Source organism: Alosa pseudoharengus, unplaced genomic scaffold (genome assembly GCF_046254945.1).
Source record: "Alosa pseudoharengus isolate Yale_2024_CS ecotype anadromous, Long Island Sound unplaced genomic scaffold, YU_APseudo_1.1 YU_APseudo_1.1_scf_21, whole genome shotgun sequence".
Lineage (NCBI taxonomy): Eukaryota > Metazoa > Chordata > Actinopteri > Clupeiformes > Clupeidae > Alosa > Alosa pseudoharengus.
In genome coordinates this window covers 27,509,025-27,579,937 of record NW_027468674.1, presented here as the reverse complement: position 1 = coordinate 27,579,937, position 70,913 = coordinate 27,509,025, and the positions used below count along the sequence as shown (strand labels likewise).

Genomic DNA, 70,913 nt, shown 5'->3' with positions numbered 1-70,913 from the left:
AGATAATCATATTCACACATTTGTTTTTGCCTAATTGACATGACCATGATAATTTATAATATAAAATTAATGTGCACCTTAAGCAAATGATAAAAAATCTTTCAGAATGCTTTCCATTCTTCAACTGCATCGAACTGCATCGAATCGCATCGAATCGTACTGAATCGTTTTTTATGAACATGTATCTTTTCTTGTATCGAATCGTGCCCATGTATCTAGATGTGAATCGTATCGTCTTTTACATGAGAGATTCACACCCCTAGTTTACAATTTATTTCCTGGTTGGGTTGAGCGTAAATGTTGCTTATATAACTGGAAGACACTCCCACAAGTTCAAACATGGCACTGTAAAGATTTCCTGCAAAGGCCTTGGCTCAAAGAAGTGGAACATCTTGTTGCATAAATGTAAAAAGATGATACCAAGTGAGACATCTTGTCAAACCACTTTCTCTGTATGGGAATTCAGTGTTATCTCCAAGCAGGGCTGCCAATACACCCCATGGAATTAGATGATAATGTTATCTAACATCATAAAAGACTACAATGTGGAAGTGATCTAGCCTGACTAACGTCAGACCTCATCTCACTGAGATGGGGTCTGGGAACTAGACATTCATTTTCTCGTATTTGAAACGTGGTTTACGAATGCCCAGAGCCGTTTATTGGGCGCAACGAATGTCTATCAAATGCGTCTGTACGTAGCTCATAACGGCTTCGGTGTGTCATCATCGTCTTGCTGTCCTCCCTCCGTTCTGTGATTGGTCCCCTAACTAAGGCGAACATTTTCTACATGGAATCCGGGATGCCTAGCAGCGTGAATAAAATCGCGCGCATAAGGCAGCATGGGAAAACCCAGGCTAGAAGTGATCATAAATCTTAAACCACTACACAGATAAAAATAGAAAGATATTTTGTTTGTGGAAAGAGAAAGGAAAGTAGAACCGAAACCCAATTATTTCCCAATAACATAATAACTCTATTGTAATGAAAATCAAAATGTCATCATTTAAAAAAAGTAATAATCTCCTTATATTGTAATAACTTGGTCAATGTTTAGGTAGCATCCCACCAATAGTTGGAGGCCAAGCAGTGAGCTAGACATTGGCAGAGTTGGCATGGAAATGTGATGCCGATGAAAGTTGTTTGCAAAGACAGCACAATGCAACCACCCTCACAGCTACACATTTCTCATGGCTGGTTTGTCTGATATGACTGCAACAGTACATTTCCAAAATAAACAAAGTGGAAATCTAGTTCAATAAGAGAAGCGGGTGTTCTGGGAGGTTTAACAATACAAGTATTGCCATAATCAGTTTGACTCATTGCTTAACAAAGGCACATATCTGGGTTTCCCCTAAGCCAACGGGACAACTTTGGGAAGTTCGCCAGAAAGACCTATTCATTTCAACTGTTTACCCAGAAAATATCAAATGAGTTGCACCTGTGTGTACTTCAAAGTTAAATAGTTCAGATTTTATGACAACTCATTATGACAGAACATTCCACTGACATGGCTGAAGTCTTAAGAACAAAACACACTAACAGCCACTGGCTTCTGAGATGAAAGATGTTTTGTCCGCAATGCATTTTAATGAAATATCATGTAGGCTCCCTTTTCTGATATAATTGTTTTGAATTATTCTGTGATAAGGTAAGGGTCAACTGTTTGTATTCAAGTAGGGTGGGTATTATGTGTGCTTGTTGATAAAAAAAAAAAGAGAATTGAAGATGGCAAACACAATTTCCTATTGTTCATCACAATTGGCATGATTTATTGGAAGGTTATACAAACAGTTTATTTATTTACACTAAAATGTGTCACCAAATTGCAACACTTGTAATACTGTGCCAAAGGCCACACAGGAGAGAAACGGGTGTTCTGGGAGGTTTAACAATACAAGTATTGCCATAATCAGTTTGACTCATTGCTTAACAAAGGCACATATCTGGGTTTCCCGTAAGCCAACGGGTCAAATTTCCAATTGTCACCTAATACAAAATCTCCTGTATCATATTTCCAGACAACATATTTCTGGACCAAAGTTAAGAAATCTTGGACAACACTGATGATCTCATGTAGGCAAGTATTGGTACAGCTATCCGGTGGCACTGCGTGGGCTTGACTGAGTGATTTGGATGATGGCCACCTGGATGGTGGCTCTTAGCTTCATAGTTCCCATGGCTGAGGTCTTCAGCTGCTCCATTAAGGAGCCTGATCAGGGGGTCAAGGTGGGGTATGATGGGGGAGAACAGACTATACTGGACTGGACAAGGCAGTGATGGAACTAAAGAGGGATGCCAGTGAGCCCCTTCACTAAATCCTATCGATTTTTGTGTGTGTGTGTGTGTGTTTAGACTGCAGTTGGCAAGATGTTTTTATCATATTCACTGAAACCGACACTATGCTCTAACAGAACAACATAAATCAGCTGGTTTTAGAAAAAACCCAGCACTACCTCCACCTAGAGCCTGTTATTTGTTTTGCAAAAATCCACAGCTCATACATACAACATAAATATTTTTCTAGTCACCAGTCTGTTATTATGACCGCCGCGCAGCGAAGGCATATAGGTTTAGTCAGATTTTTTTTTTTTTTCTTTTTCGCATGTCCAAATTTCCGTCAAGGATTCCCGGGACACTGTAAGACCGGGGTACACGAAACTTGGTGGGCATGTAACCCCACATGGATAGCATGGAACCATCATTTTTTGTTTTGATCTGTAGCCCCCCCCCCGCTGGACTGGACCCCTGAAAGGAGGGTAGGGCAGACACAGTTTTCTGTGAATATCTCGAGAACCGTAGGGTTTAGGAGGACTTTTTTTTTTTTTTTTTGATCTCAAGGGGCGATGTCAACCCATTCCATAATAACCACTCATTTCATGTATAGCGCCACCTAGTTAAAGCAACACCAAAGAGTTTTTTGTACCTTAAAATAATGTTTCCAAAATCGTTTCAGTGGTTCATCAACTCGTAACAGGGTGAACGGCACTTTCTGCATTCGCTTCGCGGCCCTCTATCGGCTATTACCGCACTATGTAAGTTTGCTGCATCGGGTAGCGGATCTGTAGTTCGATGGAATGAGACATGAGAAACTACAAATTTCACTTGCATCTGATGTCGCAATACATCGTACTTTCATAAAATCATGCAACTTATTCTACCTTGTCTGTGGACATTGTTATTTGCAAAGCCGGTGCTGGATAAACAAATAGTGCGTGCGACAGATGAAAAGTTCTTTGGTGTTGCTTTAAACACAAAAAAGTAAAAAATTAGGTGTTGTAATCGCAGGTATCTGTGACCTAACATAGTCAAAACTGCACGAAATGGGAAGTGTAGGATCATTATGACACCCTCTGAATGCACGCCAAGTTTTGTGGAATTCCGTTCATGGGGGGCCACACAATAAATTAATTTATGTTACTATACCCCAACTGGCCTATAGGTGGCCAGAGACAGTTTTCTGTGAATATCTCGAGAACCGTAGGGCCTAGGAGATCCACCTTTTTTTTGTATGTTGGTCTTAAGGGGGCATGTCAACCCATCACATTGACACTTATTTCATGTATAGCGCCACCTAGTTAAAAATTAAAAAGCAAAACATTGTTTTCACAATATTTCTGGCTGACATGGTCAAAACTGCACGAAATTGAAAGTGTAGGATCATTATGACACCCTCCGAATGCATGTCAAGTTTTGTAAACTTTAGTTCATGGGAGGCCTTACAATAAAATAATTTATGTGTACATTTAGTGACCGTACACCAACAAGGATTCCCGGGACACTGAAAGACCGGGGTACAGCAAACTTGGTGGGCATGTAACCCCACATGGATAGCATGGAACCATCGTTTTTCATTTTGATCTGTAGCCCCCCCGCTGGACTGGACCCCCTAAAGGAGGGTAGGGCAGACACAGTTTTCTGTAAATATCTTGAGAACCGTAGGGCCTAGGATGACCAATTTTTTCTGTATGTTTGCCTCCAGGGGTCATTTTAACCCATTCCATGTGCATAAACAGATACACACGCACACACATACATTCACAGTAATCATTCGTATGACACATACTCACACAGTAGACATATGTACGCATGCATGCACATGCACAAACACAGGCACATACGCAGGCACACACACAAGCACACACACACACACACACACACACACACACACACACACACACACACATAAACATAAACATGTACACGCACACATGCACACAAGAATTTCTCAGAATTATTAACAGGCAAGATGGGGGTGGGGTTGTATAAAATGAATTTTACATGTGAAATCTATGAACTAATCATGTTTTGGTACTTGTTGTCTGGCAGATACCAATGAGAATTGAGTGTGGATAATGCAATTTAGTGAGACAGTTAGAATCATATAGGCCTTTCCGCGTGATTTATTTTTGTGGAAAAAATGTGCTGGACTGGGCGGCGGTCATATTTTGTACCGCTCTGCGGTACATCTAGTTTTTAAAATCTTCAGTCTGTTATTTACTAAATCTTCAATGTTTTTGTAAGCTTGCTAATTTTTCCTCTATCAGGGGAAGCAATGTCACTCTCCCTTATCACCATCTTTAAGAAATATTTTTTTATTGTTATGCAGGTTACACTCAGTTCTACCTCCCAGTTACCCCATAGTGCTTGCTCAATGGGAAATCTGTTCAACCACCTGGATGGTAAGGAGCTTCCTACAACACAACGAAAAGAAAACGGAAATAATTATTGATTAAATTAAATTAAATAAGTATTTTGGGGCATCCTAGCTCTGTTGCAGACTTCATCAATGCACTTGGTCCCTTTTCTACACTCTCTCACAATGTAGTTAAGCATCTTGGTCTTTTCTTGAATTCATCTTTGACTTTTAACAAACAGTCATCACTGTGGTGAAGGGTAGCTTTTTTCAGCTTAGAATTATATCTGAATGAAAAAACTTTGTATTTTATAAGGATATGGAATCACTCATTCATGCCTTCATCACATCACACCTGGACTATGCAATTCTCCACTAGACTACTACTAGTCCCAAATGCAGCTGCCAGATTATTAACTGGAACTAAAAAATTAGAGCACATTACTCCAGTGTTGTCTCAACTACACTGGGGTTACCTGTGAGATTCAGAATAAACTTTAAACAATTTTTACTATTGGCTTTTAAAGCTCTGAATGGTTTATAACCGCAATATTTGTGATGTACCCTTAGGTCACTCAGGTCTTCCTCCCAACAATTCTTTCCTGTTCCCGCCTTAGAACCAAAGGTGACCGGGCCTTCTCTTTTGATGCTCTCCTCTCTGGCTCTGGAGTAGCCTAGTCTCCCTTCCCTTATCCAGTCCAGCCCTATCTTAGATTATTTCACATCTAATTCACATTCCTGAATTTGCATAAAGACATAAAAACATAATACATAAAGGCATATAGAAGAGCATGTTTGGCGAGGTCTCTGGCCATGGTCCTGAAGGGCTTCGCGGAATCGTGCCGGAGTCGACTGCGCAGGCAGGAGTTGTGCAGGATTCTGCCATACACCCCCTTAGTCCTTAACTATGGAAGACGGGGTGGCGTAAGCAGAGGTGGTGGGTTGCGAGCGTAAGTAACCCCGATGCTGCAACTTTGGTAGGTAGACTGCGAATAAGTAACCTGACTGATTGAAGAAGGAGGCGTGGCAAATTCCATCACGCTCCTCCCAAACTTCCGTTTGTAAATGCCATTTTAAAAATCATTTTTTTTTTAGCTTTTACACTCTCTAATATCCCCTATGGTTTCATTTCTTAAGAACATTCTTATTTTCATTATAATTTTCTTTGCTTATTTTACTTTTACTTCATTATTAACACTAAGATCACTACTATAATCACTATTTTACAAAATTGTGCTCTCATTTAAATTTTTGTAAAATGAGCACACAATATAAGAAAATCTACCTCCAAATCCAATAGAGTCCACAATTTAGTAAAACGAGAGCATTAGTAATATATATATTTCACAATTGCCAGTCCTTTATTATTATTTTATTTATTCTTTTTTTCAATTTGTATCATATTATCATTTGTTATTTTGTTATTATTCATATTTAATCATTTATAAAGCACTTTGGGTCAACTCTGTTGCATTAAATGTGCTGACTTGATTTAGTTGAATTGGTACATTGAGAGAATGTAACATTGCTCCACTTAGGTTTGGGTGGAATTGAGCACACTTAGAAAGTGTGGACTTGAGGGCCTGAATTCAAGCACTACAGTGTGATATTGTATTATAAATACTTCATTGGCAGAGAGCGTTATGTTTTCACTCACAAGTAGATTCATTTATTTCAGTTTAAAGTCATAAAAGAAATATCATGTCACAAGGCAAAGTGAAAAAAAAAAGTTCCAGTGTGGAATACAAGAGGCTTCAAGCCATACATACCTTTCAAATGAGGTCATCCCTGACATTCTGACATAAAAAGCTGAGCAAACATTTCTCAGACAACCAATATATAAACAGAAAAACAAACAGACAAGGAAAAGAACAACAAGAACTACAAACAACTGGATTAGTCAAAATCCTGAAAAAAATATGGTGCTTTGGAGAACTTTGGAGAGACAGGACAGTCAATAGACATCGGATAAGAATGACACCCATACAGATTGGAAACGATAAGAAAAAAGATAGACTAAAAAGATAGTAACTATGGAGCCGAAACAATTCAGTATCCATCAATTCAATACACCCTGATCATAGGCAGCATACATGATACTGTATTTAATACAGTTTGAATACAGTTAAAATATGGTACATACATATGCATGTAGATAATACATTATTCAGCCCTTGCGCCATTTTGTTTTTCCTTGTCAATCCTCTGTTAATGTCCTGTCCTATCAACTCCACTGAATCCTGTTCTAAGTCTCAGCTAGACATAAAATTCCCCTCTCATCTATGACATCTCTCCAGTATGTGAACCTGGGCTGTCCACTCTATCAGCGAGAAGATTTCTGGACGTCATGGCAGCTTTACAGGTGTGTAACACCCAATCTTTAAATACGGGCAGAGAATGTGTCTCCACCAAGTGACTAGACAAATCAACTCATAATACACAACGCATGCATCATTTGGACCTTGAGAAAATACACCCATAACATGCATTATATAACCTTATATAACCTGCTGGGTTAGTCATAATCCCATTCTGGCAAAATTAGTATGGCACTGCATAACACAGACATAAGCAGTGCACATTAGCAATATATAATAATGACACATGAACTCCATAAAAGTAGCATGGAGCCCATACAATTAAGTAGGCCAATGAAATACTCCCAAGCATCTGACAACATGGTCTGGGTTATGTTATGTTATGTTAATGTTCTGTTGATCTACTTCGCAGAAGTCTCTTCTTGCTTTTGCTCAGATGCGGCACATTTCAGTTTCTGCTCGCTAGCCCGCCTGGATCTCGTGCTGCTGTGGGAAGAGCCGGGCCCTGGAGGCCATGGCTGCCTTGCGGGTGTAGGTGGTGCAGCGGGCGAAGATCTCCTGGGTCTGGGGCCGGGGGGGCACTCTGGGCGGGACACTGGCGGTGGTGGGGCTGCCACTGGGGCTGGGACTTCCGCTGGGGCTCGTCTCACCGCTGGACACCCCGGATGCCTCCTCCGCCTCCGTCCCCGACAGGCTCCCTGAGGAGCTGATGCTGAAGTCGGTGTCGTCGCTGGCTGTGCTCATGCTGCTCTTGCGGCTGTCCGGCTCCTGGTGGTCTGCGGAGGCAGGGGCGGATGCCGCACCATCGGGCGTGCTGTGGGCACGCACTCGGCTTCGTTCTAGAAGGTTCTCCAAGGAGCGGGAGTGACTAGTCGGGGCCAGCCGTCCACGCGGGCTGCCCGGCAGCTGGGACAGGTTGAAGGTAGAGCTGTGGAGTTTCTTCTGGAGGCCAACGTACGGGTTGTTGTAAGGTTGGAGGTACATGGAAGGCACATAACCAACCCTGCCATTGTATCTGCCAAGTAACAAGATCAGAGAGTCATTAAAGCTGATAAAATTGATAAGCACATAACACATTCTCACCTGACATCTGTAAGAGAGGTCAATCATTGACCAGCATTAGATAAAAAAAAAGTCACATCTATCTTTTTGTTTTCGTTCTCAGACAAAACCAACATAATGCTCTGAAATTGATACGTCAGGAGCCCAGAGGGCAATAAGTTCAGGTTTTACTACATGATGATGTCTGGCAACATGCTCTTGAAAGGTATTGCGAAATCTGGAAAGGAGCCTTTGGAATTTCCTCAGCACTACGTGTTCAAACAACACTACGTGGCTAACAAGTGGAAACTCTTCCTGCCAACCCGCCTTCATTTGCTTTCCTATTTCCCAGCCGGACGTTATTGGCATTCCATAGATGAGGAAAACGTACCTGATAAGCCACCAGCCATCATCAGACTTGCGCAACACTTCCACCACAGAGCCAATGTTTACTGATACTTCATCTCTTTTTTTAGAGATATAGTTTCTTGCTGCACAGTACAATGTATCTGTTGGTAGATGACATATAGTAAATAAAAAAAACATATGAGACAAATAATTAGTTTGTAGTCATATAAATGTATTACATTTGAATAATTCATGAAATAGACATTTAATAATATTGTAATTCTTTGATTTGTGTTATACATTTTTACTGATTATATACTCTGTCTCAGTGCATTTTGGGCTGGCTGGCATTTTGCATGATGAAAATGAGATGGTTTCTTACCTTCAAAGGAAGCAGCATCCAAATCATCCTCGTCCTCTTCCTCATCACACGGCTCCAAGTATGGGGCAGGAAACCATGCAAGACATTTCGCCTCATTCTCCACAAGCCACCAGCCTGCCAGACCAGAAACATGGATGTTCAATCTATATGTCTGCTGTCAGACACACACACACGCACGCGCGCGCGCACACACACACACACACACACACACAGCACATAGCACACAAAGCTCCAAAATGATAAGCCTGAAACATGAACCTATACAACCTGTGTTTCATATATCCTAGCTATGCACTTAACAAATGAATTCTACTCTGGGCTGAGATAAGCTGCCATTGTTCACACAAGTGAAGTGACCCAACAAGAAACTAGAAGAATCATGTGAGTATCACAAAAATGGAATTTCTTTAAGTCTGTGTTTGAAGGAACAGACCCAAAGGATTGCAATTTGCAATGGTAAAAGACAAGCATGGGTTGACAGACATACTGTACCTTTTTGGTCTTTGATGAGGACATCCAGGGTTTCATCTACATCCACTTTGAAGGGTCTATTCTTGGTGTCCTTGGTCTCGTAGGGGGCAACAGTGCGGTAGGTCTGAGTCATGAAAGGTTGGGTGACGTTGCCCATACTGAGGCGCTTGCTTTGTAGATTTGCTGACCCTTCTCCTAGGTCATCTGATGGAACTATAATGACGCTGTAAGAGAAAGGGTGGTAATTTATCCATGTATAATATTACCAACATCAAATAATTTAGCAATATAATTTATTCAGATGGTCTTCACTTGTCTTACTTGTCCTGTTTTACTTGTATTCTGCACAATGACAATCAAGTTGAATCTAATCTAATCTAATTTAGTCCACAGAGAACAAAGAGAAGACTTTGAAGAAGATTTTGAGACTGTCGCTATGATATCTGACCAACCTCAAACAGAAAAAAACCCCCACACTCACCTGTTTTTGGCAAACTCTGGCTCTAGGTCATGATCTTTTGGCCGAAAGAACTGGATGACCTCTGAACTCTGTGTGACGCTGGGGTCACACTGGAGCAGCTCTGTACAGTATTTCTCCAGAGCTTTGACCCGGTGGACACTCTTACTCGGTCCCTTCTTCTGGAAGTTCTTCTTCACGCCTATTGTTGAAAAAAACATGATATTTCAGTATTAGACCAGTAATTGCATTGCAAATAAGGATTTAGCACACAAAGTGAGCATAGCACACCAACTGTACTATTTTATTTCTACTGTACTGATATATTTGATAGTGGCTGGCTGGTATACTGCACCTCTGAATCTGGGGAGAATTCTGTCAGATTTGCGTAATGGAGTTGCCGATGGATGTTTCTTTTTCAGCTGTTTCTGTTTGAAGACAAGAGTTTTGCAAGTTCAGAGGAGTATTTTATAAATTATTAATATTATAATTATTATTTTTTTTTTCTTTCTGGAGATTTATTCCAACTTACATGGAGTTTTTTGAACTCTTGGAATGATCTGTAGATGATCACCTCATTCCTATCAGACCAGACCACAGAGGTCATGAACATCTGCAAAAAGTGAATAGAAGATTAGCTGTATCAGCATGATGATGAGCATAAAATAGATGAAATAGTTGAATATACAGCATATGCAAGTACAGTGTGTGTGTGTGTGCGCGTGTGTGATAGAGAGAGAGAGAGAGAGAGCTGGAGGGAGATGTTCTTTGTCTTGATGGTCTTACCTTAACTTTATCTTTGTGCATCACTCCAATAATGCGCACATTAGCTGGAAAACGTTGATCATCCATAACGAATAGAGCAGACCAGTGAGTCTTGTCACATGAGCGATGGGTTTGATACTGACACCCATCCCTGAGCTCCGTTTAAATACGCATGTCAAAGGCGGAGTCTGGAAAGAGTGGGCGCACGTGCACCAGGAACAAAGCGCATTTTTCCGTTGACAGGAAATCAAGGCTTTTTCAAGATTTGATGAGCCACCAACTTTCAACACCGAATATGGCCTGTCAATGAGTCAAATGCATTGCCATAAATAACCACGTGCTACACCCAACATAAACTAGTGGTATTTTCAAAGATATGATTGAGGCAATAACTGACATCGATTATGCCATTTCATTTCACTGAAATCGCGAGTTGATTAGGTTACTGTGAACACGGAACTGATCAAAATGTGTTTTAAAAAAAAACATTTTGAAAAAGTTTGAAAACTGTGGAAAAATAGTCTTAAGGCTAAACTTTGATATAGCCTACAAGCTGAAATTTGGTAGGCTAATGGGTGGAATTGTAGGCTACACAAATTCGCCCCGAGGAAATGTTCAGAATTCTTGGACGTTTTTTGGGGTAGTGAGTCAGATAGAAAGATAGATAGATAGCCTACTTTATTGATCCCCAAGGGGAAATTCAAGGTCTCAGTAGCATACAGACATCACACACAACCAACATGCACTTACAGCAGAAAAATAAATATAAAAAAAAACTCCACTGCATGATAGAGACAGTAGGCCTATAAGATAAAAAAAAATACCAAATATACTAAAAATATACTAAATCAAATATCCACATAGTGTCTATGAGAGTGAGTGTCATGGTGATGGTGCAAATAAGTAAGTCCAACAACAGTGCAAGAATAAAGTCTAGAGACCAGCATAAAATAAATACTCCCACATCCCGTCTTACCCGCTGATCCAGTAATAGATATCTTCAATCTTTACCTTTAGACTCGTCTCTGATCAAAACGTGAGTCATATTCACAGCATGAGTGAGCTCGTCCTCACTCACTGACCATGCCAGTGTAGAGCTGACGGCAGGCGGCATTTGTGCAGGCAGCTACAGACACCGTTTTTGACGTGATTTAACATTTTGACCAAACAGGTTGCACAATTCTGCATATAATTACGGAAGTGAGGCCTGCAATTGAACCTGTGATTGAACATAATATTTTGACTGTGCCCAGGGCCCCTTACTGGTCCTGTGCCCCTGGACAAGTGCCCAGTTGTCCTAATGGTTAATCCGGCCCTGTCTACCTGATAAAGGATGGAGAGAATGCAGAGAGGGATTCCTACTAAACAATATTTAGTGGTGCATTTTCCCACCCTCGTTGGCAACATGCAAACCGAAATACCAGTCTTAGGCAGGTAAAAGTCTTGGTTGGGCCTTTCCAGTTAATCTAAGATCAGACAGCAGCAGCACTGTGGCAACAAGCCTGTCATCCTCCCTTAATTTACCAGGAATACCGGGGAGGGAAAGTGTGGGTTGCCTGGGTCACCGGCCAAACTCAGGGGGCGGCTACAGGTGTGTTGTCAGACCCGAGGCGGTGAAAGGACCTTGGCACCTGAGGCTGGCTCAGAGGCCGTTGGTGTGATGCAGCGCTCTGATGCCCTGCCAAGCCTGAGCTCAGAGGCCCCTTGTCAAGGTCGCCCGGGACACGGGTCCTGTCCGAGGTCTCGTGCACAGGACGTCATCTCCAGGTGAGCCGTCTGTGCACATGTGGTAGACAGTTCACATGCTCACCCTCCGTCCCTTTTTGCAGGCTGCCTCAGGTGGTCACATACTTGAAGTGTTCTATTCTGCACTTGAAGTGTTTTATTCTGCACTTGAAGTGTTCTACTAGTGTTCTTAGTAGTGTTCTTCAAGTGGACTGTTCGCTCTGATGACTTTAACCCATTAAAGTCGGTGGGATAGAATGTTGTATCTAGATGCACACATACTACTACACCTACAAACACACACACATACACATACTCATATATACACACATACAGAGACATACACCCACACATACACACACTCACACACAGATACACACACACACACACATACATACTCACACACACATACACACAGATATACACACTCACACACACACAGACATACACTCACACACATACACATATTCACACACACTCACATATTCACACACACACACACACACACACACACACACATACACATATTCACACAGACAGACATACACACACACTCACATACCCACTCACACAGACACAAATATACACACTCACACACACAGATACACACACACACACATGCACACAGACATACACACTCACACACACACACACACACACACACACACAAATACACACATACACACACTCACACACACAGACATACACTCACACACATACACATATTCACACACACAGACAAACACACTCACAGGCATACACACAAACACACATATTCACACACACACACATTTTCTCACACACACGCACACACACACACACACACACACATATTCACACAGACAAACACACACACTCACATACACACTCACACACACAGAAATATACACACTCACACACACAGAAACATACACACAGACATACACACTCACACATACACACACACACACACACACACACACATACACACACAAATACACACACAAAGAGATATACACTCACATACACAGATATACACACTCAGACATACACACTCTCACACACAGACACAAACACACACACAGACATACACACTCACACACACAGATATACACACTCACACACACAGATACACACTCACACACACACAAATACACACACACACACAGATATACACTCTCACACACAGATATACACACTCAGACACACACATAGACATACACACTCACACACACACAGACACAAACACACACACACAGACATACACACTCAAGGGGACTTCACATTGCACGCGACATGCACTTTGCCTGCTGCTCTCACACACCCACCTGCAGATACACACACACACACACATATACATATATATATATTTATATATATATATATATATATATATATATATATATATATATATATATATATATATATGTGTGTGTGTGTGTGTGTGTGTGTGTGTGTATGTGTGAGTGTGTATACAAACACAAAAACTACATGCAGACACACACGCACGCACAGACATACACATTCAGGGTTCTATTTTAATGAGCCGAAGCTCCTGGTAAATAAACAATGTTTACATATTTTTCATATTTATTATTGCCATTGGTCTCAGTGTTCATATCTGTTTGAAAAGTCCTGTCAGAATACCTTTATTTTAACAAAAAAGCAATTTGAGCAACCTTTAATTGAGTATATTGTGACCGGTAATAAAACTCACTTTTTCATCTACTTTTCTACATTTAAAAAAAAAACTATATATTGATTACTTCAAAGGGTTGCTAATAACACATAAGTTGCATATTTACATGTCTGGGAAAAATTTGGGCTTAAATGGGTCAATAAGCAACTGTTTCTATTCGCCTGCTAGAAAAACACACACACACACACACAGGGTTGGGTCAGACTACCTGACCTTTCTCAAACAAAAGTTGAGACCACCACTGAAAGTATCAACCATGTTGACATGAATGATGGATGTGTCTGTGTGGGTATGTGTGTTTGTGTGTATGTGTGTGTATGTGTGTGGAGACTGAGTAGGTGTGGTTTGTGTAAATTGTAGGGTTAAGGGTTAAGGATTCCTCCCTTGAGTTTACTTGAACTGTTATTCTATTCTACTTATTGCTGCACTAACAATATCTTATTGGCACAGTACCTATTGTGAGAAAAAAAAGGTGTTTATAGGAAAAAGTTTGTTTCTTCAGTTAATGCAGCTTCAATCTTTATTCCAATAAAAAGAAGCATGTGAAAAACATACTCTGGGCAGTGGGCACCAATCTCGACCGACAATGAGCCACACCACCAATTCCACATAATTTTGATAAAGACAACAAATAGGTGAGTCATAAGTCTCGTATCAACAAGCCAGGTATGATAAGGGATCAGATTCCAAAAATAATTCCGTGGAAATGCATGGATTCCAGTTGCTGCTACTGGAAGAAACTGGAATCCATGCATTTCCACAGAATTATTTTTGGAATCTGATTCCTTATCATACCTGTTCATTCTTACTCGTCGCTCGACTTATCGTGACTAAGTTCAAGATGGCTGCAAACGCTAAACTCTGTGAAGATACTGTCTGTATAAATCGTCTTGTAAGTAAACTACCAGTGCTTTTTCAAAGTTCTCAATGTCTCGTTTTAAATGTCAAGGCCCTCGGAAGTCTACCAATGAAGTATGGAGCTACTTTGAGCCTCGTAAATGGTGTAAAACAGTGGTTTATTTGCATAGCTAGGCCGATGCCCGAGGCACCCCCATCGAAAAACTGTTGGTAGCATTGGCTAACTAGCGCCAGATTTCTGAGTGCAGGGGACAAGCCGAAATGAGCTTTGAGACATGTTTCAACACACTTTAGGTCAAAATCACACAGGAATTCTCCTTTAATTTAAATTTAATTAAATGTATAGTTGGCTACCCACTGTAGTATGATGAACAAAGGGAGACCGCACGGTGTGTGGTCTCCCTTTGTTCATCACATTACGTATTCCGTGACCAGCACCTCAAGAAAAGTCCTACCATCGGTGTATGTTTGCTTTCCCATTTCAAAAACTACCCACTGTAGTATATCACAGTGTTTCTCAAAGTGTGGTCCGGGGACCACTGGTGGTCCGCAAGCTATCCCAAGTGGTCCGCGAGCAGACATGGTAATATAATACATATAATAATATAGATGAGTCGTTTGCAATATTGAACCAACTTGTATGTGAATCTGACAAAATAAGGTGCAAAGACAATAACCAAGGTGGTTCAGTGAGTAGGCCTATTGTGTAATATGCTGTTGAAGGATCTACTGGTTTTTTTGCTAGGTGGTCCGTCATTTTTTTTATTGGTTAAGTGGTCCTTGGTCTGAAAAAGTTTGACGAACACTGACATAGGCCTATATTAGTCCTTTGGAGCCTCGGCTATTTTCAGTGTTATTTTACTATTACGCTCTTACCCTGGTCATTGTAAGGGCCTTATAAGAAGACCAAATTTTTGGAACTGTAATTGGGTAACTGTTATTTACTCAATCAAAACAACACAATTGCACTTTTATTGATATTACCTGAAAAACGCTGTATCGTATTGGAGGCACCAGGCGGTCATTCCCCAATACAACCCCACCCAAAAGGACATCTCCAACAACAGCGTTTGTGTCGATTTATTCAAGGAATTTTAACATCTAGTCCTAGTAAGCATGCAGAGGAATGCTTCATATTCTTGTATCCGGTAAGGTCTGCTGTTTATTTTGATATATGGTTTGTTATGTGTTGACTAAAGTGTTCATGAGATATACCACCAAGAGTAATGGGTGTGGAGATGGATGAAGTGCTGTGTGCAGATTGGAAATATGATTACATTTCATGTCCGTTAATATGTGAATTTTCTCGGAAACCGTTAGCCGCTAATATCAGTGGAAAGTTCAGGTTCCGCTCTTCCACGTGATATCTGTGTGATTTATGTGTGATAAGTACTCTGTGAGCAAATTTAACAGAGACTAACGGGAATAATTTGGACACATTTTGCATCCATCGGCCACAGTCAGGGGTGGCCAGAGTGTATGTTGTGGTGGCCACGGCCACCCTAGCCACCCCACCCCTTGGTGGCGCCCCTGTCTGCATGTAATGTTTGCCAAACAGAGAAATAAGAGTTTGTTGTTCTAACATGTTTAGCAAGGCAGCACGTTCAATTTTAAGCTCACAATAGCTCATGATTTCCTCCTCATTCATTACTCTTTCTGGTAACTGGTTTCCTGACAGTCTGGATTCTTAGTTCCCAACAAAAGTGCCTTCCTGAGACATTGCTCAAAAATGTATGGATACTGTGGGAATTTCTCCAGTTAAGAAAGCATGTTTGACTTTTGATATCCTCAAAGTGTACTGGAATGGTCATAAAATACTCCCCTCTGACAAAGCTCTGATTACCAATGAGGAAAAGGAACGAATAATCAGGATCCCTTTCCTGGTCGTGGTACAGAAAGATTGCAACTCTTGCTACTTGTCCAAATTGACCTTGTGCACTTCACTTCCTAGAGATATTCAAACAAACCTGAAACTAAGTAGGGGGTTGGGGTATAGACAACGCTTTTTTTCTAACTGAAACAGAAGTTCAAGTGTGTAAATATTGACTCGGTGCTCTTAAAGGTCACGGAGGCGAGTGGGGAGTGTTATACCTGGGAAATTTTAAAACTAACTGTTAAAAGAAACAGGGAATTGTTTAAGGAATTGTTCAAAATGCAGACCAACAGTGTTGAAAACATGTATTATGTTTAATAAATGCTTGTGCCTCAGGGTACATCTCTCAGCAGCATACACAATTAAAAAATGATTCAAATGCAATGATTTTTTTACTGAAAAAGTACAAATAGTAAACATTGATCACTCTTCCATGTAAATTATACCATTTCTATGTTTCTGCCTGATATGGGCTGTAGGCATATAGTTGTCAGTGCAACCATGTGTAAATGCAGGTCTTGTCAATTATGGCACCATGTTTGCACAATACAACAAAGTTGAAGACTCTTCATCAAACCTGTTGCTCATAGTCACCACCATAGTTACACACTGGAAAGGATAGATGACTATTAAGGTACTGTGGTAACACAGAAATAAGTAAAGATATTGGAATAATAGTTTTGTATGTCTACACATTTTGTGATTGCTAATGACATGGAGTGGAGTTCTAGCCTGGCTAGCGCCACCACTTCTCAATGAGACGTGGTCTGGGAACCAAGCGTTCATTTTCTCGTATTTGAAAATAATGCCCAGATCCGTTTATTGGGTGCCACTGATGTCTATCAAATGCGTCTGTGCATAGCTCATCATCGTCTTGCTTTCCCCCTTGTTCTGTGATTGGTCTCCTATCTCAGGCGAAAATTTGCTCCATGGTCTCCAGGCTGCCTTAGCAGCGTGAATCAAATCGCGCGCAAGGCAGCATGGGAACACCCAGACTAGTGGAGTTCTGTAATTGGTTGTGAAAGAGTTAAGAATCAGAATCATTCCTGTGCATGTACATGTGTTTTCATGTTCATCTGTGATTTTTTTATGCCCATGTGTATAATTTGTTTCTTTAGTCAGTATACAGTGCAGGGCTTTGAACTAGAATATTTTCCCAATTGGTTTGTTCCATGCGGAACCCTAGAGGTGTCATCGCAAAATGTTTTGCATGTTGAGAGAATATGCGCTCCTTTTACTACATTGTGCTCTCATTTTACTAAATTGTGCTCACGTTTAACTATATTGTGCACTCGTTTTACTAAATCGTAAGCTCGTTTTACTAAATTGTGCACTCGGTTTACTAAATCTTATGCGCAATTTATTATATTGTGCTCTCGTTTTACTATAGTGTGCGCTCATTTTAACTAAATTGAGCTCTCGTTTTAAGCATAGTAAAACGAGGGCACAATTTATTAAACGAGTGCACCATTTACTAAAACGAGGGCACGATTTACTTAAACGAGGGCACGATTTATTAAAATGAGAGCACAATTTGTGAATATGGTTATAGAACATTGTGTGCACGATCTCCTACTTAAACGTGGCCACAATTTGTAAAACGTGCACTCAATATTGTCTTGACACATGTAAACATGAGCACGTTATAGTATATTCGAGATCTCCATCTACTAAAACGCACCCACGAATAATTAAAACGTGGGCTCGAAGAAATTAAATTGTGTGCACAAAAATGAAGTGTGGTGTCAAGTGGTATCTCCGGGAATGACGTCGGGAGGTGTGTCGCTTGTAGTGATGTATAGGGAATCTCATTGATTGCAGTGCACCTTACCTAGCGTTCATGGTCTTCGGAAAAACCTTTCTCCGAGTGAAAGCATCATCATTCCGCGTCATTCACATCACTTAATGTGTGAGTCAGAGGTCGGAAACTGGGGCTAGATTTTGCTAACCTAGCGTTTATGGGCTTCGTAAAAACCTTTCTCCGAGTGAAAACATCATCATTCCGCGTCATTCACGTCACTTAATGTGTGAGTCAGAGGTCGGAAACTGGGGCTAGATTTTGCTAACAGAGTTGCCCAGTTAGGGGCTCGTCATCACTTTTGTCGTCACGTTGTAGTTCGTTTGTAGTCCATGTGGCCTTTCATGTCCAACAGTTTTAATGTGAACTTGGGAATTTGCCCTTTTTATCACTTGAAAAGCTGCATATCTTTCTTTCACGAGCATCTTACACTATATTTTAAGCAAATACAGTTGTTTGTTTAGGATTAGTGAGTATATGTTTTAACCTTTGTTGTGGCATCCGTGTTTGTCACACATTCGATGGCAAAGCACTTGAACACTTGCTGTCGGAAAAACAAAGTAGCCATGGGGGCGGTCCTTGTCATTCCGAGGTGCTCTGAATGCACCATTCCTGTGCACCTGGATATAGCCCTGTTAGGCTATAGGTGGGAGAGCAGATGATTGTGTGTGTTTGCACAAGCCCCTTGCCATCTTCGTCCAGCTGAATGTTTGCCAAAGTTTTGAGTGTTTGTTGAGGTCCAAGTTTATGCAGAGCTGTGGTGTTTATCGCGAACGGTGTGAGCTATAGCGAGTGAGAAGCTGAGCATCGTTTGCGCCACTGTTTATGTCTCCCGTTTCATAGTCCGTATCAAAGCTTACCTCGTTGTGTGCATCATATCGGTGTGCGGGTGGGTTATATGGTGAGGCCCATCGGGCGCTAGAGGGAACCTTATTGTATTGGGTGGGTATTAGGCTAATACGCAGTAGCCTTTGTACCAACAGCAGTAGGTCTACGTGTTGTAATTGTTTGGGAGCTTGTCGCTGTGTGTGCTTCGATTGCCTTCTAGACCTCACAGTTAACGTAGGCTTTAGTCAACAACCCAGGAGGCAGTGGAAACCGGTTATTACAACAGAGCCCGAGTAGCCTATGTAGCCTAGTAGAATTTCCCCATTATGGGTCTCCATAGCTGGCGGTTGACACCACAGGTGCCCCTGCTACAAAGAGTAGAATTCCGCTATAAACTATCCTGACCACCTAAAGGCTTTAATTAGCTGCCTACGGTTATCATCACATTACCAATATGAACTGTCACAGACAGCTGTAGGCCTAGTCCATGCCAAGGTAACACGATGTTGCCACAGCAGAGCGAGCGGTGAGAAAATGTCGGGAATTAAATGTGAGCACGAAATACATATTTCGAGAGCTCAATTTAGGCCTACAACGGGGTCACGTTTTATTATTTCGAGGGCTCAATTAAAGGAAAACGTGCTCACAAATTATCACGACCAGAAAAAATATCACTTAAAGTGAGCTCTCCCGGGCTCCGTAGTTCCAAACAGAAACAGCATTTTAATGTTTCTGGTTTTCGTTTCAATAATTCTATAATTGACAAATCCTGCAAATCCATAGCAAAAGAGCTACTGTATTGTGAGCTTAAAATTGAACATGCTGCCTTGCTAAACGTGGTAGAACAGTAGCCTCTTATTTCTCTATTTGGCAAACATCCCGCCTCTACTATGACTCACCTATTGTCTTTATCAAAATGATGTGGAACTGGCAAGGGGGCAGGCGAATTCCCGGAAGTAGAAGCATCGATGTAGCGGTGGTTATCAACTCTCTGCTAACCCCATAGAACTCCCATTCATTTCGGATTTTTTTGAACTCCCATAACTTCATATAACATAGGGGAGACCGGGGACAGTTGCAACACTTTTTGCATTTGGCTCTGTTACTCAGAGACAGTTTGGATTAGACAAACCAATTTTTATACAATACACTTACATATGTCTGTTAATAGTCTAAACCATTTAAAGATAATTACAGAATCTACATTTTTCACAATTTGCATTTGAATGTAAGGAGTCAGATGTTGCAACTGACCCCGGGCCCGGGGACAGCTGCAACATTGTTTGGGGATGGTTGCAACATGTTAAAAATACAATATATTACAATATATGTCAGTGCAGCAAAATGATTATTTTTGTATGTAAATACAAGTTATGTAAGTTATAATAATATTACAGTGTTATTCATTCACCCGCTTTGATTAGATGACAATTATAGATTTGTCTAGATGAGTAGGCCTTATGTGCAGATGTCAAATATTGAAATTGATATAAAATACAGTAGGACTTTAGTGACATAGGAAGAATGGAACAATTTGGGAGGCAATTCACTTTTATTTAGACTATTGTCATGTAAAACATGTTTTTAAAAATATATATTTTATATTATCATATTTATGCATTTTACGGGACTGTACGGGGACAGTTGCAACAGTTGTTGCAACTGTCCCCTTTCCTGTCAGCCATGATAAAACCTCATGTGCTAGCTAAACAAGGGGACCTTGACACATGCTAACCATAGTAGCTTAAAGTTAACATATCACTCATTTAAATCATATAAGTTTGAGCTGAATCACAAAAACAGTGACAGCAGTTTAACAGAAACAAAGCTCAAGAAAATAAATACTTTCATACCTAAAAAACAGTTTTTTTACAATAAATCCTGGAGCAGTTCAGGAATCTCCTTGCTTTTTCTCTGCTATCCAACTGAGCATATGCAGTGTGAGTGTCATCACTCTACCTTGTTTCTGATTGGAGAAAATTGACATGTTGCAACCATCCCCTGTTGCAACTGTCCCCGGTCTCCCCTATATCATGTGCCGATATTTTAGCTTCTGTGTTATCTACATAAGCAATAAAAGGCAAAACAAGACTCGACTACCTCGTACGTAACGTTAGGTTCCCGTAAGAAGAATGTTTAGCATGTCCGGTTGAAGGGAAGCTAATGCACTGAAGGGAGATAACCGTATTGTTTGGATAAGAAGCGTAGTCCAGCCAGCACGGAAACTCGTGAACAAAGCTATGTAGCCTACAATAGCATTGTATGTTAAGGTAAAGCATAGAGGCAAGTAAACCTAATGAAAAACAGTAGTTTTACCGTTAGGTAGGCGATAATCATTTCAGAGGTTTTCGATGGATTGACCGTAGGTCAGAAAAGTGGAAAGAAGATTAGCTTCAAGGCTATAACTTTTTTGTTTTGTTTTACCGTGACTGTTTTTGAAGATGATCATGTGTAGTAGTTTCAACATTAACACGACTTGATATCACTTGTGAGGATGATATTACATAAATAAATGTTTAACTTTGATGACTTTGAAGGCGAAGGAAGTGTAAGAAGAATTTCTGTGTATCTATCATATGAGTTACAAGAGTCTGTTCGTCCATTTCTTTTACTGTCTATGGGAACTGGTGGTGTGGCTCATTGCCAGTGACGTAGCGAGCCAACACGTGGCCCTTATGCGGGCCCCCCTACTACAACACGTAATAATGCAATGTCCACGAGTAAGCCTACCATATTATAGCACACATATACAGTAAGAGATGAGATGATTGACAAAATCAGGAGTAAACACACCAGTAAAAAAAAAACACTGGTGACAGAGCTACGAAGGGGTAGGGGTCGGCCACCACAACATAAACTCTGGCCACCCCTGACTATGTGGCCGACGGACGCAAATTCACACCCATTATTCTCTGTTGAGTTGCTCATGGAGTACTTATCACACATAAATCACACAGATATCACGTGGAAGAGCGGAACCTGGGCTTTCCGATGATATAGCAGCTAGGTGCTGTGCTAAACGGTTCGCGAGAAAGTTAACATATTAACAGATATACTGGTACTATATGTGAAATGTAATCAAATTTCCAGTCTGCACACAGCACTTCCATCTCCACACCCATTACTCTTGGTGGTATATCTCACGAACACTTTAGTCAACACATAGCAAACCATATATCAAAATAAACAGCAGACCTTACCGGACATGAGGATATACAGTAATGCATTCCTCTGTACAGTAAGTGAATCTTGTGTAATCTGGTTTTGAAGTTGCAGCAAATTTCTACATGTTATCCAAATTTGGGCTGGAATTCTAATGTAACAGCAGCCAAAAATGAACTTGCTTTCCCAATCAAAGAATCAAAAGTTGGTCATGGCATGCAGATCAACTGTGCTTTTGAATAGATATTTCAACCAGCATGCTTCAGGTGACATGGATGCAGACACAAAGTATTTTCCTTAAAGCAACACCAAAGAACTTTCCCTCTGTCACACACACGCTATTTGTTAATCCAGCACCGGCTTTGCAAATAACGATGTCCACAGACAAGGTAGAATATGTTGCACGATTTATTAAAGTACGATGTATTGCGACATCAGATGCAAGTCAAATTTGTAGTTTCTTATGTCTCATTCCATCGAACTACAGATCCGCTACCCGATCTGGCAAACTTACAAAGTGCGGTTATAGCCGATAGAGGGCCGCAAAGCAAATTCAGAAGTGCCGCTCACCCTGTTACAAGTTGATGAATAACTGTATCGATTTTGGACACATTATTTTAAGGTACAAAAAACTCTTTGGTGTAGCTTTAATATAGAGGCTGACATAGAATATATGCAAGCATGATCATATCATACTTTCCCAGATATGGGTAGCCTAGACTTGTCTTGAAAATGATATAGCTTGGCATTATGATCTCTTTATTCTCTCATTATTTATTTGTGTTTTTCAGGTAATATCCATAAAAGTGCAATTGTGCTGTTTTGATTGAGTAACACTTACTCAATTACAGTTCCGGAAAAAAAAAAAAAAAAAGCTTTTTGAAAATGCATGCATTAAAATGGAGGATATAGCGTTTTGGAGCCCAATTCTTCTTATATGGCCCTTACAATGACCAAGATAACAGTGTAATAGCTGAGGCCTCAAAGGACTAATATACTGTATGTGATACTACAGTGTGTAGCCTACTGTTAATTTAAATACTTCCTCCAGTTTTGGTGTGCCACCACAGGATTTGCAATGGCCTCCTCTGGCCACCCCTGTTAAAATGTTCTGGTGGCGCCACTGCGTGCTGACTAGTTATGATAAAAAGTTCTGGACCATAATACCAAAAATGATGAAAAGTTCTGGACCATAATACCAAAGAATTCAAAAGATGTTTTGAGAGCCATGTCAGCCACGTTTCAGATGACATCAGTATCTGGGATGTCATCCAACTCTGGTTTATGTTTCAAAGGTATGCTTGTCATTAATAATTGAAAACGTGAGCCTCTGAAAATAAGACATGCTAGGATTCCTCCCTCAATACAAACAATGCTTAATCCAATTTACCAGAAAAGTTCCTTGTTTCCTTGTTTCTAAAGAAACTCAACACCTCAAAGCCCACAGCTCACATTATCTTGGAAGAGATGACGTCTTGAGATGTTATTACTCACATAGACCATAAACACACTAAATGCTTACAGTATATGGTCTACATACAGAGATTAATGTACAACCCACAGAATATGCAATCTAGTCTGTGTGCATTCAACACCTATGAAACACACCTCTTAGAAAAGTGCTTATGTATGTCTTATCAAAATGCTCTCAAATGCAAGGCAATGAGGAACTCACAGGGTGTAACAGAGTAGAATGCAATTGCGATACTTTAGATAGTCCTGATGTAAACGTACGTGAAAAACAAAAGACATAGCAGGAAATGATTAACACAATATGAAGTAGCTTAGCCAATAAGGGGACATAAATGTAATTATTGCAAACAATTAAACAACAAAGTGCAATGCAGGATTATGATGTTCATTCTGAATGAGCAAATGTGTGAGAATGACACCTTTGATTAGAGTATCCTCCCCACTTCCACATTCCCATTGTGTATTTATCATTGCATTTGGGTCTTTTCCCTATAGTTATTTTCTATTATATTAATGGCAGTAAAATATCACCTCCCTCTGAAAAGGTTTTACTGAAATTAGCAGATAAATCAACAAATATTTAAAGAAATTAAACCTGACACAAAGTATTGGTTATTATGCCTCCGCCAGCCATTACCTCAAATGCATTTTTTTTTTTGCGATCAAATTTTTATTTTACCTCAAATGCATTTGACCGTAACCGTAGACCACATGACATTGAGTACTTGTCATGCAATGTTTATGAGCTCATTCGAGAACATCGGCTAAATCCCTGCATGTGTAGGAGATATGGCAAAGTGTGTCTGAGCAAAATTTCCTGCATGACCACATGTAGCCTCCACCTTTGACCCTTTGGTCATGACAACTTAAATAGTTCATCAAACCCTTAGTGGGTTCATATACCAGGTCTGATTAGATATCATACAAACAATCCATAACTGTAGGACATTCACAAAAGCTCTGGTGACCTGCTGCTCATAGCGCCCATGATTGTCATTCATTTGTGAAAACAAGAGGCTTTGGTAATAGGTATGAAGTCATTATTTTATTTAACTATTTTGTTATTATTATTTATTGAACTAGTTTGTTTTATTGTGGAGTTAGTTTAGGCAAAAAGGGGCTTGCAGAGAAAAATGCTTTTCTTGATAAACACCTACTGTAACAGCACCACACACGGTCATCATGTTATCACAGTCATCATGTTGTCCCCCCCTGCCCCCTTCAGAGATAGACAAGGCATGTTAAGTAACTGGTCATACAAAACATAGAGGTCATATTTTTCTTTTTCCAAGTGACTAATCTGACAGGCAGGTTGAGGAATTGGCATGGTCTGAATTGCGTTACTGATGATATATAGACTCTGTTGTTGATTTCCTTTCAGTGTGAGGCTTGATGCCAGACCAAACACACTCATCAATGTCAAGTTGTCATTCCAGTAACTAGGTCACAGTAACATGCATTTGGCAGGACCTTTGTTTTTTGTTCTGTGATGGTCTGCTGGCCTTGTCTGTGTCTTGCCCTGTGCTTTATGTGTTTTCTTAGGCGTGGCTGCAGACCATCTGTGAAATTGCTGACACCTGGGCCCGGTGTCTCTACGCCCTTTAAAACGGCTTCCACCCTGTTACCTGTTGGAGCTTCTTTTCTTTTGCCCGATTGCTTTCTTGCATGCACCACGCTTTCATCCATTGTCCACACACTCACGTTACACTACTGACTCTGCTGACTTCCACACTCTACGTTTTAGTTTGTTTACTTGTGTTACCGTTATAATAAATGACTTATTATTTTGGCTTCAAACGCTGCTTCCTTCATTTTTGCCATGGCCTTTGAGCCGGGTCATGACAGTTCCCACAGGCTGAGGCTGAGGCTTCTCGTAATAAACACTTAACAGAAAGTACACAATAAACACACACAGTCATCATTTTACACATTGCCATAGGTCATGAGATGACTCCCACAAAGTCACTGAAATTGTGAAGAGTCAGCATCTGTCTTCATTTCTCACAAAAGTGACAAATTTGTAATTAGGGAAGGGAATTAACACAGATTGCCAGAAGACCAAACACACTCATTAAGGCTATGTCAACTTATCATTCATAGTGACAAGGTCACAGTAACATCCATTTGGGAGAACCTTTGTTTTTTTGTTCCCACAGGTTGAGGGTGGGGATGAAGTCAGTTTATTGAGCAGCTTTGGAATCATGGCTTTTTAAAATCACAAAATGGATTGTAGGGGTTTAAATATATTTCACTTAAATGTCTTATAGCAATGTGATGGTATTGATAATTATATTTTTATAATATGGTATAATAAACAATGGTATAATGTATTATACCATTGTTAATAAAAAGAAAAGCATTTCAATAATAAAAGTTTCATAATTATGTAATGTCCACTGCAAAGCCCTGTGATTATTTAAATATCCCACTGACATGGGGGATATAACAGTAAGGGGACTGTGCGGTTGCAAAACTTCATAAAACACAGACACGGCGTGGTGACTTGCTGCTGCCCTTCTCGTTCCTTTTTTTTCCTTTATTTTTAGTCCCTTAAAAAGTTCCTTTTTGCATGTCAGCAATTAGATGGCACAAAATGCTGTTCATAAACAGTAGGGGGATGCTCTTTAGTGGTCATTTAGTAAAAAGTTGTCTAACAAAAAGAGCGCTATCTCTGGAGCACAGAATGGAAACTAATCAATGTTTTTGGATCAATCTTCCATTTGCATCAGGAATCATAATTATGGTTTCGTATTCCAAACAATTTCCAAAACTTCCAGTCTTCCAGTCTGGGTGCCCCCATAGGAATATTGGTGTGTTGGGATTGAAACATTATCCTTTGGGTCTGGGTAACTGGGACAGATCGTTTTGGGAGATGAAGTTACAGTGCCAGACAAAGACTGCTATTGTGATACAACAACTTTTTTGAGATTGCCATCATTGCAAGTGATACTGTATGCCATTGCAAGTGATACTGTATGCCATTGCAAGTGATACTGTATGCCATTGTTAGAGATGATTGTCATCAGAGAAGCTAAGACAAAAGGCAAAGAGGTCCCGTGCTGCACATATCTCATAATATTTGATTGACATTGTGCAAGCATGTGAGAGGAAGACGAATGTGGGTCATTCCATGTCAAATCAGACTTAATCCAGGAAAATGGTTACTGCACCGTTTCACATTTTGCTCAAAGTTTGTCCACCCCTAATATTTAAGTCCCAAAACTAAGACCTGAAAAAATGTATGAAAACATTGGAATTTAACAAAAAATATTTGACAACATTTCTATTAATTTCCAATGTTTTCATACATTTTTTCACCCTTGATTTTTTATAATTTTTGCACTTTCAAAAATCCCTTATCTTGGAGGCCATATTTGGGTATTAGCCTGCCCAACCTTTGCAAGATGGAAGACAGACATGTTCTCAGTATGATTGGACCATTAAAAGTTTGTACTGCATGCCCATTTTAATCCTATGAAAATGACCGAAAAACCTTCCCTTGTTTAATCCTTAAAATCTTCCATCCCATTATATATGGAGAGCTCACATATTGGCACAACATTAATAAAGTGTAGCATGTAAAGAAAAAAAAGGATTGATACCAAATGTGTACGAATAGAAGTTTATAATGTCAGTCTTGCACAAAGGACGTAAGACTAAAGTAATTTCAAGGGCTGAAAATAATGTGAAGACATAGGATTTGAACAGAAATATTTTACAGGCCTTGGTTTTGGGACCCATTCTTGATATAGACAACCTCAGATAAACCTGAGATGTTGTTGCAACAACCTTATCTGATTTGACATGGAATGACACTTGTGTCATTGCCAAAAATGCATGCACAGATAATGGCATGCAATGAGTGAAGAGGAAAATGTGTACATTTACACGGAAATACACCATTGTTTAAGCATCCTACTGCATTGCACGTGATTCCTTCAAATAACTTTTCAAAAGCTTCTATCTTCTGAGACCAGTACAAAGCACCCAATGCAGAGATGGTGCCATATGGTCAAATACATGACAGAACTTTTTGGAGATGAAAGAGAAAATTAAAATTAAAAATGAAAAATAAGCCTAAAGGTTATATAAATCATGAATTTAAGTTTTTTTAAGAGACCTAAAAACAAAATGCAACAAACAGCAACAGCAACAAAATGATTCAAAGGTCTCTCTTACAGTATTCTAAACAAGATCAAATTTAGTAAATGGGCTTTTGCATCAGCAAACACTACTTCCATAAATATGTAACTAACTGGTCCATTGCGTGTGATAACTAACTGAATAAATAAATAACTGACTATAAGCAGATTGTCTGTGTATGATGCATGATGACACATGCATGATGTTAATACAGTTGCCTGGTTCGGATTTTCTTTGGTTTGAGAAAAAAAAAAACCATAACTCCCCACCTTTGTGGAGGCACCTTACTGGAATCCTGGAGGATCATGATAAGGTGGGGAGATGGAGGAATGCCACATGTCAACACATGTGGGTATTTGGTGTGCGCCTCACGTTTCTGCCCCCAGCCTTGGCCTGCTCCTCTCCCAGAGAGGCGACGGCAGCAAGGCTGGTGCACATGTCATGTGCACCACGTTTCAGGAAGACGATGAGGATGTGCGCGACACAGGCATCCCTCTCTGTATGTGTGAATGCCTCCCTTTCTTTATCATGTGAGATGCCATCCACGGGTTGTTCCAACGTTTTATGATGGACAGCCAATGGTATAATATGCATTTGACAGGACTTGCTCTTTTACATTTTTAACGATGTAAAACAATGTCTGGGCAGCATGTTTGCTGAAGAGTATAGCACATTTCTCCTGGTCTATTTCTACAGGAATCAAAATATAGATTTAGTTTTGTACAATTCCAACCATGTTGTGTATGTACTGTGTAGTATGTGCTATGCAATACTTTCCCTGTGTAGATGGTAGCATTCAGGCCTTACATAAGCGCCTCAAGCTCAGATACCAACATTCTTGAGTCAGCCAGACAAACAGACCGACTTCCCTGAATCGTAGGCCTATGTAAATGGGCAAGTGAAATCAAACTCTTTGTGTAACAGAAACAATAATAAGAAATGAGTTTCCCACAACTTTCCCTGCAGGTATCGTTTATCAGGCATCATTTTCATTTCCAGATAGTATGACAGAAGTCATGAAAGTTCCCAGGTTCACAGTGGTATCAACTTTACAGTTTTTTTCAACTGCTTACACACAACATTTTAGCTTGTCACACAAAAACACCAACCTCAAACCAAATCTGCAAAACCATACACTAATTGTATAGTGTTTGACTCAGTTTTCAATTTCCTAACACACATTTTGCAAAACATCACACACAATTCTCTACCTAACACAGAAATCTAACAGGAAGTAACTTGATTTAGTTTTTCAAACACAACCTATCAATATGCCTCACTTATTCGCCACTTATTCACACTCAGCCCTAAATGTACAAACAGTCATTACTTTACTGAACACCATCCGATCATTGCCTTAGTGTAGGCCTATGAACTCTGGACCTTTCAATCTGTCCCTTGAGGATTTATGGATGAAATGTTCAGAACCAATGCAGATACTTTGAAATGAAAATGAATTAGACTTTAGCGCAATGTTCTACAAAAAGTGGTCTTAGGTAAAACTTGTCTTTTGTCCCCAAGTTACCATTAGCTTGTGTTGTTTTCTGTGCCTCCGGAAATGCCTTAGGAACGCACATGTTTGTTTCTGCGGTTGAAAGGGTATAGGCCTATGAATATACACACCCAACGGTTTGCAAGCGGAGTGCATTACCACCACCATCTGCTGGACTTACAGTAGGTGTAATGGCCTCGTTCTGGCCGCCGGGTGAATAAGGTGAATTTAGCAGTTATATATAGATACTGTAGATAGATAGATAGATAGATAGATAGATAGAATTTATTCACCCCCAAAGTGAAATTACAGTGTTCCAGCAGCCATACAAACACAGCACTCACATGTACATACATACATACATACATACAAATTATTCTAAAAATATTATTCCTCTTTCTCTTACAGCTTTGCCGTATATAGCCTCCAACTGAAAACATTTTTTTGTTTGTCCAGTAAGTTGTGTAGTGGGTGTGAGGTATTGTCCAATATATTGAACAGTTTGTGCAGCATCCTTCACCACCAACTCCAGGACCTCCAGAGCTGTATGTCTGTCATTAGTAAGTACATGTGAGTGCTGTGTTTGTATGGCTGCTGGAACACTGTAATTTCCCTTTGGGAATGAATAAAAATAAAGATAAAAATAACTATCTATCTATCTATCTTCTATCTATAACTGCTTAATAGTGTCTAAGACCCAGTGGGACAGCCTGGACTTCGAAGAAGAACAATGGGTGGATGTGAGGTGGTTGTGGTCTATCTGCCAAGTGGGGGCAGTTGCTGTGGAACTGTAAGCCTCATGCACATAGTAAGTTTTTTTTTTTCTCTCTGGTGGAACAGTTCACAAATTGCTGGAAAGTTGGAAGTATTGCAGAGAGCAACATGGTTAAAGTCCTCTGAAATCGCCATGAAGGTATCTGGATGTTGTGTGAGTAATTTTGCGGACCAACCTAATCCCTTCAGCCTCTCGGGCTGGTCTTTGCGTCTTGTGGGGCCTCGATCTTGTTGCCGTGTACAGAGTACATATTTGTGATAGGTTGTTTGGGGCTCTATTACGTTCTGGATTATGGGCTGCACCATCTCCTCGTGGGGTGCTTTAAAGAGTTATGGAATATGTGTCGGAGTGAAAAGATAGTCTTGAGATGACAGAGAATGTGTGCTTGCTTTGTGACCTGTTGCTGATTAGATCATAAACGGCCACAGCAACAAAGAGGAATGAGAGAACCCATAACAAGCATGGAGGGGTGTTGGTCTGGGAGGCCAGACACTACTGTTGATTCTTCTGGAGATGTTGTGGGTTCAAATCAAAGAAACACTGATGAAGGAAGGTGCCTGTTTGATGACACCAGTGAAATGCTCAAGGAGGTTGCTCGGTTGTTTTTTTCCCTTTCATAATTACCTGATCCCAAATCTCCACTAGAGGGCGCTCTTCTCTCTGATTGCATAGGCCTTGCTGACTTCTTTCAGCCAGCCTTTATACATTCCTCATTGCTCTCACTCTTCATGGGGATAGCTACTGTTTTGACAGTTAAAAAAATACTATGGACTATTAACCAACTTCATTCGCAAAGGAGAACTATATCTATAGTATGGCCTTCCTCTGTGACCCACTTCAACTCCAAAGGACAGAATTCCTTTTGTACACTCAAGAGTGGGGTAAAAAAAGGACATACAGTCTGCCAGTTGTATTATTTGTTATCACCGTCACTGAGAGATACACGGCAGTGCTATTACATTTTAAAGTGGATTTCAAGTGGATGCCTTGCAGCTAAAACCAGATGCGTATTCAGGCTGTGGTCATCCTTGATTATAGTTTGGAGTCGTATAAGCAGGAGTTAAGCAAGAACGCTTAAGCAAGGGAAGAAAACCCATAACACTCATGTTTACCAACAATAAAGACCAAACAAACACACGTCACCCTGTGTTTAGATATTGTTTTTACTCCATATAGCTTTTTTTGTTCTTTCTCTCTCATTCTTTTCCACACAACTCTAGGATCAAGCTCGCACAACACACATCACGCACACAACCACACACTCACACACACAACCACACATTCTTCTTTATTTCTCATTTGGAGAGAGTTTTAATAACATGGCACCTTTAGTAGGATAAGCTCAGTGGCAAACTGGTGCTTTCAAAGGCAAGTAGACAAAATATCTCTTTTCATGTGAGTAAAGGTAAGACATTTGAATACTACTCTTTACATAATAAAATCTCGCTGTGAAGTATCTATGAAACTCTTTGACGTGGAGGCAGAAAGCTACTGCTATGTTGCATAGTTAGAAATGTTAGGAGGAGATGTGTGAGAATATTTTTCTTTTTTTTTTGTACAAAATGAAAACGGAGTAAGGGGTAAACTGAGCAAAAGCCATGAGCTGAAGAAAGGTGTCGTAAAAAGCACAATGTCATTGGCTTTTAGCAGCTACACAACATCTCTCAACTACATTGCAGACCCTCACACCTACTCACTCCCCCAATTATCTTACACCATCTCTACTTATATCTCTCTCTTTCTCTCCATCATTCTCTCTCTCCATCTCTCTTTTGCTCACTCTTTCACACACACACGCACACACACACACACAAGCATGTACGCACACACTCACATACACACACAATATTGATCTTGTATAATCAGTCAGAGCTCATTCCACATATCTTATCATTGTCTCTCTTTCATAATCGTGCCAACACAATGCTGAGTGCTTAGCAAAAAAATACTGTCAAATATCAATGAAACCACTAGGCCTCCCTCCCCTGACAATCCTTAACATAATCAATCTCTATCTCTAGGGGCCCGGAAGCCCGGCAGGCACACAGGATCATGGGACAATAAGAAGTGTGCCAACACAGTCTTTCATTGAGCTAAAAGTAAATAAGAGTTCACTCCAGCCGCCGGCAAAGTCTGAGGCAACCCCTCAGCTCTTGTTGTTGTACAGGAGTCGACGAGCACAAGCCACAGCAATGAAGAGTTTTCCAGAAGAAGAAGAAGAAAAAACAACAACAAAAAAACGTTTTAAACCACACGAGGAAGCCAGTCACACACTGCGCCACCTGCTGCCCATCTCTGCTGCCAGCGAGAGAGACGCTGCAGATCAGAGCTCCACACTGGCATGCTTCCACGGCCAGCCCAGACTCTCTGTCTGTCTGTCTGTCCGTCGTCCTTTACATAAAAAAACAGTCTCAGACGGTGCGTTGTCATGCTGTATCGGGTAGCTAAAACTCCAGTAGTACTCCTCCTCCTCTTCCGCCTCCTCCTCGGCCTCGGTCAAGAGTCCCTAAGAGGCCGCAGCCTCGAGTCAGTCTGTGCTGGAGAAGCCAACAGGCCAGCCGGGGTCACCGGAATTCGTAGATGGCCGCGCTGTGTTCGGGGACATGGGTGAGGTTCAGTGACTGATACCTGTTGATAGCAAACAAAAACAAGAGTGTGACCTGTTGATAGTAAACAAAAACAACTGTGCAAGCGATCACTGTAAATGTAGAGCATTTTGATTACTGTACCTACATCTTTGTGGATATAACAATAACAATGCCCTCCTTCGTAGCCTTAACATTAGACTGTGTTTACTGTCACATCGGCATTACACTGTACAAGCTTGGCATATATCTCATATATGTTCTATGTTATTAAGTAACTGTTAATAGTAAAATTGTCTATGGAGAATACTGCATGGTGTCTTACATTATAACCTCAAAAATATGCAACAGCCTATCTACTGGTACCAATAATCCATTTGATGAATTGAACAATTATAATGGTCACCCTGATTGGAACACTGTCACACAAACTCTCATTGTGCTACAAATGAAAGACAAATGCTATTAAATTACCATTCTGAACTTCTGTGGTAGTAGTAACCCTCTATGGTGGCGGTGGATTTCTGGAAACAGATGTAGTAGAAGCCAGCAAATGATGCACCACTGATGTCTTTGATTGTGTGATCTGGAACCAGGAATTGCTCCTGCAAATGGTGTGTGAGAGTCAGACCTAATGTAGACTATTCAGATATGACGGCTTCTCTGTGTACTTTATCACAATATGTGGCACTGTCATAAGATGGCCGTGCTGAATAGTAAGGGGAGAGATTAAGCTATTATTCCACATTTCCTTCTTAGCATTTAATAACTGCAGAGTGCTTTGAAGCTTCCATCCTCACCTTCCACCTCATGAAGATGTAGTCACTGTTCTTGAGCTCCTCATAGTCAAAGTCGTCCGAGTTGAAGGTTTTTGCGTACTGGTAAAATGCCTGGAACTTACCCTAGTAAGCATAGACCATTTTTATGGAAGAATCATAAAAGGACAGATTAGTCAAAACATATCTAAGCAAAGTGCTGTGTAAAAAAATGTGTTCTCATAAAATTCCCCACAGCAAGTTAAACCAAATGAAATGGGAACATTATGACAATGTAATTGCTGTGTATTGTTGTGTGTTCCTTTCCCTACTCCTTTACTCAATGTCACTGTACTTCTCAACAGCTTCATCACTTTCCCCTTCAATACAACCTCAAATCTGCTTTTTCTACCTGTGTAATGCTCTAGTAATTCTAAACAAGCAAGATCAATTGAGCCCAAATTCTGCATGATTCCAATAATTTGGGGCAGTAGACTTGCTATATTTGATGTGAATAAAGAGTTGGAGTCAACAGTTCTTTTTTTAAGATTAGATGATAACTAGATGTTAAACCTCCATTTATACTGCAATTATACATTTTATAATGTCTAAAACTAACATTGCAGTGATTTCCTTTGTCCCTGCTTCTGTAAGTAAATATGTGTGATATTTTGCTCCAGGCAGCCAGCACTCCTACCCAGTGTTTCCGATCTACATCTTCATCGGCATCCCACTTCCGCGTCAAGAACGGACGCTTCATACTGATGATCTCCCCAGCAAAGAATGTCGTCAGCATTGGGTACTCCTGTATGACATGGTAGCAATCAGTATTTATGTGTAGAACTCCAAAATCTCTGTAAGATTTTTTTGTGAAGGAGAACCAACAGAACAAAAGCACTGTGCACTGTGGTCAAGCACTGTGGTCAATACAGCACAGGTTCAAGTGTGTGTGATGACTCATGTATCAATAACCACTGATGGCATCACCATAATATGTTTTTAACTGTGATGTCATGGCTAGCAGTGCTTCTCCTCGCCCACCTCTGTTAGTCCTTTAATCTTCAGGTACCCACATAAATAAGAATCTTCTATGGTGACATGCTGAAAGAGAAATCAGAAGTCAATGTTGGATATGGTTGTGCTTCTGTGTATCCCTGCTGGTAATAACTCAGGTATTAGACTGTAATTATCGTTCCTGTAGCTTACTTTGAGGAAGCCGAACAACGCTTTGATCTGAATTCAAGATATTAAATGGCAAAACAAGAGTGGAAAATATGCTGTGTACAATTGCTTTTCCACAAACCCCTATCAACGCGCAGCGGTCAAAATTCAACGTACCATGTCTGATGTGAGACATTTGTGAGACAGCTCAAACCGGGCTACAGATAAGTTACCCGCAGAAGCAGTGGTACACGAATTCAAATTTGACACCAGCAAGAAGCTGGCTCATGGATGTCCCTGCTGTCAAATTTCGTCTGGTTGGTGCTAAGTGCTGAGCAGACATGACATTCCATAATGTCAGTGTAAGCTCTGGTATAAGCTATCCTAGCAAAACAACGCAAGTGTTAAGCTTTTTGCTAATGGAAAGATCAACGTTACCTGCAAAACAACCTCAACGTCATAGGAATTCCCTTTGCTCTTCTGATATCCACGGAATTTGGAACCGCTGTACAGTAGCGATGTAATTACACCGGGCTGCTGAGTGTTGATAGGGGGAGGAGGGATAAGCGAGGCCGAGGACATGAAGGCCATGGAGGTGTTGCTAGAGTGGCCAGCACAGACCGGCTTTACAGTTAGGACGCAAAACACCAGCCGCTTCAGTTACGCGTCCGGTTGATGTTGACGATATACGCACTCTGAAGGATTAAGAAAGATCTTACCAATACAAAATTCAACTAAAACATGCGGTTAGTTCATTAAGTTACGTAGTCCCGAGTTGGGAAATGGGCGAACCCCAACGCAACGCCATAAGGCAGCATGTATCTTTAGGAATTAGACGAAGGAGTTCACTGCTTCAAAGAATTCGACTTTGATTGGTTTATTTCGCGAAATGCTTCTTGGGAACTCTAGATGCTGTAGTTTTTTTTGCCACGCCATCTGTCAAATATCTTTAGACAGTTCTTCGGATGATGTTGCTGTGATGGGTGTTTGAGATGCACCTCATACTTTTAAGCATGTTGAACAATTTTGTGTCAAACAATATTAAAACAATATTACATTCCTTCTAAGTACACAATCCAATCCTCAGATCCTCTGTGTTGGTACAACCTTAGAAAGAGGATGCATAATGTTACTTGTCTTGGAAGATGCATGAGTGTTTATATGGAAGAATCATAAAAGGTACTGTTTTATCAGTGTCATTTACACCTCAGCAACTCATCGTTTATATTTTAATATTCAGATTATATTTATATTATAATATAAATTTATTTGTACTCTTTTGTGATTTGGTTTTTAATTATTACTTTTAAATAAATATAGTATATATATATATATATATATATATCTTCAAGTAGAAGTGCAATTTGTTGAAATATCGTATAAATTAAATAATCTGAAAAAAACTTGACTAGACTACTAAATATGTCAAATGTTGTCATGGTCCTCGATACTACAATTCCCATGTTCAAGCTAATACGATATACCTTTTCACATCCGGAAGGTCACACGCATGGAGTCTCGGAGGTGACTGTTGTGGGAATAGATTGAATGGAATACTGTCAGGTTTCTTCTTTCAGTATTTAAATTAAGTCATTGGTGTTTTGTGCTTTAGCGTGAGAGCTACTTTAGTACAGAAATGTTTCATTCATCCCTCCGGTAATTTCTGGTCAGTAAATTGACCAGCTAAATAAGCATAAACTAGCTAGCTAAGGCTAGCTGCAGTGGTTACTACTGCAAGGGCAATTGAAAGCAATTGGGAACTATCGTTTGCTACTTATTGATTGCAAGTTAGCTGCAGCATTATACTGAGTTAATTATCTTGGTACGTGTTTTGGGGAAAATATATTGCATACATAGTGCATTATGCTGCGAAGTCTTGTGGCATTGAATTGTCGGATCGGCCAAACGGTTCTGTCTCATCAGCGACATCATGTTCAGCAACATCAAAATCTGATCCATCACCTGCAGAATGCTAGATGCTATGGCATGGCAAGTTCAGGTAATGTAACATGAAATGTCAACAGAATAACCAGCTGAAAGATGAAGAATGCATGCCATATTTATGGAGAGGAGAGACATTTCATTACATTAAATGCGCTATACAAATAAAACTGACTTGACTTGACTTGACTTGACATTTGAGCTGTAGAGCAACGCAAAGACGTCGTGATGTCACTGAGTTCTATGCACATCACATCAAAGTCAAAGTCAAAGTCAGCTTTATTGTCAATTTCTTCACATGTTCCAGACATACAAAGAGATCGAAATTACGTTTCTCACTATCCCACGGTGGAGACAAGACATATTTTACCAATTTTAAGTCCACAGACAAACATAACATTCAAGTAAACAAAAAAGTAAGTAAATAAGTAAATAAGAGGGCACATATAATGAAAAAATAAGAGCAGCAAAATTTGGTTGAAATTGTGCATAGACAGTCAATAACATAAAATACTAGTGCAAAGTCAGGCCAATAAGAGGCTGAGGTAGTTCTGTTTGACCTAAGTAAGAAATAAAGTGGCATAGTGGTGCAAAATTATGTAAGAGCAGCAGAAGTGTTGTGTTTCCAGGACAACAACAACAAGTTGCAAAGTGTACAAGTGTGCAAGTGGAGTGGTGCAGGCGGCCATTGTGGGTCCAATGTCCAGGATGTTATGTAGCTGAGGGTGGAGGGGGGAGAGGAGGGAGAGAGTTCAGCATCCTAACAGCTTGGTGTATGAAGCTGTTGGTGAGTCTGGTAGTGCGGGAGCGCAGGCTTCTGTACCTCTTCCCAGAGGGCAGTAGATCAAACAGATTGTGAGCGGGGTGACTTGCATCACTCACAATTTTGGTCGCCTTGCGGGTGAGGTGGGTGGTGTAAATGACCTTCAGGGAGGGGAGTGAAGCACCAATAATCCTTCCAGCTGTGTTCACTATGCGCTGCAGGGCTTTCCTGTTGTATTCAGTGCAGCTTCCGCCCCACACAGCGATACAGCTGGAGAGGATGCTCTCAATGGTGCCTCGGTAGAATGTGGTCATGATGGCTGGTGGAGCACTTGCTCGCCTGAGTTTCCGCAGGAAGTACAGGCGGCGCTGAGCTCTCTTCGCCAGTGATGCTGTGTTGGTGGTCCAGGAGAGGTCTTCACTGATGTGCACCCCCAGGAATTTGGTGCTGCTCGCTCTCTCCACCACAGCACCGTCGATGGTCAGTGGCAGGTGTTGGGTGTGACCTCTCCGGAAGTCAACAACAATCTCTTTGGTCTTGCTGACGTTCAGCAGGAGGTTGTTGTCCCTGCACCACGTGGTCAGATGGTCGACCTCCAACCTGTATTGAGTCTCGTCGCCCTTGGTGATGAGACCCACCAGAGTTGTGTCGTCAGCAAATTTCACTATGTGATTGTTGCTGTAGGTTGCAGTGCAGTCATGCGTTAGCAGGGTGAAGAGCAGCGGACTGAGCACGCAGCCTTGGGGGGCCCCTGTGCTCAGTGTGATGCTGCTTGAGGTATTGTTGCCAACACGTACTACTTGAGGCCTCTGACAGAGGAAGTCCAGTAGCCAGTTGCAGAGGTAGGTACTGAGTCCCAGTTTGTCAAGTTTGCAGATGAGTTGTTGTGGTATTATGGTGTTGAATGCAGAACTGAAGTCTATAAACAGCAATCTCACATATGAGTCTCTTTTTTCCAGGTGTGTGAGGGCTGGGTGGAGGGCAGAGCAGATTGCATCCTCTGTAGACCGTTTGGCTCGGTATGCAAACTGGAAGGGGTCCAGGGTGGGGGGGAGAATGGATTTGATATGTGACATGACAAGCCGCTCAAAGCACTTCATGATGATGGGTGTCAGTGCCACAGGGCGGTAGTCATTGAAGCAGGATGGAGCAGTTTTCTTCGGCACAGGTATGATGGTGGCAGCTTTGAAACAAGATGGGACGATGGCTTGCTTCAGGGAAGTGTTAAAGATGTCTGTGAAGACATCCTTAAGCTCCCCTGCGCAGTCCTTCAGCGCACGACCAGGGATGTTGTCTGGACCTGTTGCCTTACGGGTGTTGATAGCAGCAAGTGTCCTCTTCACGCTGTCGGCAGAGAGGCACAGGGGCTGCTCATGTAGAGGGGGATGGGTCTTCTGTGGGCAGGTGCTGTTTTGTGCTTCAAAGCGAGCAAAGAAGCGGTTCAGGTTGTTGAGCAGAGGGATGTTGCTCTCGCAGCTCTGTGGCGCGGGCTTGTAGTCCGTGAGGGCCTGAATGCCCTGCCATAGGCTTTGTGCGTTCCTGCTGTCTTTGAAGTGGGTGGTTATCTTGTGAGTGTATTCCTTTTTTGCTTCCTTGATGCCACGGGACAGGTTGGCTCTCGCTGTTCTCATGCCAGTTTCATCCCCAGCTCTGTAGGCTTTGTCTCTGGCCCTCAGCAGCCTGAGGACATCCCCTGTCAGCCATGGCTTCCAGTTAGCCCGAGTGATGATGTCTTTTGTGTGGGTCACATCATCGATGCACTTGGTGATGTAAGAGGTTACAGTGTCTGTATACTCCTCTATGTCTGTCTGGTTGTTGTAAGTGGCTGCCTGCTTAAACATTTCCCAGTCTGTTGTGTCAAAGCAGTCTTGAAGAGCATCGGAGGCTCCCTCAGGCCACACTTTTACCTGCTTGCGAACCGGTTTGTTCACTTTTACCCTTTGTCTGTATGCGGGCATTAGCATAACAGTGATATGGTCTGAAAGTCCAATGTGGGGGAGGGGGGTGGCTTTGTATGCTCCTTTGTGTGTAGTGTAGACCAGGTCCAGGATGTTATCTCCTCTTGTTGGAAAATCAACATGCTGGTGTAGCTTTGGAAGTACAGTTTTAAGGTTAGCATGGTTAAAATCTCCAGTGAAGATGGTGAAACCGTCTGGGTGTGCCGTCTGTTGTTCACTGACAGCCTGGTACAGTTCACTAAATGCTCTTTCATGTTCTTGATCCCACCCACAGAGCGGAGGAAATTCTACGAAGATGTCTCTATTTCTCAAAGTGAAGGTAAGTACAGTTATTCCTAAGTACATCACATTGGTTGGTATTCAATCAGTCAGTAGTCAACAGTGAAATAATGCAATGGCAGCTATGCATTACACAAATAGATGTCTCAGACTCTGTATTTTCTCTGCATTGGTCCTGCCTTCAGGAGGAATGTTTGAGATCAATCTAGACCGCAGAAAGCTGAAAACCCCTGGAGGCAAACTCTTCACTGTACCCAATGAAGCCCTAGCAATAGCTGTGGCAACAGAGTGGGATGCTCAAAAGGACACACTCAAGTTCTACACTATGCACCTGGTGAGACTGATCAATACAATGATACAAGGATACAAGGAAGTTTATTGTCACATGCATATAGTTACTGGAAGTAAGAAATGCAGTGAAATTATGTCTTGTGTCAGCCTATTTGTGCATTTATGATGGGGGGGGGGGTTTAAAAATGCAGTAGAAGAGGGGTTTAGTAGATTAAGTGGCAAGGGCTGCATAAGAAAGGTGGGGGAGGATTGGGATTGGGGGGGGGGGGGGCACCAACAAGGAGCACCCAAGAGCAACAGGGGCAAGGAAAAACTCCCTTACCAAGGAAGAAACCTTGGGCAGATCCACGGCTCAAGGGGCTAACCCAACTGCCAGGGGTCTTGGTGTGTGTGTTGGGGGGATGACAGGGGAGATGGGATAGTGTGCTGTGTATGTGGGGAGAGGGCAGTGTGCAATATGTGTGTTGAAGAAGCTTCCTCATTAGACAATGTGCTGTGTATTTGGGGGGGGGGGGGGGGGGCAGTGTGCTGTAAGTATGTTGGGAATGTGTGTTGGAGAAGCTTCCTGATGAAATAATGTGCTGTGTAGGTAGGGGGGGGGGGGGTCAGTGTACTGCAAGTATGGTGAAGGGACTTACTATTGCAAGCAGAGTACTGTATGTATGATGTATGTGAGTAATACTGGCACATGTGTGTGAACTGGGGTCTTCATTCTGTAATGGGCCTTCTCTGCTGCATGCCTCACTGTTTAGCGCTGTTTTTTCAGTCAACTCTGTGCAACACAGCCTTGGACAACCCCACCCAACGTAACAAAGAGCAAATGATTGAAGCCGCCCTCAAGTACCTGGAGACAGATACTATATGGTAAATTCGGATTCAATTATGAATCTTGTGTTTCAAAGGAATATAATCATTGTTTAGACAGTGTGTACTGAAGATTTTGCATTCCTTGTGCAGCTAGATAATCTTGTACAGTAAACACAATGTTACATTCCTTCTAAGTACACAATTAAATCCTCAGATATGCTCTGTGTTGGTACAACCTTAGAAAAAGGATGCATAATGTTACTTGTCTTGGAAGATGCATGAGGCTGGTATCTGTTGTTGTTGTTAAGCTACAGAGTTGAAGAACCTCCAGCCCTGGTTGAGCTGCAGAACAATGAATGGAACCCAGTAATGGAGTGGATTGAGAAACGGTAAACCCTTCTTATGCCTTGTTTTGTAAATGACAATGCCTTTGACTTATTGTTAATGTAAACATATGTCACATGATTTTGTCAGTGTTTTTTGATCAACAGAACCACCTTGTATGAACAAGAATAATGTAAATTGGCTGACGGTAGCCACAAATAATAAATATCAAAATGTGTTTTATATTTTAGTTATAATGTGGTTATTGGTTCATCATCAAATATAATGGGTCCAGAAATCCCTGAAGAGACGAAGGACACTTTTCGTCAGCATCTAAACTCATACAACTTTTGGGCTTTGACAGGTTTGTTCAGCGTGCTTTCTTAATGAACTGCTTTGACATTCATATGCCATATGGGGGCGCTATAATGCCTTTGTTTTCAGTTTATGCACACCCCATGAATTTGTGTAATTTCAACCATGTAATAAATGTATAATAACTGTGTGTACTCTGACTTTCAATAATAAATTAAAGAGATAAATAATGCTTTTATGTTGCTTCTAGGCCTGGAATATGTGATCACCCAGTTGAAGTCTGTAATCCTGTCCTTTGGGATGATTGACCGCTACTTGACAGTGGAGCAGGCTGTGCTTCTGTCACGCTTAGAAGAGGAGTATCAGGTAGTTTTTTAATCTCTGATTCCTCTGCTCTTGATGCTGAAGGATCAAAAGTCAAGTTTATGTTATGCTTCCTAAACTATGGTGTACAACGCAGTTAAACTTGAAATTATTAATTCATTTCTAACATGCCATTGACTTTTCACTTAATCCATTGATTGAGTTATGCTGAATGCACAGTTGAATTTATTGAAGTTTTTTTTTATAGTTCTGCCATTCACTGTTAATTTGTAATTTACAGAATAACACCTGTCAATGACATATTACATATTCAATACCTTTGAATGAAAGCAAATAGGTCAACATTGAACTTCAAGTACAGTTGAATGTACTCACATTTCCCTTTGCTCCACAGATCAAGTACTGGGGCAATGTGGAATGGGCGCATGATTATGACATGTTTGAGCTGCGAGCACGCACGGCGGCTGGTGCGCTGTTTGTCCAATTGGCCTCTGAGAGCTCCACAGTCAAACGCAAAATCCTACAGGACTGACTTGCGCTTTGCTGTGGGTGGAAGCACATACGGAACTGTAACAACATATACTGTAAATAAAGTGATTTGGTTTCAAAAATGAAATAGTATTTCATTTAATCCACATTCTTGGAACTAGTTGAGGAATGTATTTTTTTATGTTGGCAGAACATTTACAGTTTACAGTAATTATATAGTCTTCTCTGGCTACAGTGGTTTGTGTTTACTGAAAACAACTGCAGGCTACTGTTAAGGTGATGATACATGGGGCAGCTTTTTGAGCAATGTTGCAACCACATAACCAATTCCATTTGATGTACATAGTGATGATTAAAGTTATTTAGAAAATATCAGTGGGAAAGTGCCAGAACCACAATTTTTAGGAACATTGTCCAGCAACATCACTTAAAAAGTTGTCTTGTGTATCATCAACTTAAGGCGTTCCTTTTACTCCAGGTTTTAGAATGTTAATTTAAACTCCCAGACCATTTGTATTAGAGAGCATTAAGTGAGTTCAGCATTTATGTAAAGAGGTGTGTCGAAGATAAAAATGCAATAAAATGGTTTCTTATCAGAGATGATAACACACCTAGCGTGATATGTCCAAGGGAGAAAAGTGTAGACATAAGGCTGTATGTAAAATATCCCTTTTTACAGTCACTACCTAAGGAGGCCACATACGTTGTATTTTGAAAAGAATATAAAAGCATTAGTAATGTTACCCACTGGAGTTAGTCGTGATTGACGTGGAAACAGCCTAATCACGGCGAAATACACAAAATTCTATCCAATGAAGGTCTCACAGGGGCGTGGCCTTACTGTTTTCTTCATTCTGGACCGTGAGTTGGTTTGTTGTCAAGATGGAGTTCTTACTGGGAAACCCATATAGCACTCCGGTGGGACAGTGTATTGGTATGTCTTTCTCATTTACCAATTGAATGAAATAACGGTATAATGCACAGTGTTACTTAACCAATCTGTTTTGTTGCTGTCTGTAGGTTCAGCACTTAATTAGCTTGTTGAGCTGCCCAGGCACCCTTAAATGACACTAGCTTAGCCTGCTTGCTAGCTGGTTAGCATTCCAGCTATGTCTATTTAACGTTAACATTATGTTTCTGTCGTCAGTGAGGCTGTGCAATTTTGGCTCCTTGCATTGTCAAGCTAGATTTTGAAATAAATACATTTTATTGTTGCCATGTAAGCAACTCAGTAATTTAGTTAAGATAGACGAAGATACAATGAAAAACCAACCAGCAAGCCAGATAGCCCGCTAGCTTGCCAACGATAAATATTTGCCAGATCATGTTTGCCTGCTAACATTAGCAATTGGCTAAAGTCAGTTAACGTTTACGCACTCAGGTATGAGGAAAGGCTTGGTTTGATGATGTTAATTTCTACAATGTATAAAGATCGAGTCTGCTGGTGTTCAATGGCAGTGCGGGAGACGTACGTTTTCTCGACCATACATCGTCAACCAATGTGAAGTGTTGTTCATCAATGTAGAAGGCTAACAAGTTGTTGCGAATGATCTTTGCCTGGATTTCTTGATATTTCACAGCCAATTTTAAACCCAATGAATGATTCACTCAACAACTAGATTGACATCATATAGGAATGTTCATACATGATGTGCAGCTCATGTGGCTATAAAGCTATCACACGTTGACGAGTACTTTACAAGTTGCTTTCATACTACTTTGTACCTGGTGCCTAAGCTGGCAGGTATTTTATCTCGCTACCACCTTGAACGAAAGGTTGGGCAAATATTGCGCAAATGACTCAGGTAAGAAGAAACACTACCAGTCCTAAAAGGCACGAACTGCGTTGTCTTTGCATCACAGAGAAAGCCACCGATGGCTCTCTTCAGAGTGAGGATTGGTCACTGAACATGGAAATATGTGACATCATCAATGAAACAGAGGATGGGTGAGTGATAACCAAAGATGGGAACCATAAATGAATGATATGATGGACGTTTTATTCGTTTCGGTTCAGCTGTCCTTTACTCTAACTAAAACTACCTTGACAGGATCGGATTGTAAAAAACAAAGAATAACGGTCTTTCTCACAGTCTCCTGGCTATATGATAGATTTTAGAGATGTAATCTAGATAACCTGGTCTGTCTTCTGTCTTCATAATGGTTTTGCAGCCCAAAGGATGCCATAAGAGCTGTTAAAAAGAGGCTGAATGGGAATAAAAACTACAAAGAAGTGATGCTGACCTTAACGGTATGTGCAAGGAGTTATCTGGTTTATGTGCAGAACACAAAGAGTAGCTATATGTTTGTAACCCAAGTGTTTTTTTTAGTGGGGCTCATAAAAACAGACCCCCAAAGCTTTGCCTTTTGTTATTGTCTTATTTTCCTTCTTTTTTTTATGCAGGTCCTTGAGACGTGTGTCAAGAACTGTGGTTATCGTTTCCATGCCCTTGTCACAACACGTGACTTCATTGACGGCGTCCTTGTGAAAATCATTTCACCCAAAAACAACCCTCCCACCATTGTGCAAGACAAAGTGCTCGCTCTCATTCAGGTACTCAGTCCTCATACATCTGCTTACAAGGTATAGATTTGCAGTCTGCAGCCTGTTGCTTATTAGAGAGCCGCGCTGATGCAAACGGTAGGTTGGGACTCTGAGGCATTCTGGGTCAGTGAGCGAGGGAGAGGAAGAGATGAAGGGAAGCAGTGAGAGCAGCGTCCTTTTTTGGACGGGCTGCTTGTTTGTCACCTGAGGCCCCTGTAGCCTAGGGGACAGTGAGCGTCCGCGCACCCTGAGCCGGTCTGCCGATCGTGGCCAGGTGCGAGCTCAGGTTACCTGCTGCTGCTCGGCTTACCTGCCGCTGTGGCTCAGGTGCCCTCTAATCTGCTGAATCTGATGCTTGATGTTTAGGGAGTCACTCAAGGACTTACATGAGACTTCACTGATATTGCTTATCTTGGCTCCTCGGTTGCTTTTACTGAAAACATGGAAGGCGCCACCACAGTGTTGGCCATTGCACTTCTTTTGTGCCATACATGCAATGTGTCGAAAGGGCTTTATGAAAGGATACCTTGTAAATGCTACGTAATCACATGGTGATATGACCTTTTATAGTGTGACATTTGGTCTGTTGGTCGATAGTTGGAAGGCTGCTTCCAGGAGTGTTGGTAGCCACTTTCTGTCGTTGCTAATTTCGTTGCCCGTTCTGTGCCCCAGGCTTGGGCAGATGCGTTCAGGAGTAGTCCCGACCTGACGGGCGTGGTCCACGTCTACGAGGAGCTGAAGAGGAAAGGCATAGAGTTTCCCATGTCCGACCTGGAGTCCCTGTCTCCCATCCACACGCCACAGCGGGTAGGACCGCATGAATCATCATAGACTCGTAATAAAACTGGCTGTTGTCATGACATTGTTCAGGCGTGCATAATGTTGGATATAAATTATATGCTACAAATACTCATTCGGTCATTCCTGGTAGTCATTTTTTTGCATGCATTCTCTTATATTTAAAAAAAAAAGGATTGTTTGAGCAAACATTTTGTTTTAAAAAACAAAACATGTAATGCTGCCATTTTTGCTGACATGCTGCAAAGTTGTAATGAGTTGGTGTAATGAGTCGGTGGCGAAACAGCCCAAGTGCCAGAATAACTCTGTGGCTGTACCGCTTTCCCTCATTTGTCCTGTCCTTCAAAAAGCTACAAACTGCACCTGAGGGGGACCAATTACTGCAGAAGTACAGCACCCCGCCACAGCCCAAGCCTCAGCCGCTCGCTGGCACCGCACCCCCCTTCACTGCCCCGCTGCCGGTGCACTCCGCCCCACAGATCCCCACCATGCACGTGGCCGGACCCATCACCCCCAACCCCGAACAGGTACCGCCACGTCAGCCTGGACAACCTCTGTTTGGAGGATGGATGAGCTAATGTCCGATTTTGTTTTTATTTTTTATAGCTTTCCTTTTTTTTTTTAATTTATGTAATACCGTGTTTTTGTATTAGAATAATTCTATGAATAGTAATCTTTCTAATGAAGAGTAATTTGTTGCCATCAACTTGTGTTGCTGCATTCTGAAACCCATTAATGCTGGATTCAGCCTGTAATGGAAAAGGATTTGAGTTGGCTGTTGAGTGATGAGATGAGAGGGAGGTGGCATTAAAAATTGATTTTGCCATTTGTTCTCCGAGTGTCGCACACGTACTCTACACGTTGTACTTCAACCATGGCTGTGTCCACCCCCACCCCACCCCCCCACCCCCCCCCTGCAGATTTGTCGGCTGCGCAGTGAGTTGGACATTGTGCGCGGGAACATTAAGGTGATGTCGGAGATGCTGACTGAGATGGTGCCAGGACAGGAAGACCCCTCTGATCATGAGCTGCTTCAGGTGACCGTCCGTTGCACACTGCTTGAGAACATGTCAACCTATTTGTTGTTCTCCTGTCTATACCAAAGCATTAATCAGATGAATAGAAGCCTAGTTTCATTTGGGGTGTGTAGTAACCATGCTGAATTTAAATGATCGTGTAGTAAAGACTAAGAAAAACTGCTGTCTGCATTTCCCTACTTTATCCACTAGAGAGAGTAGTTACATTGTAGGCTCAAGCCAGTGATGCACTAACCAGTCAAACAGTCACTGCTGTATAATAATAATAACAGTAATAGCAACCACAATAACAGCATTAATAACACAGTAGTTAATTAACAACAGATGGTGTGTGTTTGTGTAGGAGGGTAGGTTTGTGATTTAGTTCTTTAAACTTTGTCTTGTCAAAACCTGTGTGTCTGCGAAAATATAGGAGCTGAACCGTACATGCAGAGCCATGCAACAGAGGATTGTGGAGCTCATCTCACGCGTGTCCAACGAGGAGGTGACCGAAGAGCTGCTGCACGTCAACGACGACCTCAACAACATCTTCCTCAGATACGAAAGGTAGCTGCCCTGCCCTGCCATGCTGACCAGAGCAAGCACACAGACATGTAGACACAGACAAGGGCATTAACTTTGTGCTTTGACATTTCCGTGGCAACATGTATATCCATATTGTGTTGTTGGAGGCCTGCTGTTAGCTGTTAAGTGGAGTGCTGAGAGGAGGCTCTCCATCCAGACCAGCCCGCAGTGACCCTCTATAATTGTATCTTTCAGATTTACTTTTTTGATCAGCAAAATCAGCTTCTAGTGTAGAAGCACACTTTATGTGATCAGGATTGTAATATTAAATGTAAATTCAATTTTGTTGATGTCTCTGATGTAAGATGTATTTTTTTTTTTTATTAAGCTGTGTACTGGGTTACTGATGTACTGTTACGTCTTCTCTCATAGATACGAGAGGTTCAGGTCAGGCCGAACTGCCCAGGGAATCAACAATGGAGTAAGTGGAAGCTTGACCAGTCCTGTAGTTCTTTAAGTCTCATCATACAGCCACTCTGGCCTCCGTTATATCTGTAGTCTGTCCACTCATGGTCATTTCAATCAGTGCATGGGCTTTAGGGAGCAGCATCCAGCGTCATGGCTGTTTGGTTGTCGTCAGCCTCCTCGCCTCCATCACGTCTTTGTAGTGTCCCGTCATGAGTGTTGCTGTGTCGGCTTCTGATTGTAAGCAGTACTGTGAAGTTAATGCCCCGTGCTCCCACACAGGTTCCATGAAGGCATGCTGTAAATATTCATATTGTTTTTTTGTTTTTCCCTTTTGTTTTGTGTGTTCTGGTTTGTTTTCATTATTCTGTCTTTTTTTCTTTTATTTTCTCCCTGTCATTTGATTTGTCGCCAGCTGAGGGAGGCAAGTATGAGAGCCACTGGTAGTCGCGTATGCTTTGACACGAGCAGAGTGTCAGGGCGATGTCGAAACATGGCTGACCAGCGTATGGACACACCATCCAGGCCACACCACCCCCCCTCCACCAAGTTCCATACCGCATGTTTTGACCTTGAGCCACTCTCCCCACCACCCACCTGTCCATTGTGTTTGGCTATGAGATAGGATGGTGCTTGTTCCTGATTTCCCCCCCCCCCCCCCCCTCCTTGTCTGACCCCCCCCCCCCAGTACCCCGAATGCGTTCATGCTGCTTGGGATCCTCACTCACACCCCACTCCCCCTTCATGTTGCCTGCATCCCTTTGTTAAATCGTTCCTTTTTCTTCGTACATCCACCCATCCTCCACAAAACCAAATGTGTAGCAGCTAACTGTGCCACTGTGCTAGTGTCACCCAGCCATGTCATGCGTCTGAAACACACGTGGGCTGTAAGTCGCTGTGTTGGTGAGTCTCCGTCGTTAGGACGGAGAACAGCTCTTAAATGAGTGAATGGAAAGACGAGACGCCAGGCACGAGTGTGAAGGAGCTGTCTCAAGTCCAGACCCGCTCTAGTCCCGCTCGAGTTTAATCTGCTCGCACATTTGGTCGGAGTTCGTCTCGTCTGCTCTCACATTTGGCCAAGTGGTGTCCACTTGGCCCAGCGTAACAGCAGGCAGCACCCCTGAGTATGTGCATCGAGTCCAGAACTACACCACAGATGGACATTCCCCGACATTTAAGAAATGTATAGTATTTGTGTGTGTGTGTGTGTTTTAGTGGCCAGGAAAATGACAGCCCCCCCCCCTTTTCCATGTATAGGCTTTTTATTTGTCTGTATCCACATTCTATAATGGACTGAAAGTATAGGCTGCTATATGCTGTGGACACACAGATAATCTAACCACTAAAGGCCTGCAGACGGTCTTTGGCTGGAGAGCTGATTTTGTCCCCAGCCAACAAGGACAAAATAAAAAAAAAAAACATTGCACAGCAGAGCAAAGCTCATTTTAAAAAATGTCCTTTCACTGCCGTCCAGACGATGATGAAATATTTTTTTCCAGAGTGAAGTGACATTTAGCCACATCTTTTTATAGTTGTAATGAATTACTGTTATGCTTTATGTCAGATGTTTTGGCTAACAATTCATTGGTTCTTGTTTATTTTAAACTCTTTTTATTATTTTGGTTATTTTACAACTCTCCTCACCCCACTCCCACACACACAAACACCAAAAGGAAAAAAAAAAGCGTTAATTAGCTAAAAAAATGAGTTGTGTCATCTTCCCATATGTTCTTAGAGCTTTATCATAATTGGATGAAAGGTAAATCGGATTCCCAATTGGAAGTCCCCTCCAGTATGTTTTGTCCATTGTCACACAACACAAGGAGTGACCAACCTATTTTCAGAGAGGTACACCCAGTCACATGTCTGCCAGCTTTGTGCTGCCATTCCTAAAATCAGGCCCTGTGTGCACACACCCCTCCCCCCAGGTTCTCAGTGAGGCCACGGAGGACAATCTGATAGACCTGGGCCCTGGCTCCCCTGCTGTGGTCACTCCCATGGTCAACGCCACGCCACCCTCCAGCCTGCCCGCCTCTGTGGCTCCTGCCCGCTCCGCCTCCCCAGCCTCCCTCGCTTCCAAACTGGCCGTGCTAGGTGAGTACCCCCCCCCCCCCCCCCCCCCCCCCCAAAGTAGTTAAACAAGCACATTGGCTAAACTCCTGTTGTTTTTAAATGTGCTCTACAATTAAAGTGACTGAACTGAATATGTTTCAGTACTGGATGAGAAGTCTGGATATGATTCAGGGTGGGAAGTATACACTGTATAGCATTTCAGCAGAATACAGAATAGAGTCATGATGGATCTATATGAAACCATCACTTGGCATCAAGGACCTTCAGCTGGCTCACTCATGCTCCCTCCTTCCCCCTCTCTCTCTCTCTCTCTCTCTCTCTCTCTCTCTCTCTCTCTCTCTCTCTCTCTCTCTCTCAGATGTGGGTGGGGACAGTGTGAGTGGCACACTCAGTGCCCTCAGCCAACCGAAGGACGACTTTGACATGTTTGCCCAGACCAGGACTGGTGCGGCGCCCGAACAGCGCAACAAGTGAGAGCTCTCTTCCACTCCCTGGAAGCCCTTTTTAAAGTCCCAAGTCTATTTGTCACATACACCATCATCCATAGTACGACACGCAGTGAAATGCTTAGTGCAGTGCCTCGACACCTTTGGAGTTGTGCTGTCCAGTTGCCCTATACTTCTCTAGGTAAATCGGAACACAATGGTTAGTACTCCACAAGATAACCATGTCATCATAATAACTGTAGAGAAGCACAGACTGCCACTTTTCCAGGAGCAAGCGAGCATGTTCCAGTATGTGCTTGGCTTGGCTTTCCCCCACATTTATGAGATATGAGCCAGCCCAGCTCAGCACATTTACTTGATACTATGTAATATAACACCACACCCCATAGTTTCAGTTGTCTTCTTGATCTTATTGTATCCTAACCCTATCTAGTAATTAGACTGTATGTGAAAACAATGAAGATTTTTTAACCAGTAGGTGGCGCCGACTCGCACATCTCCACTTTCACCCAGCCAGCCTTCTGACTCGGTGGTGATGTCTCCAGCTCCGTATCACACTTGACAACTCTTTGTTGAACAACTACGCTAGCCAGTGCGCTCGGCTCATGTTTTCACTTTCATGCGGCGGACTCCTCTGTTTAATGTGGTGAGGATGCGCGCGTATCCGAGCGTGGAGATTAAACAGGAGCCTCAGTAGCTGGAGACTCACTGCGCCTCCCTGCTCTGCTAAATAATGCATTATAGCCGGAGGCGCTGATAAGTGTCAGTGATGTTGGCTCGTGTGCGTGTGCGGTGTGCTCTTTTAACCGGATGTTGTTCTCCCGTCCAGCCCGCCGCCACCGTTTGAAGACCCTCAGGCCGTCGGCGAGCAGGCCCCCACTCTGGAGGTTAAACAGCAGACGCATGCGGGGGTGAGTGCACTCACATATTCTGGGAGGGGACTCTTTGCCCCTTTTTTTGTGGTAAAAATGTGTGAGTGTGGGGTTTGAGAGAAAGAGTGTGTGTGTGTGTGTGTGTGTGTGTGTGTGTGTGTGTGTGTGTGTGTGTGTGCGCGCACAATATGTGAGTGCCTACCATGTGTGTGCTGTTCTGTGCTTTGGGCCTGTATTCAATCACATGCCCTGGGCTGCCATTGCACCATAGCAGCCATGGCGTTAGCGCCGTTAGCACTTTTAGCACTCTGCCTCGGTGATCAGTGTGCAGTGGCTGAGGAGCTGAGCTGATTGAATCCATTTACAACAGCGTCCAATGGCAGGCTTGATTGAATGCAAGTGGCTGTTGCAGTTGGTTTGGACTGATCCTGGGACTGCATGCTCTGTTAGTTTCCGCTCCACCTCTGGTACTAGGATGCTAATAGGCTGATGGCAGAACCTAGTCTCTGGCAGAGATCAGTAGACCCAGCAAATGCTGTTTGTAGTAGAGCTTACTGGGCATGGAAACGGTATAATATGAAAAGGGCAAATTCATTGCTCTGGCATGCAAACTGCTAGCAAGGAATTATGTTGGAATACTGTAGGTAACTGGACTCCCTCCATAATGGAGTCACCCAAAGCCTGTTGATGGAAGGTAAGCTGAAAAGGAAATAGTTCTGCACTGGCTCACTGTTGTTCATCAGCTGCATGACCAAAGTGCTGCGCTGTAGTGTTCTTGCCTATGGTTTAGGTAGTCCTCAAGTAGAGCTGCAATGGCTAAAACATTGAGTGATGTCTTGATCTAATACCTGCATGTCAGCGTTCACCTCAGAAGCTGCACGGCCCCCCCATCCCCTAAAGCATGACCTGCAGGCTTTGTGTGTTCCTGTTTTTACTTTGGGTTTGGCTTGGGTTTGTGTTTCTCCAGAGTAAAGTCCACAAACATCTTTTCCACCATTCAGTTTTTGCATGAAGCATTGAAAAACATCCTTTTAAAGGTGTGTGTGTGTGTGTGTGTGTGTGTGTGTGTTTATCATGGGTCATTACTTCCCTCAGTATCACAAATTTTATGTTTGAAATTGATTTGCGTTTTGTTTTTGTTTGGTTTTGTTTTGTTTTGTTTTGTTGACCCTGGTTTTGGGGGCTGTTGTTGTGTGGTGTCCTGGGCCACACACACTCGTGTGTGTGTGTGTGTGTGCGTGCCTGTGCTCCGCAGGGCCCCGTGGCACAGTCCTCTGTCATGGATGACATAGAGGAGTGGCTCTGTACCGACGTGGTGAGAATTCTTTCTGTTGATTTTTGTTTTCATCTTTCTTCTCCTGTTTGTAACACATTTTCCATTTCCCCCTTTTCTTTCCCTTTTTGGCACTTAATTCACAAAGCCCTCCCAATTAACCCGGTTTCCCCCATATCTCTCATTTTAACAGTCTCATTAAATCAGGGGCGAGGTCTGTCTCTTACTAACTGATGGGCACAACGTGGATATATAAGCAGTTCATTAATTTGGTGGATGGTTCTTCAAACAGTTTTGCAACAGCATGACAAAACGGCACTCGCATATGGCTTTTTCCCCCTTCAAGATCACAGCTAGCCCAAGGTTTCCCTTGGACTTAAAAGCATTGGTGAATAGCCTCAGTCTTCTGTTTCCATTAAGAGTTATAATATCAGGGACTTCAGCAAAACAGAGAGCATTAGTTAGCACAAACAGCCGAGCTAAACTGGAAGCACAACTGGAGAGTTCTGTTCACGGAATGCAAAAAATAGGTTAAGAAGACTGATTTTTTTTTTTTTTGAAGGTGCACTCCTCTATCACGTCTGTTAGCCAGTCCCATTGATTACAGAGGAAGGTAACCAAAAAGGTGTCCTTGGTTCTTTTGTGAAGATTCATCAATAGATTTTTTTTTTTCTCTAGAAGTACACAATCATTCTGTCTGTTGCTAGGCAACGTAAACTGAAGCTTCCATTCTATTTCAGTTTCTGTGCTTTTATTGTTAATCTTCCTAAAGTCCCTAGTTGAGCCCTGATCCAGCCCTGCCTCACTCCCAGACCAGACTGGGGCTGTGAGGCTCATAGCCTCAGTCAGGCCTCAGGAATGGAAACGAAAAAGTCTGAGGATACCCACTGTGGAAAGGTGCCAGTAAACTAGTGCTATCGCTAAGATAAGGTGGCTTAAGTGCTGCAGAAATCTTTATATATATTTTTTCTTTGCCAAACAAATAGAAATACAAACATAGTCTTAGATTACTACTGTTTTTTTTACTGCTGTAAAAATAGTGTTTTTCTTTATGGACCTACTTTTACTGCTGCTTTCTCTAATCTAGTATAGTGCAAATAATCCTGACACAGAACTCTGTTTTCTGCTTTTAAAACCTAACATGATCTTGCCAAATAGTCAGACAAGGAAGCATTTAAATTCTTACTGAGACAATATGTACGCAAGCAACCTGGGGAAAAGAGAAAGAGTCTTTGAAGACTGAAGAAGCAAACTTGCTGGAGTGCATACTCCTTTCTAAACTTATTATGGCCTTCATTTCTGCATGACTTTGAAGCAATCTTGGCAAGTTCTCAAACTGAATTTCAATCGTGTGGGTGAGAAGATGGGCATAGGCACACTGTACAAATCTATATTTATGGGAACTAGCAGTCTCCACTTAATTGTGTCTGTTGGAAGTAGGAATCTGATAGAAGTCACAAACAGCTAAGTGGGAATTTGAAGTGTGGGTGGTGTAATTTGGATCTCATGGTTTTCCCCCCTCTGAGATGGCGTCTTCTGTGTATGAACATCTGATGAGATTCATATTGCCCTGCTGCCGTGGTGTGTGTGTGTGTGTGCGCGCGTGTGCATGTGCGTCTCTGTGTGTGTGTTGACTGTAATTTTGTCATTTCTCCCCCATTTTGCTTGTCTGAAGCGAGGAGACGAAGCTGAGGAGGGTGTGACCAGTGAAGGTAATTATTTAGCATGGTTCTCTGTTTTTGGTTGAACTAGTCTTAAATAAGGCTTTCTATAGTTAGTACGGTAGTTATTTGTAATGAATTTGTATTGCTCTGCACTCTTCTGCTCCACCAACTCAACTCCATCTCTACAGAGTTCGACAAGTTTCTGGAGGAGCGGGCCAAGGCAGCGGAGATGGTGCCCACTTTACCACCGCCCCCTAGTGGCGACCTCCCACCGGTGGCAACAGCAGCGGCTGCCAGCTCCACCCCAAGTGCCGGCAAGAAGGCCGAGCGGCCCGCCGCAGACGCCCTGTTTACCATGTAGACGCCCCTCCCCCCCCAACCGCCACTCCGCACACCCGGTCAACCCCGTGGCAGGTCTCGCGCCAACATAGCACCGCACCTCAACCCTGACCACACCCGCCCCCAACCAGACGCCTCCACCCTCTCGCTGATTCCATGCACTACCCCACTATCCACAAGATGGCCGTCCCTGCTGCTGCGTCCACTCACTCTACCGGCCATTTGGACTACTTTTGGCTACTTTTACGATGAAGGGAACCCATAGACATTTTCATACCCACGTTTATTTTATTTTATTCATACACAGTTTCAGAGACAGCTCAATTGATTTCTCATCAATTGATACCTAAAAGGAATGAAATGCAAATAGAAGAAGGCTCTACACAATGTTGATAGTGTTGCATACCTTCTTGTTGCACAACTTTTAGTTTCCATTTGTCCTTGAAGCAATATTTGACTTGAACAAATTCTTCTGCGTATATCAAAGATGACATTACTCGGCTTATTTCAAATCTGCAGTGGGTCGTTTCTGAAAAGGGAAGTAGATCAGTGTCATCATTAAGAGTTAAACCCACCATACCAGTATTCTTAAGTAGTGCAAAAAAAAAAATCTCTATTTTCAATGCTGTTTATAGAAAAAAAATCATATTTCAGCATCTGTTATCCAAACACAGCTAGGTTAGTAGGCTCACCCAACACAGTAATTTGTCCACTTATAGATGGTGGGTACAGTTATTTGTGTAACATTATTTTGTTGGAGTTTGATTGACCAAATGGTGTACACCTGTAATTTCAGCTGCATTTTGCGTATTTTCCACTGTTTTAAAAGGGAATGGCTTTTGCACTAATATTCTGTGGAATATTGCTTCAAGGTACACTTGACAAAGGCTATCATATAGTCCATTGTATGTCTTCTGAAATGGGAAGTGGTTTCAACCGCCAGCTGACAACGTCAGTCACACCTTGCATGCCTCCATGGCTCAATCAGTCAGTATATTCTCAATCCCCCATAATGAACTGGGTGGTGTTATATGTAAGGTTTACGTTAGGGGTTGTAGTACATTTCTAATCCTACGGTTGAGTTTCTCCCTTTCTAAAGCCCATTTTCGTCAGCAGTTTGTGATCTCAGTAAACCCCATTCTAGTTATAGCTTCATAAGGAACTGGTTGCTGTGTTGATCTATGATTTGCCGACATTTCCTTTTAAAACGTTTGTAGAAAAACCTTCTCCTTTTTTATTCTCACCCTTCCAGCTGTTTTGAATAGGATTAATGGTGGTGGTATTGTTGTCTGTAGTTGGAACTAGGGGAAAAAAGGTGTCATTCTGTTGTCTGACAAAATAAGGGAATGCCATTGCAGGAGCAAAGGGAGATAACGCCGTTTTTTTCTTCCCCTCTTTTTATACAAAGGCAGAGTGAATCTCTTTAGATGCTGTGGAAATTCTCCATGTGATTGTTTTACCTCACAGAAACGGGTAATAGGAAGGAACAAGAGGAGAGGAAGAGGGATGTGTATGTGCGTGCTTTGCCCTAGGTAACCCCCTCCCACATGTCCCAAGATGTACATAAAGGATATTTAAGGTAGCAGGCTGTTTAACGGCACGCAAGTCATCTATGAGTTAATCCATGCACAATCATTTTTGACATAGGGAAACCATGATCAGTATACTTTAATGGGAACCTTACCAGGGATGTCGACTGGTACAAATGAGGTGTACTGAGACGATTATATTTATTGAAATGCCACAAGAGTTCTGGAACAATGGAATATAATGTTTTGCTAGCATGAGCAGGTTGTGTTATTTAGTGCTGAGAAGCCACTAAAATCCTGAAAGTTGGAATGGTGTACAGGTTGTAATTGGGCTTGAACTCCCACATCTGTACACTGTAAAATACGTCAAATACTTTGGAAGGTGCCGTTCCCACAGGTACCTTGGGCTAGTCACCCTTCTACCTGTCTGTGTGCAATGAGATGAGCGTAACAGGACAAATGGACCAAACCATGGAACATAGTTGGCTGTTTTGAATGTTCAAAAGACCAATTGGTGTGGTATTATTTCCAGATACTCTACACTTTAAATCCAGTTGAGTTGCTGCTTATCAATCTCTTCTGATCTGTCTGATTGGCTCCATTCGATTGAGGAAGAATCCCTTAGGGAAGCTATTTCCATCTAGGCCACATGCTTGGCTGTTTTGGTTTGTTGAAATGGTTCACGTAACACCGTCAATGTCCAACACATGTCAATGTCCAACACTTTTGTTGTGGCTGCTTTCTACTCGTCAGACTCCGAATGCAATTCAGGCAGATTCATTGGTATATTAACCGTTGAACTGTGATCTCTAAAAAAAAACCCTACTCATTGAGATTTATTGTTTCGACTCATTCATTCATAATTAGTTCTTGGTATATTCTGACACTAAATTGGTTTCTTTAGATGCACAATCAGGGTTTGCTACGACCCTTGCTGGAAGGTGCATAATACCATAATACCATATTTTTGCACTTTTTACTGTTAGTTGGATTACTTTAAAGGCAGGAAACTCTAAACAACTCACACTTTATGTTGTTCCCATTAGAAGGAAATAATTGGTTGGGATACTGTAAAATCTTTAATTTGAGAATGTAGAAATAATTTATTTGCATTTTACTTATTGTTATTATGGAGTGTCTTATGGTATGTATGTGGGATGTGTTTGTCAACTGTAAAGAATATTTTAAGTGTGTGTGTGTGTGTATGTGTGTGTGTGTGTGTGTGTGTGTGTGTGTGTGTGTGTATGTGTATGCAAGCAATGTTATCAGCATCATTTTCCTTTTTCTGGACCCCGTCACTACAAATTTCAATATGAAAATGTCTGAGCTTTTGTAAACTGTATATGTGGGCAGTTGGTTTGTCACTTTCTTTTTTTCCCCCACCTTTGCCACCATTTTGGTTAAATAATGCAATTCGTCCAGGTTGTCCATGCTGGCTTTTTGCCTGACATGATCATCAAAAGCAAATCCCATGGCATTTAGGTCCACCCGCGGCCATGTAACGTATTTGTTTGGCCGGTCAGAACTCGGAATTGCGTTTGTCATTCCCCCTCGTCCTCGCCTGCTAGTCCTGTCCAGCTGTACCTGCCAAGAGCCCCCTTTTTTTGTACTCACCAGGCAACAGCCTTCTGGCTGAAGCAGAGAGAGCCTGCGCATACACTCGGCCACGAGTGCTCCAGTAATGAACGGACACTGCTGCTGCTGCTGTTGTGGGAGGAGTGGGTGGGGGGTTAACTCGGTCACACTAGCAATCTCAAGTACCTCATTGGATTGTGGGTAATTTTTGTACTTAATGCTGTATGGGGGGCTCCAGTGCAGGCCGTGGTCATTAAGAAGTGAGTGAGGTTAACGAGGACTCGGGCTGCTGAATGTCATCGCGTTAGACATCATGAAGGGATCCCTTTTGACTGTGACTGTGTTGCATGTGCCGGCCTCAACTGAGCTCCACCACATGTCAGACTGTGGCGAGAGCTGTGTTTGGTAACACAGCCGTCACTGAAGCCGTGTGTGTGTGTGTGTGTGTGTGTGTGTGTGTGTGTGTGTGTGTGTGTGTGTGTGTGTGTGTGTGTGTGTGTGTGTGTGTGTGTGTGTGTGTGTGTGTCTGTGCTCCCTTGCTGTTGCCTCAAGTTTCTTTCTCTCTCTCTGCTATTTGACTCATGCATGTGTTGAACTCCAATAAAACATTAGCAGATGCTGACCAGTGCGTTACCTCTTTCTTTCTGTGTTTGTGCTGGCGCCTGTCTGTCACGTGAATCTATTGCTCTAACGTCAGCTTCATAACAGGAACATTCACAGACTTTCCTTCACTGTTTTCCTCAGGAAACTTAAAATGGACATTAGATAAGCCATTTTGGAGTTGAAGTAGACAGAGCCCTTACAGTACATCCAGTGATGGACATAAAAAAAAATAACAATAATTTCCCCGGAGCGTGGAGTAAATCTGAATACAGGGGACACGAGAGTGGCCGACACATCACTATCAGCTCCGCACCAGGCCGGTTTCACAGCGGCGTTCAGCCGGCAGAAACATTTACTCTCGGGAAGGGTCCTGACAGGCGCTGTGTTAAGCAGAAAATGACACTTCCCTCATCATTCTGGCTCTGTTTAAAAAGCTGCCACGCTTGTTCCTTTTGTTTGTTTCCCTGGTCGTCCTAGCGGCGATGGGCCTTCACACTTCATTGTCTCCCCAAGTCATTTTGTAAAAAGCCTGTCCCGACTCTCCTGCCAGGCACATCCACACGGCCTAACAGCTACAAGAGAAAAGCTTAAAGAAATGTGAAAAGTCTTATTTAGTTTAAACAAGACTCCAGTGCTGCTGAGTGACAACTGGTAGCAAGGCTGTAGCCATGGAGTTAACATTATGGCTATAACATATAACATTATTATGTTTATAACTATAATCATATGAAGTCAAGTCAAGGTTATTTATATAGTGCATTTCATACACAGAGGTCATTCAATGTGCTTTACATAAACAAAAGCAGATAGTAATAACAAATAAAAAGATAAAAGGGCAATAGTGAAAGAATAGTTTAAAAGGATGGACAATATGAACATAAATCTCTGCATATTGTGGCCAAAGTAGCAAATATTCAGAAACCTCTGTGTGGCTATAATGTCATGGCTCCATGTGATCATGTAGACTAATGCATTCAGAGGAGCCCAAAGAGAGAGAGAGAGAAGGGACAGAAGGTGGCATGGGGGTGAGTAAAGGAGCCCAAACTGACTTATCTAGTTAAAAAGTTTGTTTTGGGTGCAGTTTGGTTTGAATATTGTTTACATGATCACATACAGTAAGATTGTGTATGACCTCCCCCATGACATAGGACATTAATTAACAATACTTTGTAGTAGCTAGTAGTTCAGCACTACCCTAGCTTAACTTTAAAAGAGCACTGATGAAATGATACAGGAGACATAGAGAAGCCAGTGTGTAATTTCTCTGAAATAATGACCAATCCATACATCTGCTTTTTATCAATCGGTATAATTCCATGGTATTGTACAGCTTTCACATACAGTAAGCAATGGCTCAAGAGAAAATTATTGTGCAAGGCAAATCAGTGTTTTCCCAGCAATTCTCTTAATTCACTGAGCTGAGATCGAACCTCTTTCTCTGTCAGTTATTTAACCATTTAGTATACCTTTTTCCAGTTTGTGTGACAAGTGATTAATTTGGAAAGTCACGATGCTGGTAGTGCTGCCAATATAAAAAAAATAACAATGCATGGAATGAGTACTGCACCCATCTAAACAAACACCTACTTCACACAAAATGAATTCACTGAAAACACAAATGTAAAATTCCAAAACTGTGTAGCCCTAGTATAATACTATGCAGTGTTGCCTGGCTTGTTATTCTAACATCAGTATTCCTAAATGTGTTGTAAATGCCATTTTTCAGGTGCTGTATGCAGGTCTTTGGATGTCTCCAGACTTACCTGTACTTCCCTGTAACAATCACACCTTAAGGAAGTGATGCTGATTAATCAGGACCAGAGAAATTACATACCCCTCTCAATACGTAAACACACATAGTGTATTTAAAAAAGCTAATGTTTATCATTGGATTCATCTTGGTCATCACTCAGCAATTATGTTCCGGCAAGAATCCAATTACAAAGCACAAACACTTTTGGATCAAATTAGCGCTTTGTGTTTATGATATGGGCTCTGTTGGTGTTGCGCACCACTGACTTCTCAATTTCCTTCCCTGACGCCGTAGCTGTAGCCGTGAGCCCCTAATCTCAGTCCCCGCGACTCCCAGACTCCATCTCCCGCCAACGCAGTCAGCTACAGCAAAATAGAATTCAGAGAGACGGAACGCAGCTCATAGTTTTTACAGTAAATAAGGCTCCATCTAAGTGTTTTAAGCACATATATTTGTACATACACACACACACACACTTTCTCTTTCTCTCTCTCCACATACACACACACAAACATTTATATGTAGACAAACATACAGTATGCACCTCATACATTTGAGATGTGTATCTATTTAAAACCTGTTAAAAAAATTTTTTTAAAAGCTGCATTTTTCTTCAATAGGATTAACAGCTTGTAGTTTTCTGACAAACAGACTGCCAGGCAGCATGAGTGAGAGAAGTGTGAGAATCAGTCTGTGCTGTGTGTGTGCGGGGCCTCTCCATGTCTCCCAGTGCCTTTCTCCCAACCCCAACCCAAGCCTTGGAGCACTTTATGCTAAGTTAATTTACCCAAATATATCCACGGCACAGCCCAGCACCTCGCCGACTCTGTTAATAGAAACCTGCTGATCCATAACAGCTGTGGTGCTAGACGTTCGCTGGGGGGCAGTGTGATATTAACAGTGATATCAATGATCGATCAGAGGATTTGCAAGCCGGCATAAGGCCGTTTAATTATAATTGAGTCTAGAGCGGCGTTGTCGTGGCAGCTGGATTTGAATAAGGTCACATCTCCGGCTCACCTTGCAAGTGTAACACTATATTAAATGCCACTCATGTTAAGTGTGTTGAAAACCTCTCCTGATGTAGTCACACCATAATATAAAGGTTAAATTGTAAAATGTCCCTTCACAAGCACAAAAGCAAGGGATGATTGATACACCTAGAAAGGGAAATAAATGTTAACAGGAATCCGTGCTGTGAACTCCCGCCTTTATGAGGGGATTATATTTTAATGGAGTGTTTGCATCAAATTTGTAAGGTCTCAGTTCCAAGCAAACTGAAAAGGTCAATAAGATAGATTATAGGGACTTGTGAAAGGTTGGGCTGGATTGATTTGCAATATGTTAATTGTCACTGATTTGAACTGTTTGACTGCAGTTTTGTGACATTTCCCAAGTGTTTTCCTAATATTTATCATCTGACAATTACAGTCACTTAAAAATCTTTCCCAGCAAATGAATCAGCTATTTTAGTCATTTTGTATACTGAAACTGATCATTTATTTGCATTTTTGATTGTTTTGACCATACATGCCACTCACAATTATCCTTAAACCAATTTTGTCTTGTAACATTGGTCTTTGGTACATACAGTGCTTCAAACAATCGTTTATAATACAACAAAAACACGCTCACTTTACAAGTATTTACAAATATGATGCGGTAACGGAACATTCAGTTGTATCAACTTTTTACCGCAATTCCACACCTAAATCATCTAGGAACAAGACCACAGTGTTGCCTATCTTTATGTTGGACATAACCTATTTAAATAAAACACTGATATATAATGCGCAGCAGAACGGTTAGGCCTCTTCATAAGCTGTAAACATCATGGTGTTTGGAGATAAGCCTGGTGTAAACATAAACATGGTTCTTATCCAAAATGTACACATTTTTTCCCTTCTCAGCAGTCATTACTGCGCTATCAGTGTTTCGTAATACAAGGTGTTTTTAAAGGAACTGCAATAACACATCTCCAAGACTATGTCCAGATACTGAAACAAATCAAAACACCACTGGAGATGCTAGACTGCCTGGTTTCAAATAAAGCTGGGTGTATTGCATAGACTGGCTGGTATGGATCTGTAGAGTGGTAGCAATGAACCAAGTACTGTAGTGAAGCTGATTTTTACAAAACTCAAGTCATTTTGTTTTCACTAAGTCTTTTTGTTAATATCACATTTTGTGTGTAAGACCCATTGTCCTCACACAATCTTCTTTTTTATCTTTGAGCATGTAAATTGATTTGTTCTTTTCTGTAGTTTACTAAGTTGTCTATGATAATATTAGTCACAACATATTAAAGCGTAAATACATACATATTGCATGACCATGTGTATCTAGCTTGTTTACAACTTTGTGCTTTGTTCTGCAAGATAAACATGTAGAACTTTTAGGACAAATTAGAGCATTTTCCTAATGTTGGACACAGTGATACTTCTCATAGTAACCATGTTCTCCTGATGAGGAACATAGTTAAAGGACATGAAGGAATTACATAAATTCTTAAATTAGATTAAATACATTTAGATAAACCAGCACTGAGGGGAAAGGTACAAGAATGGTAACCTATGCTCCAGGACTGATCTTTAACCACAAAGTAAAAGATTGTGGCCAAATGTTACTGTTTTCTGATTACTTCTGTGGACTAATGACTGGTATAGATATGGTAAAGTGGCAGACCACCCACACTAACCACACTAATAGCTTCCTTCAGCACAGCAAGGGGACATGAGGGGAATGTATACATTATTTTCGTAGGATATAGTCTCTATATGTCAATTCTGTACATTTCTACAGTGTTTACCGTACCACAAGTCTGTGTGATCCCACTTCTCAATTTGTTTTGGCAGGTCAGGTAGGATTTGCTTGCCACAGAGATGAATATCCAGACATTGGGGGAGAGGGGGGGGGGGTCACAGGGTCCAGAAGTGCAGGTTGAGGTGCTGGGGCTCCAACAGCGCTATGGAGGGTCCGGCGGTGGCAGCACCACAGTGGTGGGGTCTGAAGCCGCCTGGGTGGGGGTCCGGGGTGGACAGGATGTAGTCGATGCTGAACTTGATCTCCGGCTCGGGCTTGCTCAGTGCCGGGTTGAGCTGACCCGATCTGTCACAGGGGGCCGACGGGCAGAAGGGCTCCGAGTCCCGGGGACGCGGGGCGTCCGGCTCGCGAAAGCCCACCTTGAGGTTGCGGCGGCGCCTCCGACGGCGGAAGTTGCCGTTCTCAAAAAGGTCCAGCATGGACTCACAGCCTGAGGCGAACGTCCAGAAATTTCCCTTTCCCTTCTCATTGCCTTCTGTTCGGGGCACCTGGACAGGACAAAACAGAACAATACACTCTGTTTTACATCAGTAATAGTATAGACAACTTTTTGTTATATTTAAACAGTATTTTGTTTAATTGAACTGAAAGTCTGGCAAATTAAAGCTCCAGAAGTTCATACTTATTTGTTAGTCCAGTAAAAAAATAATTTAAAGTAAAATTTGATGAATAAAAGGTGTGTTTTTGTATGGATAAAGCAGGTAACCTCACACACCAAATACACTTCTATTATAATGACACATCACTCAGTAGAGGTTGAGGACGTGAAATAAGAATAAGTTGCTCTTGCCTTGATGAAGCAGCTGTTGAGGGAGAGGTTGTGTCGGATAGAGTTCTGCCAGGCCCTCTGGTTGGACCTGTAGTAGGGGAACCGCTTCATAATAAACTCGTAGATCCCTGACAGGGTCACTCTGTTCTCCGGGCTCTGCTGGATGGCCATTGCTATAAGTGCAATGTAACTGGGAGAGAAGGAGCGGAGAATAGACAGGTGTCTTATTCCACAGTGTTATGCATTTATGATTATTATGATAAAAAAATATTAATGTGACAAAGATGGTTTAAAACAAAAAACACCTAACATGACAACATGAAGACGAGGAGTATTAAAAAGTTAATAGCTATATTAACAATAACAGTAATAGTTATATTGTAAATGTGTTTAAATGGCTAAAATATAAATATCAAACATGCTTTATCCATGTTAAATGTATAAAGTGCCATGGATAATAGGAGAAAACTAAAGGAAAATAAAGAAATAAATTAGCCATTAAATAGAAGCATAAAGACCAAACAGAAAGACCATACTGTAACACAGCAAGCAAAAATGAAAAGAGAATTTACCTGTAGGCAGGTCTGCATATTTTTTTCTCCTCATCAGAGCTACATGGGGGGTAGCCATCTCCATCATAATTAAAACAATTATATGGATACTGTGAATTATCAAACATAATTCAGTTGCCAGAGCGACACCGTTGGGGACTGTCTCCTTCAATTAGAATTCAGTAGGAAGAAAAAGTCGATTTGACAAACACCAGTGACGCCTTTGAGTTGAATAAGAACGCCTGCCAAGCTCTCGCTGGAGAGGAATGAAGCTGATCACTAGCTTTGGGAAACACCCCGTTTTCCTCACCGGTAGTTGGTTAAGCGCTGATAACGGGACAAAATGAGTTGGCCGGCTCCTGTGGACGTCTGAACTTGGGGCGTGATCAAACAGGGTCATACGCACTCTTTGATTGTGGGTGGTCCAGTTCTATTTGAGACCATCTTACTGGGACTATTTGTTTTGTTATGCTTCCTTTTATAGCCCAAAACTAGTAAACAACAATTAAACAAAGAATCAAACATTAACAAACATGGGATGCGGGTATCTCCACCAACTCCTTGAGTGGAGTTGTTTCTAGTGCTCCCAAGACAAAGTTTTCTGTAGGAATTACAAGAACTTTCGGTCAACAACCCAAGTTAAGATGCAATCTATAATACACTATAATTGCCTATAAATTGTGTTTCCGTGACTAAAGGGGAGTGATGTGTTCTAAAGGACTGCAACGGTGCATTGGAGGGAGTACTGTCAGGGAGCACAAGGCGATTCAAACAGCCTGCGGGGTCTCTGTGTGTGGCCTACGATCGAGCGGGCAGATTGTAGCAGTGGTCCTAGGTTGCTTTGGCGCGACATGAGCAATTAAAAAACGTAAGGCTGCTTGCTTTTTTCCAGACAATTGATTGCAAGCTCAAAGTCTTCCACTGTTTTGTCTGGCCCAAATGTGATTTAGAATGTTGCGCTTAATGCGCAAAGTGGCCCTGTGAATACCAGACGTTACTAGGCCTCCACATAACCTTGATCCTGTTTAATCTAAGGTTAAACAATACACAAAAACAGCAAATAGCTTGTTTTTTGTGTTTGGTGTCTAAACATAATATTTAGATCTTGAACAATTAGGCTATGTAACTTTTGTTGGCTGCTGGGGTTGCATGCATTATGTCAATACATAGTCAAAAATAAATGGCTTTGATCCCTTCAAGGTGCACAATTATCGACAATTATCGATTTCTGGAAAAGTGTGTTTGTCTCCACAACCGAAACATAACCACCAGAAGTGCTTTGTATTCTTAGCCGAGGCGAAGTGCGCCCAGACTAGCTTTGGATCTGATAAGGTCCGGAGAACCTTCGTGCGTTCCCATGACGCGGTTTCCTCTGCCGGACTGTCTGCGGCTTCTGTGATTATGGTCGTTTGGTTTAAGGTCCCTGTCCCCTCAGATGTTAACCACAAATGTACTTCCGTCCTTCACGATTGAAGGACATTATTTATTCGTGCCTCGGAACAGATGCCGCGGGCAGTGGAGGCTATGAAAAGGTCACGGAAAGAGAAAATATCCATCAGGATGTTGAATTCTAAACATGTCAAATAAACATAAGATAATTCAGATCACACGATCTGGGCTGTATTGTAAGAAGAATTGTTATCTCAGTACACATCATACCTATTAGAATTCAAAAAAGAAGTACACCATTCCTTCAAGAATAAAAAGTGTTACATAAAGCTCTTCATTTTTTCAATGATAAAAAAAACCCCAACAGCAAATGGAATGACTATTCTACTGTCGAGGACGAGGTTACAGTAACTTCCTGACTTTGTACTGTAGGTTAGCAAACATCCATTATTTACACAGAGCTTTATTCAGTCAGATTTTCCAACTATGAAGATGACCAATTTGATCAGACCAGTCACAGTATTTGAACAAATTGTTGGTTTTAACAGACTATAACATTTTGTTGAACTCAAGTTTAATACCTCAACATTAATTCAAACCACATTCATATAAAATTTTATTTTTGCAGTTGGTGTGAACAGCTTTCTGACAGTTTTAACTGGCAATTTCCCAAATAACATGGCCCAGTAAAAGAGCAGACAGTTGAGAAATATTTTTTTTGCGCATTTTGTTTTATTGCACTTTTACCATGTAGCAAAAACAAAACAAATCCACAGAAACAACACAAAGTTAGGAGAAGCAAATGCCTGCCAAAATAGCCCATGATGCTGAACGTATTCTGAATAATAAACACAGTTGTGAAAAGTCAGAAAACAAACATTTTAGGTCATGTGTTCTTGGCTAAAAGTGCCCCCAAGATGGGCAAACCCTCCACTGCCCCAAAACCTAGTACCTAACCCCGGAATAGCTTCCCCCATTTTTTCATTTTGTTTTTATTTTATTTTCTTAAAATCACCTTTAACCCAAAACATTCAAGTATTCCTATCATTGCACAGGCACTGGATTCACATACCTACATAAGTTTTCAGCAGTACTGGAAATGTGTTCTCTAGAATAGTGCTCTCTACTATTAATATGATATCAGTACCGGATATCATTATGAATATCTGTACACCATAGTTATCTTTAGAAACAACTTATAAAAAGATATTTTTTAAGTCAACAATTGGATTTTATACTGCAAATGAATTACATTTGGTAATGGAAAAAGCTTATGGTATATTTTGAAGAAGCAGAGTCCATAGCGGTGTAGTGGACCTTGCAGAACTGACTGAGTGAGTGCACAACCAACATAATGTGATTCTGAATGAGTATAAAAGCTATGATCACCAGATTTGCATGAGTGGACTTAAGACTGTATTCTCTTGGAATGAAAGTCCTGTGTGCAAATACGCCGCAACAAAGGCATTTCAAAAAGGTAAGACGGCTAAAAGTAGCTGTTGATTATGAGCATGATAAGTGTTCCGTTTAAGCTGTACAAACTGACAAGATGTGACTGAAAAATATGACTTTCAACAAATCTTTGTGGTTTTAAATTCCATTTTTTAACCAAAGCACCACAATAATGAAAATAACTGCACATGAGCATAATAGCATGTTATTCTGTGATCTGGAATACAGGCTTATGATCCATCATAGCACATGTTTTGGTCTGAAGCAAAGAAAGCTATGGTAACTATGGCAGAAACTGACAATGTCATACTTTGCTATGTATGTGTAGTGATTCATTCTCCTGACCTGTTTTTTTTTTATTAACTTAAAGCAAAAGTTTTCCATGTGACAAAGGAAGGTTTATGGCTGTGAAGCTGTCTTTTGAGATTAGACTGCAGTGTTTATGAAGTCTTCATTCTAACTACAGATGTTGTACAGAGGCACATGATCAAAAACATAATCTCGTTTGGAATAACATCAAAGAGTGTTTGTCCTTCTATTAGAGTTTCTCAAGTCCTATTGAAAATTGGCCTCTTAACCTCCTGTGGTTACGCCAGATACAGACAGTGTAATAAAAAATAAAAATGGTTGCGGCAAAGTCACAACGCTAATTTATCCATTTTATCACATCCAATTTCAGAGTACAATAACACTGTTTCCTGTGACCAAAATATTACTTCTGAGATGTTTCTGTTGTCGGCCTGAATTACCATGTGAAAAGCCATGGTACAAATGGAATGCAACTCATTTACCCTGTAAAATCATTTATGGTTAAATTGTTCAGATGTGAGTAAAATGTAAAATTTCAAACATAAATCTCTAAACCTGACACAGTTGTCACTGTATTGACAACCCTCAAACAACACAAAAGCTTTAAGCACTCTTCAACTGATGTGAAGCTTGAGTACTTTTCAACTGATGTGAAAACAATGAAACCAATCATGTCCATACTTTAGGTGCAATGCCTATAGATGTATCCACCTAAATGAGTTCTCACATTGACCTGCAAACTTTGGGGTGTATATTTGGATAATGTGTTGTCATTTGATAAGAGTAAATACAAGAAACCTTTAAATTCAGTTAGTGCTGGACCACAGATCCCATACAGGCAACTGAGCCTCTACCTGCAGGGACTGCACGTGGACAGCTGTTCTGTTCCATTGATTTGTTGACTCTAAAAATCCATTCTGTTGATCAGGCTTTGTGGAAATAAAAAGTGTCAATCTTTTTTTTTTCTCTCTGAAATAATAAATATGACACTCAATAAATAAAATTTTAGAGAAAGGAATATTTGGTGCACATGTGCATGGACATCTTGGAGCAAACCTGCGCTCCAATCAAAGCTCTCTTAAATTAGAAAAACAACCACAATGACAACAACAACAACAAAAATCCAAAACAGAGAAGAAGTCTTGCTCTCTCCACATGTTGTCAAGTGTGGAGACAACGAATCTCCAGGAATATTGACGACTCCATCCCAAATATTCCCTTTTCGCTTCTCGCAACTGCCACGGTGTGTGTGTGTGTGTGTGTATGTGTGTGTGAACACATACACACACACACACACACACACACACACACACACACACACAAACAAACACAGGCAGTTTGAGGAATGCATAACCAAGTCTTATGGAATTCACTGAATTCAAAGCAAATGTGAATAAACAAGGTTCACTCAAGAACACAGAAGCGTCTTTACTCTCGCTGGTCCATAAACAAACAACCGCCCGTCCTGCCACGCGTCCAACTCCAGCACTTCGGGAGCTAAATAACCACGTCCATGCCGAAACTGTTCCGCACCAATGTTTGTGGACGTCTTGTCTGACCGGGCCCCCACCCCCTGTCGGTTGCCCCCCCAGGGCTCTACTACCTTCGGTGGGTAGCTGGGGCCAGGGGAGCAGCGGGGGCAGCGGCGGCAGCTGCGGTCTGCTGAGGCTCGCTCAGGTCATCCTCCACTACGTTGGCGTAGCCCTCCTTCTCGATGCAGTCGGAGAGCACCTGGAGGACCAGGCGCAGGCGGCGGTCCATGGCGTCCAGGTGCGGCCGGATGAGGATGGGCGCCAGGCGGTCCCGCCGCAGGGACTCCTCCATCAGCGTGCTCAGCTTGTACTCCTCCTTGGCCAGCAGCTGGAGGCGCAGGTGGGTGGACTTCTTCACCCTGAGGGAGAGAGAGAGGGAAAGAGAACGAGGGAAAGAGAGATAGAGAGAGAGAGAGAGAGAGAGAGAGAGGGGGACAGGGAGAGAGAGAGAGAGAGAGGGAAAGAGAGACAGAGAGGGAGGGGGGACAGAGAGAGAGGGAGAGAGAGAGCACACACACACACACACACACACACACACACACACACACACACACGCACACACACACAGTCAGAGGCTTACTCTAAGTCTGAATGAATATTAGCATTAAAACACTAAATAGTATGTATTTTGTAACACCTTAAAGTGCTTGTTTACTTTGAGTAGCTGTATTATTTAAGTACAAAATTACCAACCTGAACAATAAAACAATCTGTCATTCACTACACTCACACACTTTTTATGGGATAAAGCTCTCTCTATTACTGGTGAATGGAGTGTGTGAGAACTTTAGTGTGTGCTATAAAGGCATTAATGTCTCTGAGGGTGATGTGATGTCAAACGAGGGTTTACCTGCAACACTGGCTCAAAGGCACCAGGATTGAGACCTCGTCATGCGAATGTTTCCCAAACCTAGGGAACACATACAGATATTAACATGTGAGTGAAAACACCTTCCTCCTAACACGAATAGTGTTGATAATGAAGAAGTGAATCAGCACAGTGTAGCTCACCCTCGTCCATTATCCAGGTGGATGATGAAGGTCTCGTTCCCAAACTTCTCAAAGGTCTCATAGTGGTGTCGGTCCATATTCCCTGAGAGAAGACATGACATTTAGCACAACTACAAGTAATACACATGATTGTGTTGTCCTTGTGAATTGACTGCGTAGGCACAGTAGTGGTCTTACCCATGAGGAAGTCAAAGATGGTCATATCTATGATGTCCAGTAGGCGAGTTCCGCTGTCGTACGGGGGAGTCTGCTTGACCTCCTCACAGTAGTCAGGGTCAACTTCCCACCTGAAACACACACACACACATACACACAGATGATTACAGACATTGTCTCACAGCAATCACGGTACAAGAGCAGCTACTGTATCTAGTGGAGTCTTCTCACCCATAATCCCCATAATCACTGTTATTCTCTGCACTGAAAGGTGCCTCATTACAGCGAATATTCTCACTTCCAGACCCCCGACCCGCCACCCTTGCCGCCACCCCACTCAGTGTCAAAAGGGGGTGATTACGTGACGTCTGGCAGCCATTGTGATGTGAATCACGGGGCTGAGAAGCCCCAGTATGGGTTCAAAAGCGCATTCACTGCCTCGAGTCCCTGCGTTCAATTTCCTCTCTATTCAGTGGGGAGTTGGTGCCCCCTGTGGCCAGACTGCACTGGAGCGGGGGAGGAGGAGGAGGAGGAGGAAGAGGAAAGGAGACGTGGCTCTCGAGACCAAATGCTGCCTCCTGCTGTTCCTGTTGGCGGAGTGCAGGTGGTGCAGAGGGCGGATCTGTTCCCCAACTGAGCACGCTCACAATCCCCCTGCCGGATGGCTCCTCGTCCCTTGAGGGTGACGTCAGAGTCCCAGCAGAGGGGTTGGTGTGTGTGTGTGTGTGTGTGTGTGTGTGTGTTTGTGTGTGTGTGTGTGTGTGTGTGTGTGTGTGTGTGTGTGTTTTTGTGTGTGTGTGTGTTTTTGTGGCCATGAGAGGCAGCTGATGCGAGATGCTTCCGCTGACAACTATTTATCTGTGTCAAAGGCGTGTGCAGATGTCACAAGCCCCCCCCCCCCACCCCCTGAGTGTAATTAACGGGTGTCTGTGTTTGCGGGTGGAAGAGGGAGCAGCAATCCAAGAGTCAGGTTGGCTCATTTACTGAGTCAGTGGGACTGAGGTGTCAGCTTGATGAACTACTGTTCAGCCCTAATGACGTAAACATAACCAAATCGGCGACATTTTAAAACAAACGTGTACGCAAAAAAGCGAACAAAAAGTAATGTTATTTTTTAAAATAAGCAAAATAAAGCAAATTAAGTTCATCTGCCTTACAATAATATAACACTGGTTACAACACTGGCATCATAAAGGATGTAATAATAATAATTATTATTACTATTTATGC

The 70,913-nt window shown here is 41.8% G+C and overlaps 6 protein-coding genes across 9 annotated transcripts in view; 2 read left to right on the top strand and 4 right to left on the bottom strand.

The window, feature by feature from the left end:
* Positions 1-6,277: 6,277 nt before the first annotated feature.
* noxo1b (NADPH oxidase organizer 1b) lies at positions 6,278-10,566 on the bottom strand. The gene is made up of 8 exons (XM_076298415.1): positions 10,440-10,566; positions 10,186-10,266; positions 10,009-10,081; positions 9,678-9,855; positions 9,218-9,420; positions 8,726-8,839; positions 8,387-8,504; positions 6,278-7,969 (listed from the first exon to the last, which is right to left on the bottom strand). The coding sequence occupies exons 1-8, from the start codon at positions 10,503-10,505 to the stop codon at positions 7,417-7,419; spliced, it is 1,386 nt and encodes a 461-aa protein (XP_076154530.1). The 5' UTR covers positions 10,506-10,566; the 3' UTR covers positions 6,278-7,416.
* Positions 10,567-31,367: 20,801 nt separating this feature from the next.
* LOC143138018 (glucose-induced degradation protein 4 homolog) lies at positions 31,368-35,536 on the bottom strand. Its single transcript, XM_076298416.1, has 6 exons — positions 35,163-35,536; positions 34,605-34,664; positions 34,261-34,368; positions 33,609-33,710; positions 33,283-33,413; positions 31,368-32,851 (listed from the first exon to the last, which is right to left on the bottom strand). Exons 1-6 carry the CDS (start codon positions 35,313-35,315, stop codon positions 32,788-32,790), a joined length of 618 nt encoding a protein of 205 aa, XP_076154531.1. The 5' UTR covers positions 35,316-35,536; the 3' UTR covers positions 31,368-32,787.
* Positions 35,537-36,225: 689 nt separating this feature from the next.
* On the top strand, positions 36,226-42,732 carry atpaf2 (ATP synthase mitochondrial F1 complex assembly factor 2). The gene is made up of 8 exons (XM_076298992.1): positions 36,226-36,723; positions 39,661-39,705; positions 39,851-39,999; positions 40,723-40,820; positions 41,072-41,152; positions 41,339-41,451; positions 41,653-41,768; positions 42,121-42,732. Exons 1-8 carry the CDS (start codon positions 36,588-36,590, stop codon positions 42,256-42,258), a joined length of 876 nt encoding a protein of 291 aa, XP_076155107.1. The 5' UTR covers positions 36,226-36,587; the 3' UTR covers positions 42,259-42,732.
* Positions 42,733-43,064: 332 nt separating this feature from the next.
* Positions 43,065-57,965, top strand: tom1l2b (target of myb1 like 2 membrane trafficking protein b). 4 transcript variants are annotated; one of them, XM_076298412.1, is made up of 15 exons: positions 43,065-43,149; positions 44,079-44,163; positions 44,388-44,466; positions 44,620-44,769; positions 45,433-45,567; positions 45,909-46,085; positions 46,479-46,595; positions 47,008-47,141; positions 47,532-47,580; positions 49,493-49,658; positions 49,996-50,107; positions 50,913-50,994; positions 52,211-52,270; positions 53,904-53,940; positions 54,081-57,965. In XM_076298412.1, the coding sequence occupies exons 1-15, from the start codon at positions 43,098-43,100 to the stop codon at positions 54,251-54,253; spliced, it is 1,608 nt and encodes a 535-aa protein (XP_076154527.1). In that variant the 5' UTR covers positions 43,065-43,097; the 3' UTR covers positions 54,254-57,965. The 4 variants fall into 4 exon arrangements, with proteins under 4 accessions (XP_076154527.1, XP_076154529.1, XP_076154526.1 ...); XM_076298414.1 differs by lacking the exon at positions 52,211-52,270; XM_076298411.1 differs by lacking the exon at positions 43,065-43,149 and having other exon boundaries at positions 43,157-44,163.
* A 3,362-nt stretch (positions 57,966-61,327) lies between these two features.
* Positions 61,328-64,085, bottom strand: foxl3 (forkhead box L3). Its single transcript, XM_076298991.1, has 3 exons — positions 63,856-64,085; positions 63,305-63,473; positions 61,328-63,002 (listed from the first exon to the last, which is right to left on the bottom strand). Exons 1-3 carry the CDS (start codon positions 63,960-63,962, stop codon positions 62,610-62,612), a joined length of 669 nt encoding a protein of 222 aa, XP_076155106.1. The 5' UTR covers positions 63,963-64,085; the 3' UTR covers positions 61,328-62,609.
* Positions 64,086-65,906: 1,821 nt separating this feature from the next.
* The window catches only part of fam20cb (FAM20C golgi associated secretory pathway kinase b), a 42,131-nt gene continuing 37,124 nt past the window's right edge, over positions 65,907-70,913 (bottom strand). Inside the window, exons 7-10 of the mRNA XM_076298410.1 lie at positions 69,705-69,814; positions 69,528-69,609; positions 69,367-69,426; positions 65,907-68,875 (exon numbers count right to left, since the gene is read on the bottom strand). Of these exons, the coding sequence (XP_076154525.1) occupies positions 68,584-68,875; positions 69,367-69,426; positions 69,528-69,609; positions 69,705-69,814 (544 nt within the window). The 3' untranslated portion in view covers positions 65,907-68,583. The remainder of the gene's footprint in view (positions 68,876-69,366; positions 69,427-69,527; positions 69,610-69,704; positions 69,815-70,913) is intronic.

Coding starts and splice junctions, on each gene's coding strand:
- LOC143138018 (XM_076298416.1), bottom strand. CDS start 35,315: ATGGCCTTCATGTCCTCGGCCTCGCTTATCCCTCCTCCCCCTATCAAC. Junction 34,369..34,604: donor AGATTAAAGGACTAACAGAG/GTGGGCGAGGAG, acceptor CATGTCATACAG/GAGTACCCAATGCTGACGAC. Junction 33,414..33,608: donor ACATCTTCATGAGGTGGAAG/GTGAGGATGGAA, acceptor CACCATTTGCAG/GAGCAATTCCTGGTTCCAGA.
- tom1l2b (XM_076298411.1), top strand. CDS start 44,012: ATGACTCAGGTAAGAAGAAACACTACCAGTCCTAAAAGGCACGAACTG. Junction 44,770..45,432: donor AAGTGCTCGCTCTCATTCAG/GTACTCAGTCCT, acceptor TCTGTGCCCCAG/GCTTGGGCAGATGCGTTCAG. Junction 50,108..50,912: donor GCGCCCGAACAGCGCAACAA/GTGAGAGCTCTC, acceptor TCTCCCGTCCAG/CCCGCCGCCACCGTTTGAAG.
- foxl3 (XM_076298991.1), bottom strand. CDS start 63,962: ATGTTTGATAATTCACAGTATCCATATAATTGTTTTAATTATGATGGA. Junction 63,474..63,855: donor ATATGCAGACCTGCCTACAG/GTAAATTCTCTT, acceptor CTTCTCTCCCAG/TTACATTGCACTTATAGCAA. Junction 63,003..63,304: donor TCAACAGCTGCTTCATCAAG/GCAAGAGCAACT, acceptor TGTCCTGTCCAG/GTGCCCCGAACAGAAGGCAA.
- noxo1b (XM_076298415.1), bottom strand. CDS start 10,505: ATGGATGATCAACGTTTTCCAGCTAATGTGCGCATTATTGGAGTGATG. Junction 10,082..10,185: donor AAGAGTTCAAAAAACTCCAT/GTAAGTTGGAAT, acceptor GTCTTCAAACAG/AAACAGCTGAAAAAGAAACA. Junction 8,505..8,725: donor GGATGCTGCTTCCTTTGAAG/GTAAGAAACCAT, acceptor ATCTACCAACAG/ATACATTGTACTGTGCAGCA.
- atpaf2 (XM_076298992.1), top strand. CDS start 36,588: ATGCTGCGAAGTCTTGTGGCATTGAATTGTCGGATCGGCCAAACGGTT. Junction 36,724..39,660: donor CTATGGCATGGCAAGTTCAG/GTAATGTAACAT, acceptor TCCCACCCACAG/AGCGGAGGAAATTCTACGAA. Junction 41,769..42,120: donor GCTTAGAAGAGGAGTATCAG/GTAGTTTTTTAA, acceptor TTTGCTCCACAG/ATCAAGTACTGGGGCAATGT.